This window comes from Passer montanus, unplaced genomic scaffold, assembly GCF_014805655.1.
Source record: "Passer montanus isolate IOZ18808 unplaced genomic scaffold, ASM1480565v1 scaffold54, whole genome shotgun sequence".
Lineage (NCBI taxonomy): Eukaryota > Metazoa > Chordata > Aves > Passeriformes > Passeridae > Passer > Passer montanus.
Genome location: NW_024370374.1, coordinates 6,403,895 through 6,474,987, shown reverse-complemented (window position 1 = coordinate 6,474,987; position 71,093 = coordinate 6,403,895). Strand labels below are relative to the sequence as shown.

Below are 71,093 nucleotides of genomic sequence, written 5' to 3'. Positions count from 1 at the left end.
ATTACACCGTGTGAACTTTCTTCACTGCCCACACTTTACTAATTTTAGTTCCACGTGGTTCCTCAGCTGACTGGCCAAAATATAAACTACACCAGCTCCCTAAAGCCTCCCTGTGCCCATCTTGACCTTGGACTTGCCTTTAATATTAAACTTGAGAAAAAAATCCTGATTGGTCACACTTTTTAATTCAGGGTATGTTTATAAATGGTTTATAAAGGGTTAATAATGATTAATAGATTATGAAAATGTCAAAGAAGCATAGACAACTATAAACACTAAGAAGAGCTGTTTGGCACCCAATACTAACTGATCAGCCATCTAGAACATACATTCTAGCCCAAACTCCATCAGTGTGAAGGCCAAGTCTGGCAGATAATTCAAATATCTTCAAGCTTGTTTGAGTATTGACAAGTTCTCCAGCACTTATTAGCAGTATTCTCAGGCTGTTATTAAAGTACAAGACAAATCTGTCTCTGAGTTTATACTTTGAATAAACAAGCTGTTATAAAACCTTAGACTAACAGAAAAATTTCCAGTTTTTATTTTACTTTCAATAAAAATGATCTTTACACAATTTCTCATATGTTATATGTAATGCTAATAACACAGAATTGAAAAACTCAAAATGCATGCAGCAAGCATCACTAGATGGATCACAAAGTACGAAGATCAATTGACTTTTTAAAACTCCTTCTTTTCCTGTATCTCAGCTTAATAGCTACACTGCTGAAACAAGGCACTGATGAAAAGCATGATGCTGAGTCTAAGTGTTTAGCTATCACAGAAAAAAAATTTAAATCACACTTGGGATGATATTTTGGGTTTAGAAATAAATCAGCATGCAAAGCATTTACAGCATTTTGTGTAATATCAAGATATGATGAGCTCTTGCAGTGTCACTTACTGGTAAACCCTAAAGCAGTAAATACTGTCAGGTACCTTCACATGGCAAAAATCTGATTTCTCTGCAACTGAAGTTATAGCTGTTGATAGGTTTTTCTTTCTTACACCCTCACCTCCCTCCCTTTTTTTTTTTGTTCCTACTTAACTGAGGATTATACCGAATCTATGTAAATGAAAATCTCATCACTTTCTTAACAGACATTGCAACACTTTGGGGGTGCAGAACTGAATATTAAGTCAGAAGAGACTGGGCAGGCACCTCGTCTCATTGAATTCAACAGCTGAACTTCCACGGAGTGCCAAGGGATTGAATTAGGTCTGCTTATGGTGTGGGTGCCAGCAAACTCTTTGTGCTTCATCACACACACCCCCCTAACCAGTCATTGCACTAGGACTTAATTATTTCATAGGAGCCACCTCTTAGCAAACTACAGCCAGGTATGGAGTGAGAAAGCCTTCCAAAAACCAGTGCAAGCAGGACCTCAAGACCTGACCCAGGTCACACAGCAAGAACATGCTTTGCTACACCTGAGACACCCCAGCCAAATGGCTCCTGATAATGATCAATGGTGGCAAATTGGCAGCCAGGCTACTGGAAAAGTTCCAAGCTTCACCTTCCAGCTACAGGAATGAAGAGGATGTAAGTGAATGTGATCTTTGGCCAAGACCTGACCCAGGTAATAAATACATCACACACAGCAAGAACATGCTTTGCTACACCTGAGACACCCCAGCCAAATGGCTCCTGATAATGATCAATGGTGGCAAATTGGCAGCCAGGCTACTGGAAAAGTTCCAAGCTTCACCTTCCAGCTACAGGAATGAAGAGGATGTAAGTGAATGTGATCTTTGGAAGGGAAATGTACATTGTTTCATTGCTGTGGGAAAAATGCTTAATACCCAAATGTTTCCTTATGCTTCTATGTGTCCTTATGCTCTGTGGAACAGAGAGAACCTGAAGAGGCTTTATAACTTTTGCATCAAAACCTAGTGACAAGAATGTTGCTAAATATTTAAACAGGTATTCTTCCTGAGAAACCACAAGTGAAGCTCATGCAGATGTCTGCTCTTGAGTACACATAAATATATGTGCAAAACATCCTATGCTTCTCAACAGGAAGGAAATCATTCCTGATCAGGGCTTATCCAGAGGCTCAGACTCATCCCAGTGCACCCAGTTTAGAGCCACCTTTCTCCCCTCCTTTCTCAGTCTTTTACCTCAGCTTCCTTCCAACATCCTTTATCTCCTGTGAAGGTTCAGCCAGATCCTTTCCTCCACCAATCCTCTTAGTTTCCCCCAGAACATACCTTATCTCAACAGGAAAAAAAAAATCCACTGGAATTAATGTTATTTTATTATATCTTTACTTCTCTCTATGGCTCTCTCCTCATGCTGCCTTTTTAGGTTAGTTTCTTTATGACAGGGATTAGTTATTGTTCTGTGTACTCACACACTACAGGCTGGATCTTAACCAGCCTCAAGGCACTACCATAAGAAACTGAGAATAAAAAGAGACTGCCTTTGCCCTAGGTAAATGCTCTCCAGAGTGATATCAAACATATTTTTTCCATTTTTGCAAAAGGAACCCCAGAAAGCACATAACAAACATGCCAAACATTATAGAACCTATTTCCCCAGTTCTTTTGAAAAATATGTATTTTAAACAATTTCTATAGCATGAAATGGAATTACATTTATTCTGTGCATCTCTGAAATATTAAACCAAGGTGGAAATTTTATTTTTGAGTGTTGTTCATGTATCTTTTCAGGGTACTTAGGAGTAAATTTTACCTATTCAGAATTACCCATTTCTTTTTATTGAACTACCTGAATACAATTAGAAGAACATTCAAATTGCAAAAAATTTTCCTATGAAAGACCATAATTTTATATAGAAATATTTTAAACTACTCAGGAAAACACCCACAAAAACATTAAAGAATTGATTCTGAACATGTTTGGCATCAAAATATTTTTTTACTGATAATTTTACAGCAACCACGTACTTCGTTTTCTCAGTGGCAAAGCTCTTGAAAATCCAAGAGGTTAGGCTATAGGTATGTTGCCAATCTGTGTTTATCATAGAATCCCAGAATAGTTTGGGTTGGAAGGCACCTTAAAAATCATCTCATTCCAAGCTCCCTGCTTGGAATGAGGTGGATCTAGGAGCCAACAGTCAGCCAAGGCTTCTGTGGAGACATCAGTTTCAGATCAAGATGGGCCATTACAGCCACCTTATCTAATCATCATCCCTCACACAGATCAGAAACCATCAGGCAGATCTAAAAAGCTCAAAACTGCACATTCCAGAAAGGCATCCACTTGGCAGCTCTGCAGTAAAGCAGTAATGCTTCAAAATGCCACACTTCCTTGAGAAGGGACATCTGACAATTTTGCTGTGAACATTACTCAGCTCTGGAGAGGATGGACCTCCAGGCTCTGCAAGGCTTGCAGCCCATAACTTGCATTCAGATAGCACAGAGTGACAAACTCTGGTTTGTGGCAGGAACAGCATAGTTTGAGTACTTCAGCTGTGAATTCAAGCTAAATTAAATAGGTGATCAATCCTTCAGCCCTCTGCTGGTGAATTGAGGGAAACAGACAAAATGATTGAAACACTATTTTGTGAACGATACATAATGATTTCCTTTTATGTAGGGCTACATGAAATTCCGGAGGTCTCCGGTACTCTGGAAATGAGGGTAAACCCCTAATTTGTAACAAAGCATCCAAAAAATGCATTGAAGGTTTTGATGATTTCAGGTGCCCTCCTTCACAATGGCAGTAGCTTCTCTCCTCTTTGTTTGCTCAAGAATTTGTATAGGGCCTTTCCTAATTGCACATTCTGAAGCTTTCTAGCTAAAACAAACTTTCATTAAAATGGGCAAGTCATTGAACCCAAAATTCAGCCTTTTAAACATGTGAGATTTGGATGCACTTTTGCGAAATCCACAGCAGATCTAAAGACACCTCCAGAAACTCCTGCCAGTGTTACTAACAGAAATGGCTTTTGGTTGCAGTCACTGAGGGTAAGGGCTGTACAGTCAGTGCTGACCTTACAGATCCTCATGTTATTTTGTTAACGCAATGGTTTTATGCCTCTTGGAGATTCGCCCTAAGATACATCCTTTGAAACAGGTATATGTGGAATTATCAGCCTGCGAACTGCCCTTCTCCGCCCACTGGAAATGATCAAGTATCTTTGACATGGGGAAGCTGAACTGGGAGGAAATGGTGGCTATCCTCTTGAAGTAACCTCTAGAGAAGATGAGGATGTCATTGCAAACTTGTGGGAAAACCAAGTTTTCCCATTGTCAACATGCAAAATAGGCACAGGACAACAAGCACCATGATTTTTCTGCGGTCAGGTTGGCAAATCCTTGAATGTGAAGAAAATGAAAGCCAGAGGCAGTGTGTTCCAAGGAACTATTAATTAACTAAGGGTTATAAAGCTGAGATTTAGAGAGCTGACTCCTCAAAGAGACAGAAGCAGCACAGAGCCTCGAACAGAACATGAAACTTCAGTATTAGAACTTCAGTATTTCTCTAATAAAGTAAGTTTTTCCAGTATCAGCATCTTTTCTCAAGCAGTGTCTTTGTCCAAAAGAAAATAAGAGAATTCTGCTACATATACTGCAGATGAAAAAATGAGAACATTCCCATTAGTCACCAACATTCTCCTCCACCATAAATTCCAAAGCGGCTTCTAATCAATTCCCTACAAATATAAAGCTCAGATGTTATTTCTACCATCACACTATCACTGATGACTGCATTCCTAGGTTAGACATTAGTGCCAAAGTGGGGTATCCTAAGAGTGTGTACATTTGACCTTCAGTACCACAATTCCCATCATTTCCTGTCTACCACCTTAAAGTTCTACAAAAGGTACACAAAGCATGGAAGCAAATAATGGAACACTGCACAAAGGGACATTTCACCCATGTATAAGCAAATAAAGACAATCCCAGAGCTGTGTGGGTGCAACAACTAACAAGGGAATAACTAACAAGAGAAAAATTCAGGAATTAAGTCAATTCACTGTAGTTAAATCACTGCAGACAGAACCAAGGTGACCTAATGTAATAATTTCATTACATCCGGTCCAAATACAAAGAACCTTCCTATGACAGAAGAGGTTTCTTTTCTCACATTGATTCTTGCACAATTTTCCAAGCTTTTCAAGACAAGGGACATCTGATGTCTTAGTCACTACAAGTTGAGACATCAGTCCAGAACCTTTTGCAGTAATTGGAACAGTCAAAATAGCAATATAATTTTAGACATACCTTTCTTCATAGAGTTCCCAACAGTACTCACGTGTGATATAAAAATAGGCTTTATTAAGCTCCGCAGGAGCCAAAAGCCTTTATTCCTTGAAGAGGCCATATGCCACCAGCAAACAGAAGTTTAGGGTTCCCAGGGACCTGGGATCCAGAAAACCCACCTTTTATTCATGCAAGATCATAACTTTTGGAGATACAGAAGAAAGCACTGAATCCTGAGCTCGGTGAGAGCTTCAAAACAGAGCAGCACTTGTTCAGAGCTTGTTCTTGTTTCTGTGGACTGTGGGTCTTGGGACTGAACCAAACAAAAATCAGTGTAGTTCAGAAAAACCTCAGCATTACTAAGGCAAGATCTTCAGGCCAGACAAGGGTTGGTACCTGACATTCAGTGCTCAGTAAGAGCAGTGAACCACAGAGGTCCCTCCCTATTTCAGGGACAAACAATTCCCAAAGCCAGCCTGTCCCTGATGCCTGAAGAAAGTCCATGGGGACAGTTTTAACTTTCTTATTCCCAGGAGAAATAGCAAAAGAAAGATGTTAAATTCCTTCCAGTCACTGAGTTTCCACATTTGCAGCGACATTGCCCATAAAGTAGGAGATTGATGGCATTTCCATGGTGGTGACAGCAGAATGGGCAGTTGGAAAGTAAGAGATTTACTTACAATAGCAGCAACTCACAAACAATTTTTAAAAAGCTAGCAAACAAAGATGTAAGTCCATAAAGGAAACAGGCACGTTTGTATGTATGCCTGCTGCAGTTTGTGTTCTCTTAAGGCCATGACACAATCCTTTGTGTGAGCTACATGGTGAGGTGTTAAAGGAAAACACAAAATGAAGAAAACCAAATGCTCTACCTCTTCACCAAAATGAACACACCCAAAACACTCTTAGCTCCTAGATCCACATATAAGACAGATTTTTAAAGCCTTTCAAGCACTATCTACATTATCCAAAAAGGCAAACTCATGCTGAAGAATAAATAAGGAGAGGTTAGCTTCTTCCTAAAAGGATAACAAATACTGTCCTGTTTGTAATATTTTTACTACAGAAAACAAAAAATTACTAATAAAAACTATCACTTTTTCTGGCAACATTCACAGATCCACTTGATTCTTTCCAGTAGAAAAATTAATTAAGAACTTTTATATGCTTTTAGTCACACCAGCTCCAAGAAGTACTTCTTGGGAACAAGCTTGATCTGCCAGGGATATAGGATCTAATCTGGGAGTTTGTGGTTGCAGTCATCACATTAGAGCTCCTCACTCACTATCACAGAGCAAACCTCACCTGCAGACACATAGATTTATGTTTACATGCATATGCATGTTTATATATAAATATATATATTTTTACATACATACAGACATATAGACACATGAAAACACACTTTTGGAGAGAAATTTTGTGTCTCAAACACAAAAGGCTGTCTCACCATAAATACCATTCTGAGATCTCATCTGTAGTTACCTCTACCACAGACATGCAGAACACTGCAAGTCTTTCTAGCTTTATTTTCCTGGGATGCCATGATAAGTGGTTGTCCTGGCTTGTAAAGACAGTGGTAAATGCTCTGCTGCCACCCAATGACGTTTCCTGGGACTGTTCCTTTCCCAAGACCCTTTTCTCCTACTCTACAACAAGGTTAAAAAAAAATCAGGTTAAGTTAAAGGCAGCACTTAGAGCTGGAGCACTTTGCATACCTGTGGCACCTTGGCCTCTGGGAACACAGGACATCACCACCTCTCCTCACCTGTATGCAAATGGCCCCAGTCCTTTTCATCATTCCGCCAACAGCGGCAAAACTTTATCTGAATTCCCAGTCACAAAACCATCGTTGTGCAGTGGCAGTTAATTTTTACTGGTTTACAATGTACTTTCCTGTGCACAAGAGATAATTCCAGCTAAGCACAGCAGACCTTTCACACAGCTATTATTACGCTTTATAGGCCATCAAAGCATTGATTTCGCAGCGCTGTGTCAGTGCCAGACACGCTGACTCCCCGCACTGTTTTCATTGCTCAGTTCCTTTCTTCACCCTCCTGACAAAGCGCAATTTGTTTTAGTCCTCACTACTACGTCTAAATTTAGGTTGCTATGCCGTATAAACACAAGTGGTAGCCTGTCAGGTTTAAGTGAAAAAGGGGAAATGCTGTAATGTGGGTCTTTAGGGTCACCCCACCTATTTAATTAAGTCCTCAAAAGTTTGAACACTTCAGCTTTCCTTGCAGTAAAAATAGACATTTGTATAGTGCCAGTTTAAGGAAATGCAAGAAACTAGGCAAGCAATTTTTGTCAATATGTATTTGCACACAAGAACAAGCTGCTCAGTTCTGAAGAACCTGTCCAGAATTCTAGGCAACAACATGTGCATCTGCTCAAATTAGTATAATTTAACATTTGTCAGCCTAAAGTATACAATGACTTACTTTAAAATGTAGTTTACATTATCAGTTATCAACTTGAGCTGATATAAAAGACTCTGACTGCTCAGGGGTGAACACTCAGTTAAGAGTTTATTGTCACAGAGGAACCACAAGTACAGTTTTAAAGGAAGCCCAGCAGTTCTTGGTTTATTTTCACCTATTTCATTACTATTCTTGTTTTGGCACACAAGATGTAGTAGGATGTTCCTCTCACCAGAACATACAGGTTGTAGAATAATACACTAAAAACTGAAAGGAAGGAAGTACTAACTTCTTTCCCAGTAAGCATCTACAAGAATATTTGATAACTGCATTAAAAGACATAAGTTATTTCCAAAACATTCCGTCCACTGCTGCTCTCTGGGATTCTAAAAGATCAGAGATTGTTTTGAGGCTCATTAACAGTTAATGGTATTTAACTATGAGACAAAAAAACCCCTGAATGTGGCACTTTATAAGAAGTGCTACTTTCTTACCCTTACATTTTCATACTCCAAGCACAGTGCAGAAGTGTTACAGATACAAACATCTTGGTACAAACAGATATGTATTACTGATAATTCACTGCCTCAAAACATACCTTTTTATGTTTTGCCATTAAAAAACAAAACCTGAATGTATTCCAACCCCCTTGATTCAGGCCCCAGCACTTAACTATGCTGAGAATGTTCCATTAAGTACATCCAGAAGTGCTGATCACACAGCCCAGCCTGCACCGTCAGTCTCAGATGGGGGCTTGAACTCCCTCTGCTGGCTAAAGCCACAGCTAAAGAGTTAAGAAAACCTCTCACATCCAAAAAAAGTACATAAAAACTTTAAAAAATAAAAGAAATATAATCTTTATCTCATATTCAGAGATTTTCATCTTTTTAGTTGTTGGCATCTCAAAGCGATCTTGCAGCACCTGAAAGGAAAACTCCTGACCTCCACTGTTTGTTGCTCCCATGAAACACTGGTCTGTGCCTGGGAAGCTCTGCAAGTGAGTCCTGCACAATTTCCTTCTTAAGCACTGCCAACAGATCACAAAGAGGACAGTAACTGTGATCAAATACTAATCAGTCTGTACAAAAAGGAGAACTTCTAGAAAAAATACACCATCAGAGTAGCAAATTAAGATGTATTTTGAGAAGGACCAAAATTACAACTTCAGGTCAAATTTACTGAGGAGAAAGGTCTACTAGAGGTAACAGAGTGGCAAATGGGGTTCAGTCCCCAGTTCTAGGAGAATTTTTGTGCTCATTTTCTTCACTGGAAAGTGTTCCTTCTCTTTATCTATCTCAATTTTCAGAGAGAGGATTTCTGCCCCAAAGAGCCTACAGAGCAGATTCTGTGCTTTCTGTAATACGTCAGATAATCCAGTTTTTTAAAATTCTTCCAAAATTATTTTGAGAGCATTGTGTCTGACCTACCACTTCCTTGCATGGGAGTATTAATTCCTACATCACAATTAAGCAGCCAAGAAGATATTGTACAGTCAGAAGGACTGTAACAGCAACCCTACAAAATGACCTGAAGCATAAGTGGCAAAGCAGCCTTTGCTGGTCGGAGGGCTCCATTAACCCCACTGGTAAGCCCAGCTCAAATGGTAGTATTTAACACATATTCTACTTAAGCCAGAACACCACCACAAGTGGGATTCAGACACGCATTGACGGGTCACAAACCTTTCAATCCAAACCTCAATTTTATCTGTGTGGGATTGGGATTTAAATCTGCTTTTCCTCATTTAATGCGCTGGATGTGGTCCTCCCCCAAACACCTGGTCATGAGTGTCTGGTGAAAAGCCAGGTAGCACCTCTCTGTGCAGATCAGAAACAACACACATGAAAATTCAGTGCAGAACTGCACGTGAGGCGCCTCAGACGTGCATTTCGCAAGGTCCACCTATACAATGCAGCTATGTTGCAGCCTGAGTAGCAGCTGGTAGGGTCCAGGGTAAAGAAGCAAAAAGGGCCTTTGCATGGTACCCACAGATGCTTTATTCAGCTGCCTGGTAAGATGTTCAGGTCCAGAGCACATACACATGGATGGTGCACGTTTCTCTCTCCCGAGGGGTTGGGTGGTGAACCTGGTCTCAGGGCAGCACCAAGACGAGGGTCAATCAGGGAACAGGGAGTGGCTCAGGGACATAGAAGAGGGAAAGGAGCCAGTGGGGTCAAACAGCTTTGAGGGGAGCTTCTTGTGCCTCCCTAACTTAGGGGATGCCCCCCCAGGGTACTCACACATATGAGCCTTAGGATATTTAAGCCTGAACTCAAACTTTCCTCATACCTTGTCACCCTGTTCTTTTAAGTAGTTCTAAGCCTTCTGATGTTTACATTCTTGTAACGAACTTTCTCACAGGCTTTATGTAAATAACTTTGTGTTTTGCATTCTTTTATGGAGGAGGAGAAATTTGATGTCCAGTGTCATTGGAGAGGTGGCACTGTCATCCTCCAATCCACTGTCACTTTTGTAAATCTGTAAATGTTGGAGTCAGAATTAAACTTCCCGTCTTTTTTACCTTGGAAATTCCAGTGTCCTCGTCATTGTATTTCATGTCCTAGAGCGACAATACCTCACTTTCCAATGTCTACACAATTAGGAAGTAGAGGATCCTGCCTTACAGATCTCTAGAGGACTGCATCAGGGTCATTCAGGAGATGAGAAGAGAACCAAGGGCTTTGGAAAACGTCAGAGGCAAAAGTTAATAGTCACTGTGGAGGGTCTCAAATAAGCAGATGTTTCAAACATGTGCCTAATTTTAAAGTGCTGAGTTTGATGGCAGTAGATATTACAGTGGGCACCAACCCAAGACAGAGCTAAGGAGCAAAGGCTAGTGGACAAAACAGGAAGAAAAGCAGAGCATTAGAAACATTTTTTCACATGCTCTCTTAGTCTGTGCAATCTACCCCAGGGAGGCCTCAGCAAACAAGTTAACTTCAGACCTCAATTACAACATGTGGGCAACTTTATTGCCCAACAAAAAGTCCATTAGACATTTATAATCTCATTTTATTAAATTCTCCTACTTGTGATATTTACTATGGGGTGTGTATGTGTGTGAGGTTAATACAAAAATCTATATTTGTATATTAACAAGATTAAAAGCTCACCTGCGTGGCAGGTGTTGCTGTGGGCCACGTGCTTGGATTATGGATTAACCAACTCCTATCAAAAACTGGGGTCTATCACCAAATCCAAAGCAAGGAAGGCAGGTGCTTTTCCTGCTGATTATCTTGCTGAGGGCTCTGATTGAATTGTATTAGGAAAGAATAGCTTTGTTTCCTTCTTGAAATCTGACAACAGAAAGAGAGGGGTGACACCTCACACAACGCAGTGAAGATTAAAGGACAACCTATTCCTCTATGGCCCCATCTGCTGGCTACTTTGATCTAAGTTTTTTTCTCTGAGCTTAACACCTTCACCTTTGACTTCACAGGGAACTTTTTGGAGGCATTTTCCTATTGCAATTATCCAAGTCTTTTCAGAGAAACCACCCATTATCCAGGACGCCGGGAACTGAACATTTGTAGTTTTGGTGAAATACAAGATTACTCTCACTGGTATTGAACAGGTATGGGAAGACTCAAGTTTTACTTTCTAAGAGCAGTACTTATTAAAAAAAAAAAAGAAAAAAAGAGCACTGTCAGCAGCTCAGCATATCATGTGAGGAACCAATTCACTCCTAAAGGCAAGGAGACTTAACATAAGGCAGTAGGGGCCAGACTGGCTTCCCAGCTCACTCTAGAAGGATGCTCCTTGTACAAGGCCATGGTTACACCACCACCACCACCCAGCTCAATGCGACAGTGTTAGTTTTGCAGCAGACACAAAACAGCAGTTCTTTTCTGGGAGCTAACAAATCCAGTCTGCTTTTAGCCAGAAACCTACACTATAACCCTAATTTTAAGCATAAAAATCAAAATCCCTTCAGGTCTTACCTAATGTGACAGGCTGTGTAACACAGTCCTTAAAATCAAATTGTAATTTCTGCATCCAGCCCAGCAACCTGTGGTTGTACTAGAGGTTGTATTTCACCTTACACAGACACACACACCTGATAGATAGCAGAACTTGGTCTTAAAATGCACTCAATTTTCTCTTTTGACATGAATCTCCACCCTCTTAAATGCTGATGATCCTTTGCCAGTGAGACTCTGCAGGGCAATTGGCCTCCTAGGCCGTTTTCCAAATTCAGTATTATGTTACAAGCGCTCACCAGCTCTGAAAAAGACTGTTTAGTCACCTCCAAGAACAAAATACAAGAAGTACAAAGGAAGATGAGGCTAAAAGCATTTTTGAAGTATGTTTCAGGTCTGACAGAAGGCTGGAGCTGTTGCTTAGGGTGGTCATCCTCTATTTTTCCTCTCGTTTGTACAGCTGAAGTAGTGACTTAATAACTAGAATCTATCAGTTTCCTTACACTTACCAAACTTCCTGCACATGTGCTAGCCTCAGCTCATCCCTACTACATATTTATAAATAAGATGGCAAACCAGCAATAGTCCTCCCCCCTCTTTGGATAAGATAGGAAATAAGTAGATTTAGAAGTTTAGAGGTTCCAGGACTTTTTTTAACTTTTAAACAAAGTAAAAAAGTTATATACAAGAATAAGCAGCAACAAAATTGTAAACCCATTGATGTAGAAAAGTCAACATCGTCTCCTAAACATTTGAAGCTCACATCTGGTAAAAAAAAAAAAAAAGAAAAAGAAAAAAAAAAAGAAGGCAGCATTGTGTGCTAGCAAAGGCAGTGAGCAGGGACTGCAGGTTTTATTCTTAACTCTCCCAGGGATTTCAAGAGCTTGGCTGTGGGCAGATCACCAAATATCTCAGCTGATCATCTACAAAATAAGGATAGCAATATTTTCCTATCCCAGCAGGATGTTTTCAGAAGAGTGCTTGGGAGGTACTCAATGCAGTGATGGGGTCCATGAAAGTCTCTGCACAGAACAAAGATAACAACTGCTCCACTGGTTAATGGGAAAAAGATGACAGACTGTTACAAGGAATTTCTAGTATTAAAGGACAAGCTACAATTGCCTCTAGCTTACAGTTAAGAAATTCAGCATCAGTGAACCATTCTTTTATACAATTACTGTGGATAAATTTAAGCATAGGACTAGACAAGAAAATAATATCAATAAACTACTTCAGTGGCTGGAATGCCATATCAAAGGCAACATCTAGGATTTCTCTTACAGTGGGTAAACATACATTGTTCATGACAAAAACATCCTTTTGCTTCCTTTGGCAAACAAGTTCATAGATGATGGAGGTAAATGCATACCACAGTTTTTCCTTGAGGATTGCAACAATTTTAGTTAACTAAGACACTTTTGAAAAGCATTTATTATGCCTTGTGACTCCATTTTATAGTGTTGAAGCCCTCATATTCTCTGTGGGACACACTGATAGGTGGTTTTTCCAGTGGTTTGCTGGACATATCCCCAAGCACTTAGTATTTGAAAAATGCCAGCTCAGCCTTGAGGTTTTGGGGTTTTTTTTTCTGACCATCTTCTTTCACTTTATGCTGGGAAAATTGTAGCTCTACAAATATAGAAGAGGTTTTGAGTTCACAATGAAATATGAACTTAAATTTTAAAGAAGTCTGATGATCTGGTGTTTATTCCTGAATTTGCAACAGATTTCCTGTGACCTTAACTTCATTACTTAGATGCTTCATGATCTATTTAATTTTTTTAAAAAGAGAGTGTATGTCTGGAGGGTGCAGAAAGGAAATAAAGAAAGGCTTCAGATTCTACTCTGCCTTGCATCCAGGGAAACATCAGACCTATTTCAATTAACAAAATTAATTTTTAATCATCATTACCTTTGGTAAGGTAAGATTCTGTAATATTAAGGTTAATTACTACATCTTTGCTTTTCCTAAGGTTTTCTAGCTTTTCCTAGGATTTATGCTGCATCAGTTCCCTGAATTAATTTACCAACCAAAGTCTGAAAGAAGAGCTGAAGTGTGAGAGGTATGAACGTCATGTATTTTGTGACATCTGGTAGCAGGCAGAGCAGAGCGCCCAAACTACGTGTCCTCATCAAGGGAAAAATCAAGTTATCCGACCCATCTGGCTTGTCAGTGAGCCAACACAAACTGGGAGAAGGGCAACACATGCCTTCTTCTTGCCCAAAAAGCTAAAGGATTTAGAAATGAGATGAAAGGAAACCCAGCAGAGTGAATTGCATGGAGAACTACGGGGAGCCAGTGCAAGGCCAAGTATCAGCAATGCAGCACACACAACTCAAGCTCATCTTTCTGTGTATAATGGGAAGTTGAAGGAGCATAATTTTGTTTTTGCTACGCCTACTTGTACAACACTTGCACACTGTAAATATTTGTAAGCCATTAGACCAAACAAAAGCTAGGTTTCTTACAGCCAGGGGAATTCTTCTTGGTGAAAGCACAGAGAGGTGGGCGGGACAGGATCTCAGAGCAGCTGAGCCACCACCACGCAAGGGCAGGTTCACAAACATCCAGACAAAGCTGTAGCAGGCGCCTGTCAAATCCCTCCTGAAACAGCTCTCGAGCAAAGAGGACTCTGCTCCCTCCCAGACAGAGTGCTCAGAGCTAGGGAGCAGCCTCAAATCCAAACTACAGCTTCTCCTACAACCAGCACACAGCAATTACAAAGCATCAACTCTTCACTCCTCTCAGCCATTTGCATATTTGAGTATTGTTTTAAAAAGTATTTGTCTGTCTCTTGTTGATCTGAACAAATTGTTTACTCTAAAGTTCTCCTAAACTCACACCTTTCATATGTCTTAAGACCTCTGTTATTGTCCTGTAATAAACACCTTTCCCCAACAATTTATTTTAAAATGCAGGGCCCAAAATGGACAGAGAGAGATACAAAGGGAAGTACTATTACAAGTTACAGCAAATTATCTTTTGATGTCTTTCAGATACTGGTTGTTCATTCAATTTGCATTACACTATCAGCCCCATAATATTTGTCTCCTAATACTACTTTTTCCCTGCCATGTACTGGTAAATTGTAACACAGCATATTTATCTCAAATTTTATTTCACTAATTTTGGTGATTTCCCCCAGTTTATCAAGGTCATTTTGAAACAGGGTCAAATAGAGTGCATTGCTTAGAGATGGACTACAAAGCCAATTTTACCCCTCAACCCTTGAACTCCAAATTATTCCTACCTGGAATTCAGAAAACAAATGGTTCTGTGTATTTATAACAACTTCAGATTAAATCAAAACCAGCTGATTTCTGGAAAGCTCCCAAGAGTTATATACACTTTTAATTAGACAAAAATCTAGTGGAAGAGAAAAGTCATTAAAACCTACACGGACAACATAGGCAAACAGCTATTTTTATTTTGTTTTCAATAAAACCCTAAGGCAGAGCACTGGACTGACTGGATCTGATGAAAGCACGATGTTAAAGCTGGGGTAACACCCTGTATTACTCCTGTTATACAGGCAAGTGAAAAGATAAACCATCTAGCAAGGTAAGAGATAGCTCTGATACATGAGGTGAAGGTAACTAATCTATACCCTGCACCATTTTCCTATAGGCCCTCTTTTTTATTCTAGCTTTGTATGTCCTTTTTAATTTTTTTTCTGCACTTTAAGAAATGTTGGAAGGATGCAAACCAATATTCCCCAAAATGTGTCAAGTTCATACCTGAGTGTGTCTGTGAGGTTCATCACTCTATTTCTGTATTTTTACCAAAAGAATCAAAAACACTTTAGCTGAACCCTTCCTCTCCCTCCACTCCTAAATCTTTAAGCAATAGAAATTCATAGCAAATCAGGAAGGAAAAAAAATACATAAGGAATCTTAAATTAGCCTTAATTAAGTGATTAAGATCTTCCTTCAGAAGCTAGAAAAATCAGGTCCTGATTTAATAACACAAGGTGATCTTCTCTTTGCTTTGGCTTTCACCTGCTCCACCTAAGCATCTGCAACAACCATTGCCAGACGCATCTGTTACGGAACTGATTTTGTTCTGTCCTTAATAAAACCCCACCATCTTCTAAACCAAACAAGCTACCAAAGAATACCACAGACTCTGCTAAATTACGTGCACAATGTGCCCCAGCGGAAATGCTGTGAGAATGTTTTTCCACCGGTCTCTTGGGGAAAAGAGAGTTGAAGAAATACCTGGTTTGTAGAGATGGAAATGCAAATGAAGGTCAACCTGCTCAAAACCATCCATGCTCAGTTCCAATGAGGTTTCACCTTAAAACTGGGTGTACCAAGTACCTAGAGAGGATGATATGTGCCTCCGGAATTGGAAAATAACAGAGCAGCATCCTTTAGGTCTGCATTTTGAAACCAAGCATTTTGAAACCAAGCACTTGCACGTAACCTCCATGGGCCCAGCCTTTTACTGGCAAAAACAATGGGAACAGAAATGTGTGGCACTGCAGAAAGCAGTAGCAAGGGAAAGGAAAAAACAAACCACAGGAATCATTTCAACACCCCAATTATTTTCATGGTTCAAGAAGAAAAAACATATTTTAATAATGCAAACCTCAAATTTTACCTCATGACGTACATTCATTTCCATGATTTATACAATTATTGCATAAGATTTGTGGTCATTTACATCTTCCAGTTCAAGTGACATTAGGTAGTACAATTTTGTATGAAATTCTAGTTACACTCTCAGTCAATTACACAAGTGTGAAACAAGAACAAGACAGACTATTCCCTTTAAAACACCTTCTCCATATTTGTCCAGATGTAAAGATGGCATAATGGAGACAGTTGTGATGTTTATGGTACTCCCACACCAATTTGTGTTGCTTTGGTAGATTGTAGTGTAATGTTGTAATGCAATGGCCAAAAAAAAAAAATTTAAAAAATCAACCACAAAACCCACAAAACCCTGAAGAGGCCAGAAAAAATAATCATACTTGTAGGCCGATAAGAAGCAGACACTTCCTTTTTGGCAAGGCAAATCTACTTCAAGTATTCAGAAAAGTGGAAAACAATTTTTTTTTTTCAGTAAAAAGGTAAAATAAGAGTATTTAACCACTGTGTAACAAGTCCCAATACATTGGTGGCAGTGATTATACATCACACTAAAAGGAACAGAAACCATCCTGACATGGAGCCATACTGAACAGAACAAACTCAAAACGAGGAAAAGTGTGTGCTGATGCCTTTATCAGCTTGCCATGGTGAGTGTTTTAGGTGCATGACTGAAAATAACCATAATGATGCCACTGAAACCAGTGCAAGTGAGTTACTGGGTGCCTTAATCTGGGACAGAGGCAAGAGATTGCACACAGACAAGGGCATGGCTTAAGAGGCACGATTACAGCAGCAAAGAAAAACTGCAGGAGTAGCTCAGAACTCAGCTCACATTTGTCCTACACATATGAAAGCTACAACGTATTTTGCTCCACAGCACAAAGAAAATACAAGCAGAAAGGTAAAGAAACAGACAGGGATCATTAAGTAATTTCTGATCAGTGAGACAACAAGGCAAAAATATGGTTTTGATCTCAAAAAAAAACATCATCACCATCATACTGGACATTTTGCTCTCTTTCATGCAGGACAGAGAGAAATGGCAAATGATGAGAAAAGATGAGGAAAGGTACAGAGGATGACTGCTTGACACTTCTGAGAAAACATTTCTTAACTAAAAAAATAATCAAGGCACTTATAAATAGTAGCTAGTTACCTCCCCCAAGCCTTTGTCAATACAGAGATGACCACAATAATGTCTATTTTGGTGACAAGTGTCTCAACGAGAAGGTAGTGCCCAAAGGGCAGTTTCATTTTCACATATAAAAACAGTATTTGTTGTAGATTGAATTCTTCATAGCAGTTTACTAGTTATATGGCAAGAGATTCAAACAAAAATCCCCTTTTTAGAGGAACACTAAGGGATAACAAAAAGCATGTGGACACAGGTTACTGTGAATCCTCCACTTTGGATTTGCTGAGAAACTTATTTACCCAAAAAGTTTTACCCTGGTGAAACTTAGTGGTACACAGCATGAGGTTATTAAGCCATAAAAGAATGTGATCCTGCAATACTGGTTGAGCACCTTCAATTCCCACAGGCTCAAATTAAAACTTCAACTGTTAAGCACTTTGATTATCTCATTCAACCTTTTTTTTTCCCCTTCCCCCTTTGAGTGGGCGACTCCAGTGATGATGGTACAACATTCCAGCCAAAGCTGATTCCCCTTAGCTTTTTCATGAAATATAACACACTGTAAAACAAGACTTGGAAGAAAGTAAAAGGAAGAGGTTCAGTGAAGAGCAACATGAGAATATTGACTCTGAAAGAGAGCTTACTTTTACCACATTGAAAACCACAAGTGCAATTGCTCCAGTTCAAGTTCTAACTGCTCTCAGTGACCTCAATGGCACAACCAGCATGAACCCCCTAAGGAAAGCAAAGAAAAACAGAGGATGTGCAAAGCAGGCAGTCCCTGTTACTAAGCTGGAATTGATTGTGCTCTGATGTGATTAACTCCTGAAAATTTGGTAAGATATGCTGGTGTCACATTACAATAAAAATAGTGTTTCAGCTCTCACTAGAAGAAGATTAAGGATTTTGTTCTGGTCCTGCCTAATCCATTCCTGAATTGCAGGGTGCAGCCCTTGCCACACTTGCCTGCCAAAAAAGGCAGCTTCGTTTTCTTGTGCTGAAAAAAGAAGCAGGCTTAGTGGTTATAAAATCCATGTTTTAAAGTGCACTGTCATTTTAAAGAGACATTCCCTATTAAAAAAAGTAAATAAAACCTTCTGATATCAACACCCTATAAAAATAACAGCTGCAATACTCCTTCTAAAATTGCAACTTAAAATCAAGTTAGCAGGATTCAAATCTTTTTTTAAAAAAAGATATGAACCCAAAATAAAAAACCCTTTCTGCAGAGAATTCCCAAGCAAAATCTCACATAGTGTCCTACAAGCCCCTCTCCTAAGAGCATCTCACAGAAAATCCATTCAGTGTCTTCCAGCTGACAACCTCAAGAAAACAGAGGTCTAAATAAATCAGTCCTTCCCACCAGTCACCTACGTAAGTGCAGGTGTGGGTGCTGGTGCAGTTTTTCCATCAACTCCTCCTCTGTAGGTTCTTCCAAAACATCTCTACAAAGAAAAAGCATGAGTTGTTAGGGGCAGCAAAGAGAGCTTCCCAGCACTGGTTTTCATAATGCTTATACTGAGATGTAACATGTGCTCGTTTCAGGAATGAAACAAGGAATTAAAATTACAATAAGCTGATGCTCCCTAAAGATGCATCTAGTTGCAAGTGATCCATCCTCTACAGATGTGTCATGGAAACCAGCAGCTGTTTTCCCATAAGAAGCAGGGAAGCAATTTCCTGCACACAGTACAATACAACTGAAGGTCAGTAGATTTGTTTTCCTGAAAAAAACTCCCAAATGAGAACATGCTCCCAATGCTACTATTGAGTATCTAACATGCTCTACAAGTTCCACTAATGCATGATCATCAAGTATTAACTCACCACCCACAACTTCATAATAAGCCAAGAACATGCATCACTTCCCTCTTCTTTCCTTTGTTTTTTCCTCCCTCTGCAGTTGTTCCCCTCATCCCCAGCACCTCTTCTCCCATCCTACCATGAGCACAAAGCATATAAAGGTTAGGCTAGCAAATCAGCTTAAAGCAGGCCTAACTCAAGCACTTGCTGGATTTCTCCAAACTAACAGATGAAACAGTTTGCTTCAGAGGGAGGAAGCAGAAGACATCTTGCAGCCAGCACACATTCTTTAAAACAGACAAAGAAAAAAAAATTACACTGATTATCAAGTCCAGCCCAACTCACCTGAACATGAGTTCAACTGTCCTCTGGTATTCAATATCTGAAAGAGACTCTCGCTGGCAGCGACGGTCCCACTTGTGAATGAAGTTCTGAAATATAAAAGGAACAGCAAAACACATAAAGGCTTCTTCTGATGGCAGCAGAAAAGAGGTTATCTCTGGTCACTATGTTTGCAGCTAAGATATGGGAGGTGGGTGAGGTTTGGTTTTACATGGTGAACACTCATTTATTTAGGCATCAGGTTATTTACTTGCTGCAGGTCACTACTTTACGCAGGCCTTTGTTCAGCAATGGAATAACTTTCTCATCACAAACTGAAAGAAGACCAGAGCAGAAGACAGCCCTGCTGCCTTCAGTTCCTAGCAAGGACTGCCTCCCCAAGACAAGCGTGTGAACTACCCACAAGATTACCTGATATGAATTTCTTCCTCTTTAAAAACCAAACAACACATAAACATACTGCTAGTTCAGGTTTTGCCATGTTCCCTTACCCATTTTGAATAACTCTGACAGATGAATACCTAGGGAGTATACACACAGCTCAGGAGGAAAAAAAAATTAAAAAAAAAAATAAAAAAAAAAAAAAGAGAGAGAAAAATACTGACATCCTGCTCTCCTGCTATGGAATGCTGCATCTTGGCTCTGACAGCAACATTTGGCCACAGCCAGCCCTGCAGAAGCAAGCAGGTAGAAGATGTCCTAGACTGAAAGTTTGCCCTTCTTCCTACTGTAGTAGATTTTAATTCTCATCTCCAAAAGAAACTAGAAGGGTTTGAGATGGGGTAAAGTGCTCTCAGTTCCTTCCACTGCCTATAAAAGAAATCTACAATGGTGAACCTGGAGGAGACAGTTATGATTAGCATTCCCTTCTCCATCAGAAATGTTGGATTTGCAGGAAAGTATGCCATGAGTAGCTAGCAGAACCACATGTTCTTCATGGTATTGCTCAGCAACTGCACTCCCACAGTTTCTCTGAAAAACTCTAGAACATGATCTCTTGAAAATAAGTCATCAGTTCTGCTTCTCTAGAGTAGCACTGAATAATGGTGGTAATTCCAACTGGGGTGGGAAGAAACACAGGAGAATCAAATAAAATAAAATTTTTTAATTTAAATTGCTCACTTCATTTGCTGACAAATTAAAATGCAAAAAAGCCTACAGCTTGAATAATTAATGCTGAATTTAAATGGTAATGTATTAAGAGACAAGCAATTTTATAATATTTTACTTTATAATAAGGAGAGTATTACAATGAAAATGTACATACCCAATGAGACAAAACCAGTTTTGTGACAAAACTGCAAATAAAACATATAATTCTCTAGGAAAAAGAAAACAATTCCCCAGCTTCTTGGGCATAGGGCAGCAAGAAAGGTAAAGTAAGCACACACACACAAACTCAACATAAAATTGTCTGGGTTCTTTTCATTTCCTGCACAAATTAGAACCCATTTTCAGGATCTCACACCAAATAAACACACTTCCTTACCTCCAGAAGTAAAGCTACGAAGAGATTAACCCAGATGACAGAGGAGATCAACCACCAGGCTACAAAATAGATCTTTGCCCACCTGCAGATCAGATGAACAGACAATACATAAAGGAGGCAGTAAATAACCTCAGCCTGAGCAGAGCACCATGAAATCACATTTTTTTCCTTGAAATACAATACTGCTACTTTCTTAATGGAAAAGGGGGCCTGAATCAAAAAATTAAAAATAAAAAATGTTTGTTTTTCATTAAGTTAGCTAAACAGACTAAATCTCCTGGGTTAACCAGCCAAAGGTCACTGAAACAGCTCAACCCAGGTGCTGTCCAGTTCATTCAAACATTCCCTATGAGTCAGTAAATACAAATGAAAGGTATGTCCCAAGTTTTAAGTCTAGAAAAAAATATTCATCCACATAGAAAACACAGAAGCATTATATTTATTTCCTATATATCAAAATTGGTCCAAAAGAAAGGTAAGCAGCACTCCTCCGAGCAGATGGTAGGAACTGTGCTATGTGTATACTTCTTGTTCAGGTACATTATAAGCTGGATTTATATGGGACTTCTTCAGTATTACTACAGCTACTTACGGACTTGAATATCTTGAAAATGCATCCAAAAAGACTTGCCAGTTGTTCACCACCATCACATCCCAGAGGGTCACCACTGCTGCCTAAAAAAGCAGGAGTAGACCAGCGTTTAAGTGGCTGTGCCACAGACCTAAGCCTCAGAAAATGAGGAGGAAAGACAAGCAGAGAGCGGAAGAACAGGGATTTCATCTATGATCACACTCACAGCAAAGTCATCGAAGTTGTTGGGCCAATATTCCAGCTGTTCATAGGTCCCACACTGCAGAGTGCCATTGTCATGTGTGGTGTTGGCAGCACTGCAAGAGATTACAGGCTGATGTGAACACAGCTCCCTGTGAACTCTGCTTTAGAGCCCCTTGGAGAAAGTTAGATTATCTCATATGGGCAGAAAACAAGGGAAACCATTCAAAAAATGTATTTCAGATAAAGCAGGGTAAAACTACAGATAAGCATTCCTGCAATTTCAATGCAGCAAGAAGAAACAGAAGGAGTAACAGATAATGCATTGTGTGATTTAACATTAAAAGTAGGGTGGCTCCAAGAATGAGAGCAAAAAAATAAACCGAACAAAACCATCCACAAACAGCTCAGAGGTAAAAAGGCACAGATGCTTTGGAAAAACAGATTCTTTCTGAGCAGTGATGTTTTAGAATCTTACCTGGTATTTCCCAAGGGAACAACAGCACCTTTAAACAGCATTATGCCAGTTATAGCAAATGCATAGAAAACCACCTGGAAGGAACACAACCAACTATTAACCTTTGAATATTTTTGTCACAAAGTAAGAAAGCAAAATACAATTAACACGAAATTCGTATTAGTACTACAGTTGAGGCAACAGCATCAAGAACAGTGCCTGAAGCTTTTAAAGTGAAAATACTTCTCAACTGCCTGCTCTTACTTTTTAATATTCTACCTAATTTTCAGTTATTAAAATGCATTAAATAATTTTATCATCTATTTTACTTCTCTGTGTCTCAGAATGCTGATTTTTAACTATAAACATTGCAGAACAGTGACTTAAAACCAAAACTCAGTACCAGTATTTACAAAGAACAACCTAAATATCTGAGTTTTCTGCTAGAGTCAATGAAAATAACCTTTTAGTGAACTTAACTGAAAGACAAAACTATATCATTATTTTATATTCCATCAGCAACTTCCTTAAAAATGCTGATTAGTCTAAAAATAAAGTTTTGAATAACACAAAGCATTTGGGAACTTCTGTCTTCTAATTGTTAGAAATGCAAACTTCTTTTTAAAGAGACACCTTTCAGTCTTTAGCAATTGTCTAGGTGACATTGCAATTTTTACCCTAAAAAGATTTGTTCTAGAAATAACCTACAACTTTGCTTTGCTTCCCTGTGAAGGAGCCATTTATCCCAGGAAAGCTTGAAGCAAGCTGAGTCTTCAAACAAAAAAATCTGGTGTGGGGTTTTTTTGTTTGGTTGTTTTTGGGATTTTTTTGTATTTTGCTACAAAACAAACCCAAGAATGGGAAGTCTGGAAGCAACAGAAGAGAGCTGCCCTGGCCTACAAACTTTGAACACCACTGGACCAAGCTGAAGCTGACATTTCATAGCCTGCCAGAAGATGGGGTATCCGGCCGGGCAATAAAATTAATTTTATTCTTTGAAAAAACACATATTTAAAACACTCGCTGCCTAAGAAATTAGGTAATCAGTTACATTATTTTATCTGCACATGTGTTCCAGGCTAACATTAGGAAAGATATTTAGCATCAGCTGGCAATGGAGTCAGATTTCACTACAGCAGAAGCTCAGTGAGAGCTTCCATGTAGCCTCAAGTAAAAGCAAATTAAATTAATGGAAGAGGCAAACACTATGGCAGACCTGTCCCAGAAATCTGAGTTGCACAGCACAGAAAGGTTTTTACCACCTCAAATTTGCCCCAACCAATATCTTTATTTCAAAGTGCAACATAAGCCAATTTAAGGCCTATCCTCTACAGATAAAAGTAGAGATTATTAATGACAAAAATAGACATTCTGGTTAAATTGCATGCTAGGTATATAGACTAGAACAACAAATCATTGATCTTCAACCATTCAAATTAAGGTACCCTACAAAAACTCAAGAACAATAGCAAAACCAAACCTACCCAGGCACTTCTTTGCCCTACCAGGAAGACAGGGTTGCAAAGCCAGAAACTCAAGAGTTGGGAGAATTCATGTAATGGACATGGGATCCACCCTTTAATCACATTTGTTGAGTCTATGTTCTACACAGACATACATAAAACAGGATGGCAGAGGCTCTTAAAAAAACCATGTCCAAACATGCCATCTTAAGACCTTCTCAGCCAAAAACAATTTAAAAGTTGTTTTGCTATTTAATTTAACACATGCAAATCAGGGTAAGGAAAACTGGTCTACTTTTAGCATGGATTAATTTTTAATTTGAATCCACACTACCCAAGCTAAGGCAAACACTCAAAGGGAGCTTTAATTAATCTTTTAAAGATGCTCCTCCTAAAGGAGGCACTGCCACTGTGTGCTATCACAAACCAGCAGTTTATTGTGGCTTTCCAAGACGTGCCCTGGAGAAGAACTGGCTGGTTAAAGTGAAATGTTACTGCTCATGGTGATTGTACAAGAACCTTGTTAACTTTGTTGGTGACATACGCTTACTGAACTACAACAAAGAAAATTACAATCTTGCATCGTGACTTACCACAAGGATTCCTGCAAAGGCTCTCAAGTTTTTCACCAGATCCAGCAGTGTAGTAACAACCAAAGCCATGAACTAAAACAGAGCAGAATTTTGTACCTGTGACTTTCATCACACTTCCAATCCATATCAAATTTTTACTAAAAGGACAAAGAATCACATCAAGAGAACTTAAGCTAGTTTTCTCTGGTGAGGGAGCAGGCAAGAGTCAGTGATTTTGTGAGGGGCTGTGCAAAAGTCAGGACAGTTAGAGCTGAGCTATTCCACTCACGTGCAAGAGAATTGCAACCTACTCTGAAAGGCTCTAACAAAATTTATAGCTTGACCAACAAGGAAAGCCAAGTTGTAGAGGGAAGAGCAATCACCTTCATGTTGGGAATAATCCGCAGGAACCTGAAGACAATTAGCATGTTCACCAGCCGCACCATATCCCACAGGGACAACAAGCCCATGAACTCAGGCCTCCTAGGAAGGGCAGAAAAGTAACAAATCAGAGGAACAGCCCATGACAGAACAACACAGTTAAATCTGTACAGGTAAGTACATTGATTTACTTAGCAGGAATCACAGCTACAGTGAACTAGTAACTGATGAAGGAAGGAATCCCTTTAGCCTGGGCTCTTAAAATATGTAGAGAGCTCTTTGAAGTGCATGTTTGTGCCTTCTGCTGGGGAGGAGGCACCAAAGAGGGGTCCTTTCAGAAAACCAAGTGAATCAAAAGGATTGCTAGAGGGAGATACTTCAGGAACATACACAAAGATGGGCATTAATCCTTCAGGGCATGCCTGGCTGAAGAAGGGCTTTGAAAACAGCACTAGGTTAAAGGACTGTCTTGTCAACCTTCTTCCTTATGTGTTAACATTCCATGGGAGATGGACATACACTTCAAAAACCAGCCCTGAATTTTGGCTTTTACATGAGCATGCTAAATGCTTCTTGGCTGGAAAGGAGGGCAGGTGGTGGGGAACTAAAACTAAAGCTGCCAATGACTTGGTAACACTGATGCTAAATCATGATTTGTACCTCCAATATATTCAACCCCAGTAATGAACAAAATTATTTAATTTAACACTGCATAGAAGGCACAGTCTAGATAACAGCAACATCACTGTCCTGCCCTGAAGGTGGTGGTTGCTTGGTGTGTGGATGTGACAGCAGCACACATCAGGACTCAGAAGGATTCATCTGGATTGTAACCTCCCTGCAGTGACTGACACAAAGACCTAACAAGAATTACTGGTGCTCCAAGATGATAGAGCAAGCAATTGCCTACATTTAGGAATCAAAGGGCAGAATCAAACACAAACATAATGATAACATAAATAATTAACATAATTAGTCTGTAGCAATTGCTCTTCTGGCAACTATCACTTCTAGGTGACAGGAATACAAGCAGTATTCAAATATAAACCCTTCTAAAACCGTAAGGACTGACTTGTCTAACTCTGTTCAGAGATTCTAGTGTAAATTAAGAGAACTTCTTGATGGCAACATAACAAATATCCTGAAAAATCAGGGAGTGTCAGTGTCTTAAGTGTGAGCTTGCATGAAGACACAAAGCAACAGAAAGTGTTATGAATCACTCCTGAATATTCAGGAAATCTTCCAGGATTGCTTTGCTTTCCTCTCTTCTTGTGGAGACGGTTTTCAAACTTTAAGATGAAGCAATGATTTTTATGTTTTTTACAATAAAAAAGAAATCAGGATAGTTATCCAAAAGCTGTTTGAACTTAAGAAAATCAAAAAACAACTGCTTGCTATTATAATACCAATAAATAGCGTTAGGTCAATGGAAATTTTCTTACTACATTTTTTAGCATGAAAATTTTATAGCATGAAAAAACCTCAGCCTTCAATCTACATACAGGTGTGAAGAGGTTTCATCAGCAGTTTGGGAGTTCATATAACTTGATTTATGGGCAATCTGGTACTGAAACATATTAGGTTGTGTATGCAGTACCATATTCCTACTTCTGCACCCCTGGTAAGCACAGAGCTGCTAAGATATTATTTTAAATCAGATTACAATTAAAACAAATGCATCCTTCTCAGAAGAGCTACAGAACTCTAGAACACTAGGAAAAAAGAAAATTTATTTCACTTATCCATATTTCATGGCCTCTAGTGACTACAAGGGTGCAAAATTCTACCAAATTTGGTAAATTAAAGACTGGGCTGACAATCACAGCATCATGACGTGTATATGTGACAATGTGTGTGTTCCCCTGACCCATCCCAGCCACTGAGCAAAGGGCAGCAGGTCACAGAGGTTACTCACCAGCCAGGATGAGGAAATCCATACACAGCAAAAGTTGCAATCTCCAGAATCTTCAGTTAGGAAAGAAAAACCAAAAAAAAACAAAAAAAAAAACCAAAACCAAAACCAAAAGAAAACAAAAAAAACTTTGCTTTATAAATCTGAGTTCCAGAAATTATGTAAGCTTCTTGACAAGAAACATTTTCAAGAGCTTTAAGCCACTAATTCAACTCGCTTTAAAGCTCTGAATTGTCATATTTGCCTAGTTATTCTCCAAACTAACCAAATGTACATAGAGCATCCAACAGTGACTCACAAAAGGATATGCAGTGAATACCATTAACCATGAATTTGACCTCATCTGCCACACGGGTGTCAGGCTCTGACCAAATAATAACTATAATAATCCGACAATTGTTTTTAAATTTAAAGAGAAAAGTGGTTTTAAACTATGAAACAGAATGCCTCATGCAATTATTCCAGGAGCTGAATTTTTCCAAATAAAATTTAAAAATCTTCTTATCAGCCTTTTCCATGGATTTAAATAAGCCTGTCTTCAGAACACAGACCCTAAGAGAACCATGTACCACCATGTAAACTTTCCAGGCACAGAAACCCACAACACTGGCTCATGTTGTTCAATTCAACAAATCAGTGTTAAAAAAGTAATCCCACCAGCTCTTGTAGTTCCCTAACCTCCCTAGCCAACAAATCCAAGAATGTGTAAGCTAACAATGCACTTACCAGCAAAATTACAGTCAGAAGTCCATCAAATCTATTGCTTGGGTAAGACAAGTACCTTTTCAAGCCCATTGCTAAGATTTTCAGCAACATTTCCAGCAGATAGTACAGGATAAAGAAACAGTTGATAGCCTTCACCCCCCAAAAGAAAAACAACCATTAGAATTCCTGATATCTCAGGGAACAGCAATAACTGCATGGAATATTGTTGCATCTTACCCCTAGGAAGAAGTCATCTCTTTCAGATGGCTGTTTGTCTGCATCCACCACCAAAACCACCTTAAACAAAAAATATTTTATGAATCTTCAATGTAGCTTTACTGCTACATTAAACAGATTTTTAAGCACAAGAACAGTCTTTCATGTTTTGCATAGACCTTTTCAAGCAGCTGAAAATACATTTTTAACTGCAAGTATTTCCTCTTAACACTTTGCATGACTAAAGCATGCCAAAAACCCAACTTCTAGAAAAAGCAGTTATTTAAAGAAAATTAAAGAACAAAAGCAGAAATTAAATTTGCAGCAGAGAAAAGCCAAAAAACAATTATAAAAAGGAAAAGAAAGAAAATCATTGCCCCACAACAAAAAAAAACAACTTTACTTACACAAATAGAAATAATGTTTGCCAGGGCTACCACATTCCCCAAGTAGCCAAAGTAGGGATGGCCAAAGGCAAACTGCATTTTCTGCATAAAATGCGATTGGTACTCTGGACTTGGAGGGTGCTGAAAAGAACACAAACTATTTGCTGAGTCACAAAGAATAAGCATTTTAAAAATAATACAATAATTTTAAAAACACACCCCATCTCAGATTTAAAAAACCCCAGACAGTTTCAAAGCAAATCTTCAGGGCCACAGGCTAATTCTGACATTTCATCAGGAAAATGTTTTCCAGATGTGGCCATTAACAGCAAGAAACCATTTCTGATTATGGCACAGCAAAAGGTAATGGCAAAGAAGGAAGATAATCCAACCTCTCTCCAATGCCCCAAGCAGATAAACTAAACACCAAGCTACTATTTGTATACATCCCTTTTCCACTTCCCAACACTTAATTCAGAAGTCTTAGATATGTGCAAACATAGAAGAGAACATTTCCTAACCCTCAAATAATTTAGTGTTTTGTTTTTTTTCTTTCCCTCTCCAAGTGGAGAAAACTGCTTTCTGCCCATCTTCATCTGAACACTGAGAGAATTCACGTTTTGTTCTTCATTCCGAGATTGGAGGAAAAAGACTTTGAACTATTTTGCCTGAACAACTCACTTTCAAATGCTGACAGAATAAACAAAGATGTATTTTGTACATCTAGCAATCCCACACTAATGCTGTAAAAGCCCCTAGAGCAATTTTGTCTGTGGCTATAAAAGCTGCTCACAAAAAGCTTAAAAGTCAATGTGATCACACCTTGTGTTCACATGCTGAAAAGTTTGTTTATACACTTTATACTAGAGTACTCTCACTTATTTTTGTACAAGGCCAGACAACTTCTGATGATTTGTAAATGATGTTCACATACATACTTGCTTAATGGCATCTTTGTCTAGTTCTTCAAAGAGCTTCTGGAACTGGGCAGCTGACAGCTGGTCACAGGAGCACATTTTGAGTGACTTGACATGAAAGAGAAACATTCAGATCAACATTTGCAATAGGAACATCTGTAAAGTCTGCCAAAACCCCTCAGAGTACCTTAGAAATCTAGGAATAAAGATGTAATTCAAGCTGTTTGAGTAAGGTTCAATATTGCTCTGCTTTAATACAACACTCCAAGTGACTGGAGGACATGTCTGGCCTTTTCGGTTTTCCCTCTCTGGGATCACATGCTCCTTTGACTAACTTGAATTTTAGTACCATGTAGTAGTGCCACTATTCTGTTATGATCCAAGGAATGCTGCAACAGAGGGCAGATCTTTAGATTTGCTAGTCAGGCTTGACAGTCACCAACGTAAAGGCTAAGAAAATCCAGTTCTTACCCTCATGATGGCTTGCTTGCAGCGAGAATCCATCTCAGCTTTCTGCAGCACCTGTAGTAAGGCCCCAACACTGACACAGGACCTATTTAAAAGAAAACAGAATGGGCCCTGCTACAGATAACTTCACAGAAGGCAAAATGAGCTGTTTCAAATGTGTTCCTGCCTCTTTCTTGTTTTGAAAAGCAAATGAAACTAGAAGTAGGAAAGAAGGAAGCAGACCCCATAAGAGTCACCAACACTGTGTTATGAATATCCAGTTTCAGAAAAAATAAATAAATTAGATGAGCAACAAACTGCCATTTTCGAGAATGCATCCTCAGTAAATATATTAAAACTAAACAGGATGACAAAAATCTACTTTTTTTTTTTTTGGATAATCTACTTTTCAAGATCCTTCACTTACTGTTGTGCACTAGCAGGAGTCTCTTTCAGGGAAGACAGCACTTCAAAGGCAGCCCGGATTCCCAGCCGCCTCCTGAAGAGGGAGGACTGAACTGATTTCTGAGCAGTAAAAACACCACAGAGGAAACAAGTTACTTGCACTTCAGGCACTACTGTGTCCTATGGCCAAATAATATACTGATCCTTGGGCACACATCCCAGATTTGTGATTAGAGAACGGAACGGGAGACTGCTCTAGGCCTCACTCCTTCCAAGAACTCCTTGTACAAGGAGGAAGGAAGCAAGTAAGCAAACAAGTCCCTGGAATTCAAGTAAACATGCAGGTTACAGTTTATTTTCTATTCTGGAGTGCAGAGGCATATGCCTCTTCCAGATACACTGGCAACAGCAAAGCTCAAGCATTAACAGAAATTCACATAGCATGCAGAGAGAAGAGTTAGAGAGCTAATCCTACTCCAGCTTCTTGTCTAAAAGCACAAATCCAGAGCTATGGTTTTTCATGGGTTTTTGAATTACAGTAATCACTTGCAAACTCAGTTACTTTATTAATAGTCAGATTATGTCATGCTATCAGGTAAGAAAGAAGAAAATTGAGAAAGAAGGGATGAAACAGAGGAAGAGGAAAGGATTACCAAAGTCCTTTCTGTTTACACAATCCTCTGCCACAAGAGGGTGGGGGCCATTCATTCTGAGTAACACTGCTTCAAGCTTATTATCCAACAAACTTCACCTTCTCTCTGGAACTCTACCAGAAAAGCTACTGGGCCAGTCTGGGTAAGGCTTGGTCTACTGGGAGGTGTCCCTGCCCATGAATGATCGCTAAGGTACCTTCCAATCCCTCAACATTCTATGATCTGCAACAGCAGCTATTTAAACAGTACAGCAGATTTCCTTCACACAGTTTAAGTTACTCAGTCACTTGTCCTTGTTCAGTCATACAACAGTTCCTTTTTATTTTCCCCTACAAATAGTCAAAATAGCAGATCCACACCATACTTGGAAATATGCAAGCAGGTTTTGTCACCAGAGGGGATCAAGCTGTAACAGCATATAAAGGGGAAAGTATCTGCATCAAAGAACATTTAGTACCTTAAAACTGTATCTGCAACCAGAGTGGGAAGGCTCCTTTAATACAGATGAAACTTAATTCTTCCAAGGTTCAAGGTTATGGCAGAACATAGGAATTAGGAATGCTTTACTCACCAGAAGGTACCCTCGAAACTGGTTGTATATTATTGCTGTAAGCAAATTCATCAAAAACAAGTTGCCTATTGGAGAAAAAGAAGTAGTAAAATTTACTGAAAAATATCTGTTTCTCAAAGAAGTTTCAACATATGCAGTAAATCAAAAGTAAAAGGTTAGTTTTCTTGTGTTTGATTTCCAAGACGTTTTCAATGTTTCAATATACTGTAATGCATCCACTCCCTTGTGACATGTTACCAAGAAACTCCAAACCATAAGAACCTTCCATGAAAATGATCTTACAGACACTTTGCAATAACTGGAAGAATCACACAAGTGAGAAATTCATGATTAAACGTTCCTAGAAAAATAAAACAGTGTAGATGGTATGCACAAGTGTCAAAGTTGAAGTGCATTGAAGACAACAGGTAACTTACCTAATACAGTGAAGAGGATGAAGAAGATCGAATATGCTCGATTCTTAGAATATGCAGGTATCATCACTGAATCAAATTTAACAAAAATAGGAAACATTATTTTAATGCTTGAGATCCACAGTAGAGACATCTATGAATTTTTGGTAATTGGTAAAAGCTCTCATACAGCTGGATTTTAGAGTGGCATTTACAATTACACCACAGAAAAGCAAAAATCAAGTTACTAAAGGCATGATGAACCTTTACACAAACTTCCTCTGGCTGTACTAAGAACCAGAAGCTGAAAGAATGGTTACAGTAGTCTGAACAGAGCAATCTTACTCTGGTGTTCTTCAAAAGGAGAGATAAGTGTTATTTCTGAAAGACTGCTCACCATCAGGATTATTTGCAGTAGTCAGCAGGACCAGCAGTGACGTCAGGGAATCCGGCAAATTCCGGAAATACACCACCCACTCCTTATCCTGCTGGTTATCCTAGGCATTGTTAAGAGAAATACCAAGGAATCACTGTCTTAGCAAGGAAGGCGGAAAAAAAGTTTAAATTTTTAAAAAATAATTAGTATCAGTCAACGATCAATTTCTTACACACGTAATCAAATCTGCCCCACGGAAAAAGCAAAAGCCAAACATAAAAATTAAGAGAATGTGTATGAATACAGAGCAATCACATCACTTATTAACAGCAATAAAAAAGCACAAGTAAGAACAGGAAGGCCCATGTGAAGTTATGTCTAGTTAGCACCTCAGACCCAGGAAGAACAATCACACCGCAAACTGACAGTATGGGACTCAGAACCTTCATCAAAAACACACTGGGAGGCTGATCTTGGATCCTTGGATCCTCCACAGGTATTTTTTTTTCTGGAGGTCAAGAAGAGACAGATAAAAAAAGATGCAGAGTGCAAACACCACAAATATGAGTCAGGCAGCACAGGACAAACAGCCCTTGAATCTGCTGTAAAGACTGCAATATGTAACCCTAGAGGACACAGACAAGACAATGCAGAGTCATGAATTTCATTAATAAACCTACTTTTAGAACTTGCCTGCAGTATTTTGCCATGTTAGATTAAATTAGTTTGTATGGATGTCAGAGCAGCACACCAAAATAGGAAAGTCCACTCTCTCATTTGTTATTTTTTGCCTCAATGTACACACAAGTGATTAGTTTAGTATACAAGTTATAAATATACATCTGCTGGGGAAGCTCATAGCTGAAATTAGATGTGACAAACAGAGATAATACAAAGTTCCAGAAGGCAACTAACAGTGAGAAAACACACTTCTGCTTTTAATTCCAAAGATTCTGTAACATGGGAATTCAGGGAATTTGCTGATCGTGAGGAAGACTAGAAGCTGGCTCAAGTGCAAATTATAGCAGAAATGAAGGTGCAAAACTGAGATTAAGGATGGGACCAGAATTACTGGGAGAAGTATGCAAGAAGTTGTTGTGTTTACACTAACATATTTACGGAAGGCCTTAAAAAGTAAGAATGAAAAAAAAAACAAATAATCTGAGTGTGATAAATTAAGATACAGGAAGTCTAAAAGAGAAGGAACACATCAAGATTATCGGAACACAAAAATTATTTTAACCACAAAATTTCAATTTTGCTTTTCAGAAGCAGGAAGAGAAAAACAAGAGAAAAACCCAGAGGGATCAGAAACCAAAACTAGTACAGGCAAAAACCTACCAGGGCATGGCCTGGTAGGAATAACAGTATTGAAAAGCAAGAAAACACAGAAGAAACTAAAGTTAGCAAAAAGCTAGATAGGGAAGAAAAAAAAAAAAGAGTGATAATATAAATGAAAGAGTGATGAGAGCTTTGGAGACAGAACAGCACAGAGGGTTTCAACAAAAGTTACTTTCTCTTCAACAAGAGAAAGTAACTCAAGGGATCAAACTTGGATAAGGAAGTCTCCTGCATACATGATACTATGCACACGTTAAAGCTCTCCAAATGGACTTCAAACTCATCTCAGCACGTCTGACAACGTGACCTTTTTCAGCGAAAACGAGTTTCACTAGTTTGACTATAAAACTAGACAAGAAGCAGCTGTGCAAGTACAGAAAAAAGGCACCCAAATCTACCAAAGCAGCCAGAGAACTGATTACCTTTGTTCGAGCAAAGAGCAGCATGGCAAACATGGTGAAGAGAGACAGATGAACAGCCAGTAGTAGAAGAACACTGTTGGAAAGCAAATATATCAAAGTATTAACAGTAGCTTTATCTTATTCTTAATATCCTCTGCTAAAAATGCAAAATTATGCCATATAATGAAAACCAGGGGTGTTTTTAAGAAGTTATATGGAGATAACAGGAGGAGATGTGAGTTTTGATACAAAATAAAAATCACACTTATGTGTCTCAGTTCTTCCCTTACAAAAGGGCTTAGAAAAGCAGAATCAAAACCTCCCACTCGACTAGCATTAAAAAACCCTATGCCACACACAGAGTTCATCTCAAAGTCTAGAAATCTTGTACAGACTAAGGGGATTTAAAAAGTTACCACAACCTTCACCCTCTGTGACCTGATGTCACTGAGCACTTAGCTACCTGATCCAGAAGGAAGCTGCTCAGATGTCCCACACCAGAACTCAAAGGATAACAACCTGCCTGCTACCAGCCATCCTGTGAAAGGATGTTTTCTGTGCTATAACCCACCTCGCCATTTCAGGCAGTGTGCTGTTGATACTTTTTAATGTTTTCTTCATCATAGAAGAATTCTGGAGGAGAAAGAATGGGCGAAGGATTCTTCTTATTCTCACACTCTGCAAAAAAAACAACGGATCAGACACTGAGTTCCTGCAAGACTGGCAGCTCAAATATTTTGAATGCAAGTTTGTCACAAAGCACTGGACACACACATTGACTAAGCCAACAGCGGAACAAAAAAAGAACTGAGCTCTGCCCTTCTGAGCTCACAAAACACCAAAAAAGATTCCACACCTCATTAAAATGAGGAGAGATTGCTTTAAAAACACACATTGACATTTCAATAGTTTCATCAGGCCACTAACTGGAAACAATCTAAATTTACTGCTCAGTAGACACAACAATCTTGCAAGAGATGGCATTTTTGCATTTTCTGCCAAGTTCCATCTCAAGAAAGGGACTAATAGAGAGCTACTGTCCATAAAAACAAATATATATTCTAAAAATAAGTGCTTAACTTCAATTTTCCGACTGTTTTGTAACTGAAGGGCCTGGCAATTACTTACCAGTTTGTGTCTCTGACAAGACTCAAGCTGTAAGTGTTTTTTTTCCCCACAACACTGCAGCAAATAATCTTTTTGCTTCTTGCAGTCAAGATATTTGCAAGTCTTCAAGTTATTCCTGTCACTTATATGCTATTTCAAGTGTTTCAGCATCTTGCATTTTAGGATCTGTCTTTTGTGGGCCACACTTAGCAGCAACAAAATCCATAAAAATGACTTTCTTTATTTCTATTCTCTTGTTCATCCATCCCAGCAGTTCGACTGCTCCTTCTGCCACTGCTTTCTGTTGGGAAACTCCTGTTCAAACTCCCTGTCCACCATCACACCTCAAGATTTCACATTTTAAGAGCATGTCTCTCTCATTCACTTCCCAGCATTTTTACCACACTAGTGTTTTCTTAACAAGGATTACAAGTGCACAACAACTAATTTAATGTAAATCTGTGGCAGACAAAACCAACTGGAAGAGTGTAGTATTACATCAAGGAAGGCACTTCTAGAACCATTTCCAAACTTGATATTCCTCTCAGGACACAACTGTTTTGAACACAGCGTAGCTTCAGGTTAGAAAGCAGATGTTAAACTACCTAATTACCTTTTTAATTACCTTTTTCATATACTTTACTTCAGAGGCTTTGCCATTCAGCCAAGTTAAGCACATAATTCTCCAATTGCATGACAAAATTGGTGCCAGGCACTAAGTTTTCCCTGCACTCTTCAACTGCTGACAAACTAAAGCAATGAGTGCTATTTAATTTTACCAACAAACACAAAATTTGCATTAAGAATCATACAGAATTCTTTACTAAGCTACACTACACCAAACTTTTTCAATGCTTCGGTGAATTATCCAGCCATGAAAGACCAAAGTAAAGCTGTTCTTACCTCTTTGCAGAAAAAACTCAGTGACACAATCCAATCAGTAAGGGAAACAATTAATGTCAGTATATAAGCCATTAGCCATTTATTTTTCCAAAATTCTTTCCATCCAATTAAGTAACTCTGGACAAGGGGAAAAAAAGAACGACCATAACTTACTTTACTAATAAAATCCAATACCGTAATAAGTCAGCACCAATTTTTTTTCCAAGTATCTGCAATTTTACATTAGTGCTCTTAAAAAGCTCTCCAAAATCCAAACAAAAATACGTCGTTGAGAGATTTTTTTCTACAAGAACTAAATAAAGGCCAGCAAAAGTAAAAGTTGCACAAAGGTCACGCAAGAGAAATCCTTTGGTTGCAAGAAAATTCTCCACTTAATAAACATAAAAAAGGGATTTTCCAAAGATAAGTATCCTAAGAAAGGTCAGTTTCTGACAACTTTTATTTTGTGTAAATGAACTGACACATATTTATTATATAGTCTGATTTTACAACCTAATACAAGCAGCTAAGCCAAAACACTTGCACTCTCAGCAAAATTTATTTAATTTTACTTCACTCAATTAGTAAAATTAGGTTTAAAAAAAAAGGGAATAAATGTCTTAATTAAGTAAATACACACTTGCTAATTTCTCCTGAAATGAGGCTCTAATAAAGCACAGCAATTTCATCCTGCAAACTCAAGATTTGAAAAACAATTCTACCACACACCTACTGCTTCATTCAGTACCAGGTGAAGGAGATGCTCACCTTCACAGACACATCAACCACGAACACCAGGAAGCAGAGCAGCTCCACGCTCTCCGTGAGGCCACAGGGAGGATTCCATGCAGGAAGGCGGTAGCGCACATCAGACGTGATGGTGAGTGAGGAAGGCTCTTCAACGAAAGCCAAAGTCAAGATTACAGTAATGGTTAAGCTCAGAATCCTGTTTGGACAGAAATTAAATGAAAAATAAAACCAACAAAACCATAAAAAAAGGTACAAAAAAGCACCACCCCAAAACAAACCCCATAAAACAGTCACAAAATGAGTCAAAATAATAACAAAATACTTAGAGTAAAGCAATATTCTTTGAAGTAAACCAAGCTTTAGGATACCATATTTCACTCAAATGGGTTAGACCACAAGGCAGCACTTGACTAGCGTGCTGTTGCCTGCACTGGAGATGTAACTGCTGACCACTAAATAACCTGAGGTGGTGTCCTTTGGAAACTAACAGCAGCAAACAGTCTTGCCCGTATCCAATATGTTTAGAAACAGATCCTTTGAAAACTCTTAAGCCGCAGTGCTTTAAATCATGCTAATTAGTCCACTCATGCAATAATCCAGTGGCTGTCTCCAAAGAGCCATCTATGTCATCATACTTTCATAAAATTTTCTACTTTCCACTTCTATCGTGCTCACATGTGGTCATAAGAACTTATGTGTTTCCCAGAATAAGTTCTTATAAAGATAAAAACACAATTACCTAATTATCTAACAAGTAGGAAAGAGGAAGAGTAGTTTTTCAGGAAGACTAACTCCTAAACAAAAAAGCAAAGAGAATAACCAAGTTCTTACCACTGGCAAGTCCTGGAATAGTACCATCGATAAAGCCACAGGGATTTGGAGTCCACACGGTGATTTATAGATCGGTACTGAAGGCAGGAAGCAAAAAGGCTAACTCAAACATTACATTCAGTCTGTCTCAAAAGCAAAGATCAAGTGACCAAAGCAAACCAAATTACTACATGTTATTAAAGTATCAGGTCACCCATGATCACAGAGGTACATGTGTGAAAAGGGCAAGATTATAAAGAAGTTTTGCTATCTAAAGACCACAGAGCTGCTCAGATAATTAAATTGCGTGCCAGTCATCTCAAGCAAGCACTATCATCATTTCAAATAACAGCATTTGTAATAATTCAGTGACTATTCTACGTACTCGCCAAAATGGTCCACCCACTTAATTTCCCTCTCCAGCATTCATTCCATTCATGCCTCTTCTTTTGTCTCTTTCTTCCAACAGGCCATAAGATGCAAACAAATTAATTCTGAATAGAAGAGACCTCAACCTATGTCTTTGAATAAATATGCTTCCAGATCAGGAAGTGCCTGTGATTCTTAAGGAATCCACAAAATATGTCCCTCCTCTGTGCCAGCTCCGGGGCTGTTCTTACTCTGCCCCCGCTGAGTAGATGCTTCCAGAAAGGTGGCCACACCTTAAATACATCTGACCCCCAGAAATCTCCCAATTAAAATGCAGCAAGAGAGCTCAAGAGCTGCCCTTCAGCATTCCCACTGCCTGGGAGAAAACAGGATCTAGGAGCCTGCAGTACTGGCCAGTAAAGGAGTGACAAAGAAGGAATCCAGACTTCCAAAGGCATCAAGTTCAGCTGAAGCTGAAGAGTCCCAGCTTCACACTTGAAGCCAGCCTTAAACTCCTGAGCTTTTACCAGCTCTTAAGATGTGCAAGTAGTCAGACTGAGAGGCAAATTACAGCGTTTGCTCAAGTCATTTCTCTCAGCAGTAGGTTAGTCACTAGCAAAACATCCACAATCAAACCAACCCAAACAAATAAACAAAAAACCACCATGAAAATCACTCCACAAACCAGCATGTCTTCTGAAACCCTTAAAGAGATTACTTAATTGTGGGGAAAAATATATTTCTCCTAGGCAGAAGTTCACTGAGACTTGCATACCACAGGAATTTGGAATTCTGATTTTGCTTTGTGAATTGAGATGGTGGTTTACAAATGTTGCCTGAACACAGAAGAACTTAAAAACTGGCAGAGTGCGTGACAAGCATCCAGCATGGGAAGCATGAAAGCTAACAAAAAAAATGTTACTTACTTGTATTGCATCTTCAATAAACACTATAGCTTGGTTTATATAAAGGTGATTATCAGCTCCAGCACCTATGAAGTAAAAAAGAAATAAGATTTGCTTGCTGTATTTTGGATAAACAAACTTTGGATAAAACTGCTTATCAGTTAACAGAAGGTGCACAATCATGGTTCTCATGACAAAGGGCACTGTACACACACAAAAAAAAGAGCATTCCTGCCACATCTGCTCTGCCAGCAGCACTGTGCATTACATTAAATAATAATAATATCAAACACATCATGCACCTGTATTTTGTTAAAAGGTTCTCTTTTAGGTTTAAGTAGCCAGAGTACACTGGTAGTTAAGCATCACAAAACTACACAGAGACAAGTCCTAACAGACAAAATAATGGAGATTCAAATTGTTCTTTGACAGAGTATACAGTCAAGCAAAGCCAGGAAAACCAGGCACTACTATTATAGCAATTTTTAATTTTTGTTTAATGAAGATACTGCGGTCTAGAGTGATCTTGTTCCTCCAAAACCAGGAGGAATCTATAGTCTTATGAGAACTAAATTTAGTGCTTTTTAAATTTGTTCTGAGAGTTACTATTACCATACCAAACAGATCAGAGCTCAAGACACAGCAAGGGGTGAAAGAACACAATTTGAAATAAAATACCACTAAATTAGTTACTATGACACTTTTGAAAACCCATAATTAAGAAGTTTGTGTGAAGATAGACACATAAAAAATAAAGGGCAGCCACTTGTGTCTACTTGAAGTAAGACCTTTCAGGAACTAACCTGGCAATTAAGGCAAAAAGAGAAATAAAGGTAGTTAAGGTCAAAATAAGGAAGCAAAAAAAAAAAAAGAGAGATATAAAAGGATATAAAAAACTGAAGAGGACTCCAGATATGAAAAACATATGGTAGTGTAACCTTCCCACAGAGGACAAGAGTCCCAAAGAGCAATTCACACCATCTCCACCCAGGAGACAGCAACCACAAGCGGGGATACAGCACGAAGGAGTCCATCCCAGCAGCAGCACCATGCCCTCCCCCACACACCAAGCAATGCCAGAAGCACCACTGATGAGAGCCACAGACAATTTTATGTCCCCACATGATTCAGCAGCATCAATTTCCTACAAAGACTGCAAACGGTTTTTAAATGCCACCCTTTATCTGAGCATCAGCAACAACAGATTTGTACTGACCCTGATACGAACCCTGACACAAGAAAGATCTGAACATAAACAGGAGACAAGCCAGGCCCACGCAGTAAAGGCATGATTTTTTCTATAACATCTCACACTAGTGAGATAAAACCAAAAGTTGCTTAAATAACCATTAGCTAAAAGGATTGCAAGGACAGCAAAAGCTTTAAGTACTTGAAGCACACAGCAAGCCACTAGTGTTGATACCAAGAATTTTGGAAGGGCAGAATCTAAATGACTGTTCACAGTATAAAAATAAAAGAGGGAAATTAGCCAAAAATGTTTACTATAGCAATTTCTCCATGCATTCTACCATGGATATCAAACTTATTCTGCAACTCTTAGTCACAGCAAGTGACACTTAGTCACAAGTGATGATTAAAGCACTGCTCGCTTTGGGCACACAGAATCCATCCCAGACCGCGCTGCACTCCTGGAACTGCACAAAAGAGCAACAAAAAGTGAAGGCTCCCTTAGTTAATGCAATATCCTGGAAAGAGAGAAGCTGAAGTCTCCAAAGGATTCCATCCTGGGAGAACTGAGATGTCAGACCTACGACAGCCAAGAAAACCTTGTCAGCACTCTAGAGGAAAACCTTAAAATTACACAAGGAACTGAGGCAGCCTGGGGCTGCAGCAGCCCTGGCGCTAGCGGCTCCCTGGGAGCCGTCCCCGCCGGAGCGGCCGGGAGCAGCCCGGGCAGGGCGGCCGAGCCCCGCAGCAGCCCGGGGGGCTTCCTGCCCTTCCTGCCCCTCCCTGCGCTCCCAGGACGCCCCAGCTCTGCGGGAAAGGCAAGAGCTCCGCCCGCTCCAGCGCCCCGGGCACTCACCGTCCTCGGCGGCCGAGCGGCCACCGCCGCGCTCCCGCCACAGCCCCCGGCCCGCCCGCCAGCGCCGTGAGGGCAGCAGCGGCTCCGCCTCAGCACCGGCCTCCATCGGCACCACCGACCGCGCCGCCGCCGGGTTGCGACGGGGCAGGAGGGGGCGGGAGGGGAGGGGACCGGGGGCGGGCGGGGAGCGGAGCTCGGCCCGCCCCGGGCGGCTCCGCCCGCCGCATGTGACCGGCTGCGAGGGAGCGCAGCCGGCCGGACCCGGCGTTCGCCCCCTGGGCGCCATTTCCCCCCCGTCCGTGGCGGACTGAGGTACCGGAGCAGGCAGGGTGTGGGGGAAAAAAAATGTCGGTCACACGTCATTTATGGATTTAAAAAATACATCCCTGATAAGCAGTTGCATTTTTTTTGCCTCAGGCTCGTTGCAGGCTCCTGGCTGGGTGGCTCAGGGCAACTGCGAGGCCGCTTTCCGCATATATCACAATCCTAAATAACCTTTTACATCCCTGGTCGCAGAAAGTGCTTAATTTGTATTTAATCACCTAGGCATTCCACAAGCAGCCGTGAACTTCACTCATGTTGCTTTCATTGTTAAAGATGATTCACTTGTGCCACTTGCCCGCTTTTCTCACGCTCCCATTCACACGCCCTTGCTCTGGTCAATTTCATAAAGCTGCAATTCCAAAAGAGGCGTCAGGACAATTTGCCAGCGCTGCTCTGCCGCATACCGGGACCTGCGGCAGCACAACGATGAACACGAGAGTGGATCAATCCTTCCTTTTAGGATTCCAGCCTAGGAAGTAAAAGTAGACCCACCCTTTGCTATTTAATTGAAAGCTACACGTTGTTTATCAAACGGGGTGCTCTTTACTTCAGTGAATATTTTACACATTTACTAGTCAAGACAGAACTGTTATAAGGTGACTCTTAGTTGTAAGAAGTAGTTGAATTGCAAATAAAATCATGGATCAGGGAGCAGTGTTCACTATGGACACTGGCGTTGCAATAGGCCAGCTCTCCTTCAGGGAGCTGGTATGTAGGGATAACAACAAGCTCATAGTCATGATGTGTCAATTCAGCCAAATGACAAAAATTTGATTGGTCTCCAAGGGCCACCTTTATTTAACTCTGAGAGGAACACGTATAATTTTATATATGTTTGACAAATAGTAATGGGGTAGCTTTTGCTTTCATTTGCAGCAGTGTTTAGTCAAAAAATAAGTTTAACACTGACTTCCAGATAAGTCAGGGTAAAATCCAGCAGAAGATAAAAACGAAAACTCTTTGATGTTATCTTTACCATAATGGTTGTGCAATGGATTGGCCTGGGCTCCATCAACTCCCCTCCTCAGCTGGACATGGAGAGAAAATATGAATTTAGGGCAGGGAGAGATCACTCACTGCATACCATCATAGGCAAAACAGAATCTACATAGCAAAATTATTTGAATTTACTACCAATCATAATGAAACAGGATAATGAGAAACAAAGCTAATCCTAAAGAAAATCCAGCCCACCCTCCCTCCTTCCTGGGCTTAAACTCTCCCTCACTGGTGTAGTGAGGCAGGGTCTGGGGTTATGGTCAGTTCTCATTGCTTTTGCCACTGCTTCCTCCTCAAGGCACTGAGTCCTTCCCCTCCTTCAGCGTGGGGGTTTCCCTCCCACAGAGAACAGTCCTCACAAACTCCAACGTGAGTCCTTCTCACGGGCTGCAGTTCTTCAGGAACAGCCCGTTATGGGTTTCCTGCAGTGCCACAAGTCCTATCATGACACCTGCTCCACCATGGGCTCCCCTCTCCTCCACAGGTCGCTGCTCCAGCATGGGCTTCCCACAGGTTCACAGCCTCCTTTGGGCATTCCCCTGCTCTGGTGTGGGCTCCTCCATGGGCTGCAGGTGGATCTGTGCATCCCTGTGCCCTCCATGGCTGCAGGGACACAGCTGCCTCACCAGGAATCTCAGCTCCAGCGCCTGGAGCAGCTCCTGCCCCTCCTCCTGCCCTGCCCTGGGTGTCTGTAGGGCTGTTCTCCGCACATGTTCTCACATGCTCTTCTTTGGCTGCAATTACTTCTGCACAATACCTTTTCCTCCTTCTTAAATCTGTTATCAGAGGCATTACATCACTGGTTGGCTTGGCCTTGGTCCATCCTGGAGCCAGCTGGGATTGGCTCTGCTGGATATGCAGGAAGCTTCCAGGAGCTTCTCAAAGAAGCTACTTCTGTAGCACCCTCCCCCACCACTAAAACCTTGCCACACAAACCTAATACAAGTTGTCTCCAGTAAAAAGTGAACATCATCAGCTAGACATTAGAATTATTTCCCATTCTCAGTAGGCAACAATGCACTGATAACGTTGGAGTTAAGTGTCGATAACAGTCAAACTAGAGGCATCAGATGGAACAGACCCAGTGAAAATTCCTGGATAGTAAAAGGAAAACAGGAGTGACCTGGTACAGTCTGTAGTCAGCATTAGCAGGCAAGGAATAAAATACAATTTGTACACATGCTGTAAATGCCACTGCTAAAAAAGCATCTGAAATAGTTAGGGTAACAACAGTAACTGTAACAATACAGGAGACCTATGTAAATATTGTGTTTTGTACTATTATTTTTTTATTTGAATTAAAGGAAATGTCTTCTCTTTCCTCTTCTGATTGTCCAGAAAGAGAAACTGGTAACTTCCGGAGGAAACAAAGAAATACGTCTTCAAATATACAACACATTTTCAAACTTCTCTTCAGAATTCATCCACTTCCTCTAGCTGGAATAGGAAGTGCCCAACTAACTGTGAAGGAAGGCAAATCATAGCTGGGGTTTTCCATTCTTCCTGCAGCATCTTTAACTCCAAGTGAATAAAGTCCCAAGTTGTGGAAAACAAATGTGGAGAATGTGCTAGTAGAAAATGTTTGCTAAAAAGGGCACAATGTAAGACTCTTTTAACAGAAGTCTCACTGGGCCTGAGCTCTCCTGTTGTTGCAGTTAAGAATATTGTTTGCCCAGAACTCCAGAAATGCACTCCTAGTTTTCCCTATTAGAAGTGCCCCTTTGAAATCAAAGTTTAAAAAAGAAATGGGAAGAGCTAAACATTAAATGAAAAGGCAGAAAAGGGCCTCAGACAGAGGAACAAGCCCACCCTTTTTTATTGCTGCACAGCACTGAACATATTTAAAAGATCAGTTTGAAGACATTAAGTTAAAAATTAAGTTTTTGCAAACTGTAGGTGGGATGTGGATAACACTCTAATTGAGCTCAGAGGACGCTGGTTTTATACTTCATTCTGCAATATTCAAACAAAACAAGAAGCTGAACTCTAAATTCGACCCCATTAATATGAACATTACCCATCTGCTTCAAGACATGCTTCCAACATCTTGCTGAGTTTGACTTTGTGGTCACTCAAAACACTGGACCAGTCTACAAAGCCAGTGCCAGGTAAATTAAAAAAAACATGTACAATAAGAACTGTGTCAATTAGCATGACAAAATTACAAGTTCATTGCAAAGTAAGGTGAGTTTTTAAATTAAAGACAATTAACTCAAGAAGTTGAAGAAAATCCTTAATAAATGATCTCTTAGCCAAACTACATTTAAGTATATTGGGAGTACAACAGGGAGTCAATTAAAAAATTGATTACAAAGGTCAGCTCAAGAACTGTTAAGCAGGTCATCCCTGCTCGTTATCACAGTATCTTCCAGTTTTGAACATTCTGTTTGGCAAAATAATTACCAGTTAAACATGACAGAAAGTCAGTCCACATCTTCAACTACAGAAATTCCTTCCTTTTTTTCTAGCACGGATACCTGCAAGTAAAAAAGAAACCAATTCAGTAGCAAAAATAAGCTTCTTCTTCCATCAACATCTCCTACTGGTTGTAAAACAGATACACAAAGATAAGGTTTTTATTAAGTGCATTAATTGTTTGGTTTGACCAAATGCAGCTAATCTTGTGGTGTAACACTTGAAAAAGCAGAAGATGACCTGCAGATATCTCATCCTTGCAGGCAGATGTGCAGCTTTCTTCTGATCTGCATCACAGTTCCTTCCAATTATGGCAGCTATTAATATCCCAGTGAATATTTTGGCACCTGGAAATGCATCATTTGTGCTCTGACCACAAATCCTTTACTTCAGACACAGCTCTAAGGCAGAAGCTACAGACAGCACTGCCAGAGCTCCTAGGGACCCCCTCAGCCAGGTAGAGCTGAATGACATGAAGACTCCAAGAGAAAATCTGGTAATTCCCAGCAAATGTTATGATCTTAAATTCCTTTAACCCCTGTTCCTTCTGCAGCAAGTGCAAAGGGAATTTTGCACTAAAAATGAGTGGATAACTAAACTGGCTTGATTACACTACAGACATCCAAAGCAGAAAAGTACTTTCTACAAATCCAACAGATTTCTCTATCATTAGCACTCCAAATTGTTTCCATTCACAAATGAGCTTGAGCTGTAACATGACTCTCCTACAGGAAAACCTGGCATTACCTAACTAGAGGTGGGGTTTATGTCAAGTTTATGCCAAATTTTCACAGTCTTGTTACTATGCCAGAAAAATCTTAAGTGCAGATTGAGTCCCAGAAGCAGAATCATCAGTGGGACACTGTCCTAGAGAGTGATTCTCTTCAGAATTAGAATTGTGCTGAACATCTACAGTAAGAAGAAACTCTTCCTGTATTCCTTTTCTTGAATAGGGCAGATTTGACTCAAACCACTCCAAGTTATCGTTTTCCAGTCTTACAAAGAGCTGCAGGAGTTATCAGTTCAGGTTACTTTTATCTACACAATAGAATTTTCCCCCAAACTTGCCTCCCAGTTTCCAGCAATAAGTTGCAATGGCCACTACCCTTGCAGAGCACAACTGCTCTGAGAGCACAACAGATCTAGTTAGAGAATGTAACAATGCCTGCATCATTAAAAGATCTTAATCACATTTACTGTAAGCATAAAATAATTACATTTGGTCCAGACCCTACAGACCCTGACTCCTACTGAGACCAAAATAACTTTTATCCTGGACTTCAGTGGAAAAAAGTCCAATATGATGTAAAAAATTCCCACTATACATATTTTACAATAAAGTACTGCACATGGTAGCTTTTATCCCAGGTTTCGAGGTAATAAAATACTATTACAACATGTCTGGCATTTCACAGATGAAGGAATTAGTATTTTATTACATGTATAACATATTCTTAAAAGCAACTGGGGTGTAAAATCTCTGGCTGAAAAAACTTCAAGGTGCTAAAATTCTTCACTCCACCATTTGTGCCATAAAAGAGGCATTAAAAATAAGCTTGAAGGGCTGGCTAAAAACTGTAAAAAGTTAAGCATGCTTCCAATAATTGCCTGGGCCCCTCCCCATCTCAGTGCTCAAAGTGAGCATGGTACCATTACTGCTGCTGTGTTTGAGCAAACATGAATTTGTGAGTCAGCTAACTTGAGATTCAAAAAAGGAATTGTTGCAGAAGCACTGGGAGAAGCACTCACAGTGAATTGCTACCTCTTACACTGGCTTTCCCCATGCTGATGTAGGTCAAGTCTTAATTCTGCAATTAAGAGGATCCCTTCAGACAGGTCCTGAACTGAAACCAAAACACAAAAGCTTGTTTCTCCCATTACCATAGTGTTTCTCCCATTAGCATAGGACTTCATGAGACTGGGTACACCTATTACTTTCTGTCCTCAGTACATGTATTTTTTTATTTTTTCTTGTTCTTGTTTTCATAGCAGTATGACAAAAAAGAACCTAAACAGCCTGTGCTGAAATCAGGGGATTTAACCTCACAGTTATGTGAAAAGAACAATCAGTCATTTCTGTAATAACTGCTACCCTAAATGTTAGTTTTCTTTTACTGGAGATTCACTGGAACCAGACCTGACCCATTTTGAATAATTTAAATACAAAATGATTCCAGAAGCAGAAGGCATTCACCTGTTTGTCTATACACCTGAACTGCCAGGACCACGAGGTGTTGTAGAGAAAAGGCCTCAGGTCAAAGCGGTTGTCATCTGGACTGTAGTTTTCAGCGTGGTAGGAAGGAGTGAGGGTGGTCATTTTGTGCCTGTTGACTGAATACATCCTGAAGAAGTGCTTAACCTTGGATGCCACCTGGTGTACAAAGAATGTAGCTTTTAACCAGATGGAGCTTCCTAATATTTTAGTTTAAAAATTGAAAGGAGCACAGTATTTTGGAGACAGTTTTCTACTTTTACATGGTCTAGGTATTCTTTCAAAGCAAGGGCCATTTTTTGTCTCAGAACACATAACCAAAGGCTTCAAGAGTAGTTGGTCATCTGTATTTTAGAGAACAATTTTCCCTGAGGTATAATTCTGAAGTAATTGTTTTCAAATTACCCAATTAACAATTGTTTTAACAATTTGCAGCACAAGACAACAAGCTCCATTTAAGAGATGCAGGCCAGCTTTTCTAGCATATTCCGCTGCACCTGTAGAATAATCTCTAAACACAAAATAAGGAAACTATTACCTTCAGTTAAAAATAACCCGACCTTTCTCCAAACATACTCTATTTTGGCAAAAGCATTAAGCTATTTGATTTTTTTTTCTCTTTGGTATATTACCTCTCGTGGAGTAAAAGTTTCCTTCCATATATTAATCAGCTTACAGAACATACTGTATGGTCCAGCCTTTGCAATTTTCCTTAATTTCCCATAGATTGAGAGCTCTGCATATGTCATCCCCATATCTGCCTGAAAACACACAGAAAGTCAAAGACAATCTTAAATATGCAAATTTTAATGAATACTTTCATGGAGCAATTAAAATAACCCAGTTAAATCAAAGAAATACCAAAATTATATTGTCAATGTCAAAAAGACATAGTAATACTATGAGCAGAAATAAAAAAAACCCACTGGAATCTCTCTGAATTGGGAGACTGGAGGCCACAGATGTAGTTTTATCAGTCCTCTCCTTGTAAAGAGAAGGATGTAGGGAGAAGAGTGCTTTGGTACCAGTCATTTTCATAGCAGTAAGGCGCTTTCTTTTGTTATAAAAAAACCCCCATAAAACAAACTGTATTTTACAACACTCATCCTTCTAAATGTCCAAAAATCTAAAATAATTCAAAAATTATAATTTGCTGTTTTGGAAACTATTGTCAATACAGATAGGGCAGGTGGGAGGAACTAATGCCTTGCTGGCAGCTTTAAGACTGGTTATAAACATGCCTGTCAGTAAGCATGGTTACATATAAGAGTAAACAACAGCTATGGGACAAACCCCAGATTTTGGGGTAAGGCTTAAAACATTTTAAAGGCACTCCCCATTATTACCTCATCAGTTTGAGCCACTTGTCCATCCACCAGGGGCTCCAACTCTGCAGTGGGTGGAGCTGACATTATACTGTAAGGGAGAGGGAAAAGGAAAAACATGGATTCCATGCAGTCTTATGAGTGTTGGTTTGTTAAAACAGTGCTTCATCCAAAAAATGAAGCACCTGGCTCAGACAGTTCCTCCAGTGGAATGAACAAACACAGTCACTGAATCATTGCTCACCTCCTGAGGGCCATGAGCTGGAAGTTTTCAATGCAGTACTGAATGAAATTCTTCAAATCAGTCTTGCTGATGCCACCGATGGGGTTGATATCAGCACTGGAGCAGTCGTACTTGGTCAAGTAACCACGGAGACTGAGCAAAACAGGAAATTTCATACAGCAACAGTTAATAATAATGTAACTGCAGCATAACATACAACCCTTGACACTATAGATAATTTATATGTAGCATGAAGAAAGGGAGGAACAGACTGCAGATTAGTAACATATTTATACCTAAAGGGCAACATATTTAACTGCAGCAGGGCTACCCTAAAGCCCTGAAATTTCCAGAAGATGATACTTTAAACAATCATAAAGCACTGCAAAACTATCCATGCTGAGGCAGTATGTGCAAAACAATTAAAATATTGTGCTGACTAATTAAAACAATAAATCTCAAAACACCCACACAACCAGCACACAGTACTCTCACAGCTTTAGAGGTTACCACTCCCACAGTCTTAAAGGGATTGCTTTAATCTTCAAATATTAGCTCTAGTAACAGTATCCCAGATTTTAAGGCCTGCATTTTCAGCTCAAAGTTCACATCTTCATTCCTAATACAGTAATTGAAAATTCAACAAATTGGGAAGTTAGCCTAGTGAATGCACAGGTAAGTTCTACTGAAAACAGCATTTTATGGGAAAGCTATAGCAATACTTTGGCTAAACATCTGAAAAATACACAATTCCCCATTCAAGCTGATTTAACTATTTTCATTAATTTCACTGTTACCAGTGCATTCGTAGGTTGTTACCTCTTCTGAGTAATAATCTACAGAGATATTTGGTAGAGTTGCAGGAAATGAGTGACCTGTTCCACATGGGTGTGGATTCCCAATTTTCACCAACCTTTCATCCACATTGGCTGATCCCAGCACTAGCAGTCCCCCTGGCATCCCACGAACCCACAGTGTCAGCTGAGCAAACAGGTAGGCAAGGACCATTCTTATTCTAGCCTGCAAAGCAAAATGGAAAGGAAAGCAAAATTTACCTAGCAGAGTGATTTCTCCCCAGTCACTTTTATTAATCAATTGTCTAAACAAGCTCATGAAGAACAAAATGCAGGCAGGGTAAGCAAGAAGGACAGTCTTGTGGAGAAATTGCTGAACACAGTCAGGAAATCCAGGTTCAGTATCTGCTACTGCCACAGACTGAGGAAGTTTTTCCTGGCCAATTGCAAATTGGGGAGCAGTTGCCATTTGCTACCTCTCTTAGCACTAACAAGGATCCATGATGGATGAAGCATGCAGATAAACCATATCCTTTTATAGAGTAAATGAACTCCTCTAGTCTAACAGAAAACATTTGTAAAAAGTTTACATTGCTTTTGTCCCCGTTCTGAAACTCAGCTTTTTCTAAGGATGGCAGCAATGACAAACTACCCTGGGATCCAGCCTCCAGCTCCAGCAGCAATTGTTGGTGATGCTAACCAAATATCCACACTCCTCTGTGACTTGAACCTCTCCTGTTGCCAAAAAGCTGACAAAAAATTCAATGTTTGCTTGCAGAGCAAACAGCTGGATTTCTCCAGTAACAGAGAGAGAAAGATCAAGTCCTCAAATTAAGAAAAACTATCAAACAGGATAACCAACACTCAGAACTAAAGCAGAGTTGCTGGTTAGGTTGGAAAACCAAAAAAATCAAACCAAAACCCACAGAACCAAAAGAGTGTGACCTGATTCAGCCTACAGGACACATACCTGCACATTCTGGAGTGCCAGGCTCTCTCTGCTGCTCCCTCCATAGACAGAAAACCGGGGAGTTTGACCTGTCACCACACTGAAGATCCCCACAACAGCTTTCACAGCTGCATCGATGTTCAGGTTGATGTGGTAGCTGAGAAGAAATCAATCACAAGTGACTCAGCCAGCACAATCTGACCATATAAAATAGAAAAAAACCACCAAAAATCCACCCATCAAATGATGTTTTAAAGCTGCTAAAATCTCAGATCTGGTAGGAAGAAACTTAGGAAAGAATAACACTTTTCAGAGTCTTTTTCCAAAATTCCATGTCCTCTGCCAAACGCATCTAAGTTTGTATCACTTTAACATTTTAGTAATAACATCTGTAGCATTCCTACTTAACCCACCTCCTCTTCCTCTCTTATTTTTTCTCCTTTTTGAGTTTGAATGTTTAAGATGTAAGTCTATGCCAGAATATGATGTTTTTTCCCACCACTTCTGAGCTTGTACCTGCCTATTTGCTCAGCCAGCAGTTTGGCCCTGTTGCAGGAATCCTGGGAGGAGTTCTCACTAGCCATGTAGCACGTGGTGAGGACACGCCTGCAGAATTCCCGAGGATCCTCAGGGATGTAGGTCTCATCATTCACAATCCTGCGTGCATCAGCCAGCACATCTGCATCTGAGGACAGAGAAGAAACAACAGGAGTGGAAATTATGTGCTCCTCCCTTTGCAAGATATGCAAATATCTTGTACATCCCTTGTATTCCAATTAAGCTTTACAGTGCCCATGACAAATAAGACGACTACATCTAACTTCCCAAAAAAAAAAATTCATCTATCAAATAAAAGAATTGCTGATTTTGCTTCTGATTTTGAGCACAGAAATTTTAAATCCTTTAGGCCCACTGAGGAATTTTCATAGAAAACACAATCCAGTATGTATGAAGTCTTAGCTAAAAGCATGAAGTCTGCTTAAAGCCAGAACTTAAATAATTACTAACTCTGCTTTGTAGTGCTGCTTTTAACAAAGGGGAAAATTCTCAGAATAAACTGAAGACTACATTAGCCATCATTTGAACAAGAGTCTAGACAGAAACTAGTCTGAGTTCCACATCCAATTCTCAAACCCAAAATGAAAACTGTAATGCCAATTCAGAGAATCTAAATTTGGACACACATTTTCACTGGGATTTCTGAAGAGATACAAAGGACTACATTAGAGCGACACAAAGAAGGTCTGCCATTAAGAAGCTCTTGCAGCTACTGCACCCAGCTAATATTAACTTATCCATAACCATTAGTAAGCACAGCTGGCCAGACACACAGAGCTACTTACTGCCATTCTTGACTGCCAGGCAAACCTGGTGACACATGGAATACACTATGCAAGCCGTAGCAGAGCTGTCAATTCCACCACTCAGAGGCAGAAGAAATCCTGCCTTGAAAACAGAGCAAGAAAGAGGTTCCACATAGCAAAATTAGGAAAAAAATACATATTGTACCACTCAGAAACACACTCCTGTAGAAGAATGACAGGCATTTTCAAGGCTTCATATTGTTCAAGGTTTATATTCTACTGGGGAAAAAGAGAACAAACCACCCAGAGCAAATAATTTGAAACTCTCATCAACTGGGTAACCAAACAAGTAGCCAGTGTAAAACCCTTTGCCTAGAAAAAAAGTCCAGTTGTCTTTACCCTCTAGTAAGACAGAAATGCTAATAAAAAGGATTACATTTTTCATATATACTTTACTATTACACTGAATGACTACTTCATGTCATTCTGCTTCACTCAAGAAAGCACAGTTCCTAAGGAAAGGGTGCACAGAGCGCACTGAAGTCACACCTGGAATACAATTTTTAAGTCTGACTGAGCTACCAGTGAAAAACTCAAACTTTGCACCTTGGACTAACATCAGTTTGGGTTACCAGCAGCACAGGAAAACAATTTGGATTGTGCATGTGGCACAAAAGAAGCTGTGCATGCCAAGGGAAAAACAAAGCCAGTTGTTCTTACCTGTTTGCTGCGCCTTAAATAGTCCCAGAGCCAACATGCAGGTCCAAGACTGAAATTACAGAACATGATTGCTTTAAGAAGGTTAGGGAATAATACCTAAGCAAGTTAACATATTTACTGTGGTCTTCCAATGAGAGATTTCCTTAACTTAAATCTGAACAACATCTTATGTTTATCTCTTTCTTTGAGTTTTTGTGGGGTTTTTTTTAAATCAAAATAATTTTCAAGAAAGAGATTCAGCATTTGATTACCTGATCTCCTCCTCAGGACTGTGGTGTCTCCACTGGATTGGCATACAAGTAGGAACAGCTAAATCACCAGGACACGACAGAGCAAAGTTCACTTTTACCCTGGGATAAGGATTCACTTTACTTGCCTAAGCAATAGTACAGAAGAATTCAGAAGACACCAAATTTAATATAGTTTAAAGAAAAAAAAAACCAGCTCTCTAAGACACTGAAAATCAAGACATGCAAATACTTCTTACATCCAGTAACTATTCAAACTTGGCACAGTTTACAAACACAAAGAGTTCTTACCGCCAAGTTACGAGATGAAATCTCTGCTCTGTAACTTCGAACATCCTCCAGGTCCAGAGTGGCAACCAGCACCTCCTGTGGAAAGGCTTTTAACATTAGATCACTCTACACAAACAGATAAACAATGCTTGGCAAAAGATTCAGCATCAGCTGTGGCAAAGGAAAAGGTAAGAAATGTTACTGGGGAAAGAGATGGAGCTTGCACATAATGTGAGGAAAGCTAGATGACAAATCTACTATTTTCTGAAATCAAAGTGAAACCTTGTGTCCACAAAACTGGGTCATAATTAGCACATTGCAGTATTTGCCCTCTCTTCCTTTAAATAAGGGTCTCTCCTCTTCATTGTGATTACATACAAAAATGTTTTCATGAAGTTCTTCCACTGTGACAGCTCTTCCTTCATCACAAAAACAGGAGAGCTACTGTAGGTAATCTGACTAGGAAAACACTTGGATCTAGTGTGAATAACATAATTAAAATACACCCTTTTTAGTCTAGAGATGTGGACCTAGATCTGGAATGTTTGGGAAATGTTGAGCATAAGTGTCCCAGCAGCTATGGGGTGAATACATTACCACATCATCGAGTGAGAACTGAGATCCTTGTGCAACTGTTTCTCCATTCATGGAAATCATTGCACAGCCATCATAATACAGACGGTCACCATCACAGCCCTTCTGGTTTGCTAAAATATATATTCCACCATTCTGCCAGGGAAACAAACATGCAGGAAAGAGAAAAAAAAAAAAAAGCTGTTCAGAACGTAGCACCTGACAGGATGTTAAAAATCAAAATGTTGTTTCTCTGCTCCTGCCCTTCTTACAAATTTCCTCTCCCTTTACATTTTGAATGATTTATGGCTGGGATTCTCTCTTGACAGGAGTCTCTTAGTAGCAAGAGTCATTCCCTCAACCCAAACAGAGAAAGCTGCACTTCTAAATTGAAATTCTGAGCTCAGACTGAGGTTGGGAAAAGCAAGAAGGTGATGACAGAAGCTGTGTTTGGATATCAGGAGAGAGAGATATTGTTAAATATAAGCAAAGCATGTTAAATTACAATGACAAAGCAGCTTTTTCACAGTGTAATGTACACTCATTGCTTTATTTTTGTCCCCATCACTGTTAGATAGGATTACAGACCAAATAATAAGTGTCTTCTTGTTTTTCAAACACACAGAACTTTCCAACAGAAAAGCCCACACCTTTGCTGTGGCAGAATTCACCAGATCCACCCGGGCATGAGCCTTCCGCAGCACGTGGTGACTCCCGGAAGAGTTGGTGAAAATTTCCACACCGTCAAGTCCCATCTCAATGTGAGGGCTGTCAAAGCAAAAGGCACAAAAATAAATCACTACTGTGCTGTGAAAACTGCAAATGTCATTAAAAATCACTGACAAACAGATACATTTATGTCACTGTCAGTTTTCTGCATGTCTTCACTCAAACAAGGATAGGGCTTTCAAAAATATCTATTTCCTTGCATTGCCAAACTATTCTGTCAAAGATCAGCAGTGGCTGCAGAGAACAGGAGGGCTTTTGCTCAGTCTGTTCTAAATAAAATGCCTTCTGCTCTATAGAAGGCCAGATCTCAAAGAAATAGAGAATAACATCATCATCTGAAAGGGCAACATGGATATACACTGCAAAGTCAGTTGTCCCATTTTCCTTGTCTCTTAGTAAATACAAAAACAGAACCACAAGGAGAAGATTTTTACTGCTTTTTTTTTTCTTTTTCCAATGTCATAAGAAAGAAAAACTAAAAAAAAAATCACATCTTCAATACACCGCATCATCTGCAGTTACCAGGAAATTAATGTAGTCAGATTTGGAAAAGTATCAGGAATGAGGTACCTGTCATTTACGAGAGTTACCTGTCATTTATTTCCTTAGGTCCCTCTTTTCATTCTGCTTCTTTCTGGTATTTCTCCCCTGCCTTCTTGTTTTGAGTTGATTTAGTTTAACAACCAACATTTCTTTACCATCCTGCACCTAGCCTAATGAGGTCTTGCCCAGGATGTATTTACTGTTCTTAATTATATTTTATCTTACTGGCACTTTCTGAAAGATAAACTACACAGAAGAATAATAAGCAGATCTCTTCAAACATTTATATTTCAGGCAGCTCCAGAGTATGTTTTAGATTACTTTTTATTTCCTCTTCTCCTTTACCTGTTTGGCGCCCAGAGTTCTTCACATATTTCTGCCCCTAGGCAGGTATCTTTGGTTGCTAGCACTGCATCCCCAAAAGGAACAGTTTCCTGTGGAAAAACAAGAACATTCTTACACACATGCAGTAGAACAAGCTGTTAAATTCAAAAACTTGAACTACAAATCTTAAGAAAGTATAAAAATGGAGTGCTTACTTATGTGAAATTAGTGACACTATCAATCACATTATACCTTCTTTCATTTTATACCAAGTCAAATTAAAAAAAAATTTAAAAAATTCTGAAATGCAAATTTCTGGACTGACTAAAATTTTGTATTTTAATTTCAGTAGTATTCAGATCCAATGCTTTGCTAAAGGACAGGAATTAAACAATCTGCAAAACAGAGACTGTCTGTTGCTAGGAATCATACTCATGCTTTAGTGGGAATTAACATAAGTTTTAGATTCTTCTGAACAAATAAGGTTCAAATGATTTTTAATTTATTTTTTTAACCTAAAACACATACTCAGTTCTAGTCTCAAGCACAGATAAACTCAGTACTAAAATTGTGCAAAATATGGCAATCAAGGTTCTGTATATACAAATGACTGAGGCAGATTTAAAATTTACTTGCTTTGCTGCCACACACTAACATAAATAATGCTAAATTATGCTCTCATTTAATGCAACTTAGAACCACTACTGAAACATATGAATCTACAACATGACTGGCAGCAGAATTTTGGAGACTACAGTTTTTAATTGCTGAATCAAGAAGATGCTAAATTAAAAAAAAAAAACCAACAGCTTACCTGTCCCGTCACTTCCTGAATTATCCTGGGCAGAAAATATTCCTCCACATGCCTAAATCAAGTTTACAGATTGTGAATACATCATTACATAAATCACAGCATAAAAACTGGTTCTTGTCTCACCTTCTAACACTGCTTAAAGAAACTGTATTGAAGTTGCACAGGGCTGTGTGTGTTTAAAAAATAAAAAAACCTTTATATTTTCTGTGGAATTAATCAGAAATGCTAACATTTTAAGATAGCAACAGCTGTGCTTCAGAAAGGCAAGGTAAGCAATGCCCCATCCTGCCTAGAAAGCAGACCTAACAAAGAACACATCATGCAAGACAAATGTCAGGTGGAAGTTTGTCTTTTTGCAGGGTTACTACACGAGCAGCGCAGAACCAGCTGGGGCTCAGAGGGAGGATCACAAGTGCTTGGCTGAGACCCTCAAGCTGGAAACATTTCCTGACTACAAGCCAAGTGCAGAGCATCAGAGATGAGTGCCAAACATGTTCTGCAGCATCACAAGGTAGGCAGCTTTCATTCACTGCAGTTGTTGAAGTTCTGACAGAGCTCATCCATTTCAGTGTTTGCCAGTTCAGTACTGGGATGCAGCATTCAGGAGATAAACACAGCCCCTCCAGTCCTGAGCTGGCTGATCTTAGGAAGCACACACCAGGAAAATGACACTTTACAGTGGCTGTAGGATCAAGCAGCCTCACTTTTTCTTCCAGCTCAGCAACTCAGAGTTTGACTGCTCAAAAAGTTTCCTAACCGAGCTGCAACCACATAGCTTGGCTGACTCTGTCCTGCTGCTCTCCTTGTAGCAGCCCATGAGGATTTGCTCCCTGTTGCTGTGGCTGCAAACAGCAAGCTGTGTTTTTTGACACAATCCCTAGAGTTGCCAGAATACCTTGCTTTGCTCCATGGGGTGAACCATCTAAGTTCCCTGTAGTTTCCTGCATTTGCCAGTGATATTTTTGGTCTGATCAGAAGAATCTTCCTTAAATAAAACAAAACAGAAAAACTGAGTTAACACATGATGTACAGCAAAACAAGCGTATATATGAACACTGATTAAGAACAACTTCTTTTTTTCTTTTATAATGTAACATTTTTAAAGTTTCTTGCAGCTCAAGGAGTTTTCGGAACTTTTCCAGAAAGCAGTAGGAATTTAGTTTCCACAAATCAGAAGAGAAAAAATAGATCATGAGAAACCTTAGCTGTCTCTCTCAAAATTTAGCAAATAGGAAGATAAATCCATCACTCTAAGTAGCACTGAAGAATTTTGCTTGAAAGCCGAACTGATGTCTAAAAAGATAATGTGTTACCTCACAAAACACATCAAGAACTACTTACTTATTTAAAAAGATCACTCGACAATTGTAGCGAACATTTCTGTGCAGAACAGGCCTGTGAAAATAAGAATCAAAATTAGCAGTGACTACACTCACTAAATGAAATTACAAAGAGCTACAGAATCTACTTCACTGCAAAAACTATACATAAGACCTCACTGGAGGGAATCAAGCAAAACAATATATGAAGTTTTAGCTTCTAATTTTTTAGTTAAAGTAATAGTTTGAAAAAATCTGAGTTACTGATTGTGCTGTCAATCTCACATACATCAACCACTACCTGAGCTTTAGGAACATGAGCAGACCAGAAGATTCCTCATGGCTGGGCCACGTTACTTAATCAAATGTGACCTCCTGTGATACTGCCAACCCAGTTCAAAATCAAACTAGCTTTACACAATTATATCAATACTAACATGTTCATTTTACAGATATAATTTATCACCTTTCCGTGACAGCACAAGGCTTACAATGGCTTCAGTGAGTTTCACATACACTTATTTTGTTTAAGATATCTGTCAGGGAAAGCAGCCCCCACATTCCATGTACAATCAATTTTACAATCAATGTAAAAGCCCTTTGAGTTACACCTCACACAAAGTCTGACCTGTGGCAATAAGTACCAGTCATTAAGGTTTCCAATATATAACTGCAATTATCCTACTTCATTCTTGAAGGGATCAGCCACCAGCAATCTTTGGAAGGATTATCTTTTAGAAAGTGTTCTGCACGTTGCAGTCATGGTAATTAAAAGGGGAAAAGCAGTGCAGTTCCTAAGATATGTCTGACAGTTTGGTGCAGAGCCCTCCCTATCCAGAGTATGGCACAAGCAGCATTCCCTAAGGACTTATCCCTTTATCACAGGTTTACAAAAAAAAACCCCAAAAAACAAACAAACTTACATTCCCACATCACAGATAATATCTTGAGTAGCTGGAGACTCCAACAGCTTTTCCAGAACTTGAAACGAATGCAAGAGTGTATCTGACTCATAATAGTGATCTGAGCAGCCATAGCCACTGTGTATAGAAACAAGGAGAAATCAAAAATTCAGCCAGATTAGCACCAGGGCCATAGAACCCAAACTACTTCAGTCAGGGAGCATTTCACTCACACAAGCAATTTACATAGAAAATGAAGAAGCAGTGCTGCCAATACCATCCCTATTTACAGCGTTCTGTATCACCCCATGATATTCCTTCCAGGACAGCAGCCTGCGCCCAAGCAGAAATCAACGCACAACAGTTCCCCTGAAGGAAAACTCACTGAAATAGGTCAAAAATTATCGCTACCACTCAGGTTTCCAAGACAAGAGACCCAATCCTGTGCTCACAACTACAGTGCTTTTCTTTGCACCGACGGCCGGATGCTCTAAGCACGGCTCTGGGCACTGCAGCACCTCGGGGCTGATGCCCTTCCGGACTGTTCTTCCATATTTAACCGGAATCGCAGCAAACCCAGCGCCAGCAAAGCGCCCTTACCAGATTTCGAGCTCTGGCCCAAGCCGGTAGCGGGCTCCTTTGCTCTTGGCGATGTCGATACCTGGAAGAGTGTTGGGAGCGCAGTGCGTGAAACAGGCACGGTCTGCGCCGCCCCGCTCGCGGCAGGAGGGAAGGAAGGAGGGAAGAAGGGAGCGGAACAGGTTTCCTCATGGCCGGGGGCAGCCAGCCATCTCGGCACTCACTTCTGAAAATCCTCTCCAGGTTGCCCTCAAAGTCCAGAGCCCACTGGTTGAGGGCGCAGGTGGCCACGGTCACTGCCCGGCCCATGGCGGCCCCGCCGCTTTCCCCGCCGCTTCCGGGGCGGCGCCGGGCCGGGCTGCCGGGCCCTGCTCCGGCCTCTGCTCCCGGGCCCTCCTCCGGCTTCTCCTCCGGTCCCTCCTCCCAGACTCTGCTCCGGCCTCTGCTCCCGGGCCCTCCTCCGGCCTCTCCTCCGGGCCCTCCTCCCAGACTCTGCTCCGGCCTCTGCTCCCGGGCCCTCCTCCGGCCTCTCCTCCGGGCCCTCCTCCCAGACTCTGCTCCGGCCGCTCCTCCCGGTCCCTCCTCCGGTCCCCGTGGCAGCACCGGCGCCGTCAGCGCTTTCAGCACCGGCTCCACGCACACCCGGTGTCCGGCCGCGCTGTGGCTCCTCAAAGTGCTGCACAGCTTTCCGCGCTTTCCGCAGTTTTATCTCCCCAGAGCCCTGAATAACGGGAAAGCAGCCTTAGCCCGTTTCCTAACCCTGCAGCTTGTTTTGAGAAGTGTCCCTCAAACGGAGTTCACAGCGCGGGTGCTCAAGGTAACTGGAGCAGGGTGCAACCTTCTGTATGTCTCATTTCAGCATCATCCCGGCAGCTTTCAGGGTGCTGACCCCAGAGAGGCTGACTTCTTCAAAGTCCAATCTCCACTCTTATGTCCCTCATCACATATTTTGCTGCTGTGTGCCGCCTTACACGTGGGATTCTAACTTCTTTCTGTACTAGAATCAGAATTATTTAGGTTGGAAAAGGCCTGTAAGATGACTGAGTCCAACCACTAATCCAGCACTGCCAAGCACACCACTAAAGCATGTCCCCAAGTGCCACATGAACACGGCTTTTACCTCCACCACCACTCTGGGCAGTCTGTTCCAATGCCTGCCAACACTTTCCACGAAGAAACTTTTTAATGTCCAATCTAAACAAGAAATGGCACAATTTGAGGCCATTTCCTCTTCTCTTGTCACTTGTCATTTGGGGGAGAGCGTACAGGCTACGGCCTCCCTTCAGGGAGTTGTAGAGTGTAAGATCCCCTCCTTGAGCCTTCTTTTCTCCAGGCTGAGACCTCCATCCCCACAGATCCTGCCCCAGATCCATTCCCTTCTCTGGACACATTCCAGCAACTCAGTGTCCTGGATTAAGGTGCCCAAAGCTGACCCCACAGTTCAAGGTGGGGCCTCGGAGGTGCCCAGAGCAGGGGGGCTGGTCCTGCTGGTGTGAAATACAAAGCTGTGTTTCGTGTCAGGTACAAACATGTGTATCTGTGATTGTGATGTGTGGAAACTGACCATGCAACAGTTATAAAGACCATTCTAATAAATAACTGAGGAAGCAAAGCATGGAAGACTATATTGGTCATACTTTACCATATTAATTAATAAATTGATTGCTGCTTGAATATTGGCCTAGTCAAGCTTCTCATTCATAGCACTGGCCACACTGCTGCTGGCACATGCCAGGATTCCATTGTCCTTCTTGGCTGCCTGGGCACACCTGGGCTCGTGCTGAGAAGCTCTCGGCCAGCACCCCCAGGTCTTTTTCTGCGGGACCATTGCAAATTGCACAGAACGGTCAGTGGAACGTGGAGAGTTTAATAACGACTCAAGGCGGCCCGGTCTGCCTTAGGGGCTCCACGCTGTGACCCAAGAGCAGGTGTAACCTCTCTCCTTGGACGCCATTCCCACGCCATTCCCGCTCCATCGGCGCGCTCAGCGCTCCCTCACGCTCCCGGCGGGGCGCGCGTCCCAGGGCAGGGGGCGGGGCCCGCGCCCCTCGCGCTCCTCGGCCCATGGGACGAGCGCGCGCCACCAATGGGGAGCCGCGGGATGGGCGGGGCGTGGCGGGGATTGGCTGAGGCCGTGGGGCGGGGGCGGGGCCCGGAGGGGCCGGTGCCGGTGAGGGGCCGCAGGTGCGGCAGAGGCGGAGCGGTGGCGGCCGGGGTGGCTGCGGGGAGCGGTGTGAGAGAGAGATCCCGGCGGGAGAGATCCCCGTGAGAGACACCCCGGTGAAAGTGATCCCGGTGAGAGAGCGGCCCCGGCCCCGCAGGTGAGCGCGTTCTTTCCTCACCGTGTCTGGGATCAGGCCTGGAAGGGAGCCAGTCGTGTGGGCAAAGCGGAGCGACGAGCCGTCTTCCCCCCCATATCGCTTCTGAAAAGAAGCCTGCGGGGGAGGACTAAAGAAAATGGCCTAAAGGCGAAATAGTGGACATTCGGATTTGATGCGAGAGAGTATTTTTTTTTTTGCTGTTGGTGTGATCAGGCGTTGAGCAGGTTGCCCGAGAGAAGGAGGATGCAGAGGGCATGGCCAGGCTCAGTCCGTGCCCAGGTACAGGATCGGGTTCGCCGTGATGAGGCACACAGTCAGTCCATAGTTCCGACTGTAGGATGATGATCTTTAGCGTAAGAAGTGTTTGATCAGAATGAAAGAAAGCTACAGTGCGTGTTCCACAGAGAGAGTTAGGTAGTGCCGAGTAAATAATTCTCCATTCCCACTGATTTTTTTACTCGATGGGATTTTATCTTGTTTTCTATGGTGCAAATGACATACATAGAGCAAGAACTCTGGGCAGAAGTGTCCAATTGACAAGGTCCTGTACCGATAATGTTACAGCAGTATCAATTTCTCAAATTAAAATGGGCAATTAAGTTACAAAGGTTTAGGACAATGTGGTGAACCATTTTTTTCCCCTTTTAAATCTACATGTAAGTAATAAGCGAATTATTATCTATGCATCTTAAAAGAAATTTCCAGTTAGCAAGAAGTTTAATGGATTACTTTGACATCAGTGTTTTGATTGTTTTGCTGAAGGTAAGTTCATAGGGAATTAATTGGTGAAATGTTTTTGCTTCCTGTCCTCCACCCCTAAATTTTGTGTCTGAAGTCTATATAATAGATGTTAGTAACTTTTATTTGTGATTCTCTTGTAGAGGCATAAGAATTATTGAGAACCAGCTGGAGTAATAGGATTCATATTTTCTTTCCTACAGGACATAATGGCAGCCCATCAGGAGAAAAAACTTGCTGAAGAAAGAAAACACCAAAACGTGCAAAATGATACTAAAGCATCTCAGGGCCAGTGGGGAAGAGCATGGTGAGAGAAGCCAATGACCCCAAGTAGTCCTTGTACTTCCAGTTGCTTCATTCTTACTCTTAGAGATTCTGTATTTCTTTTAAACTTCCTTCTGTTAATAACAGATTTTTGTGTTGCCCTGCTCTGGAAAGTTCATGGGTAATTTGCAGTAGCACCAAGTGCTGAAGAAGAGCTCTTCAAGTTTTTTAAGGCAGAGAGTTTGCCAGACAGTTTTGTGTTAAAACACACTCCTTGCAAAAAAGAAAAGCAAATCATAAAAATTGGTAAAATTTCTGGTTCCTTCAAGGAAATAAATATTTTCTGAGGTTTGGAAAACAGGCATCTGTGGCATTCCCAGCTGACAAGTTCTGCTTGTAGCAATATTTATGACTCATGTGCCAGTTACCAAAGAGCTGGGTCTGGCATCTGTGGCATTCCCAGCTGGCAAGTTCTGCTGTAGCAATATTTATGACTCATGTGCCAGTTACCAAAGAGCTGGGCAGGTATCAGTAGGGCATTGTTCTGCAGCTGGGAACAGCAACAGTGGCACAGAAGATTCAACGTGTGGCTGTCCGAGGTCTGTCTTTTCCAAGTTTCCAAGCTTTGCATAACGTTCTTGGGATTCCATTATCACTTCCAACTGAATGGCACCAGTTAGAGCCGTGATTGCCATCAAAAATGTGAAGTCTGTAATAATTATCTGGTTTTCGGAGGGGAGATTTTATTTAATCTCTTGCTCTGATTAACTAGCATAGTTTTAGAGCAGTTTGTGGCAAAAAATGTTCCTTGCAGAGCTTTTCATGGCTGCTTGACCCCCAGACATGCCTGTGCCCTGAACACATTTTCAGTTTTCATCCAGTTAGATCTAGAAGGTGCAGTGAAAAAATTGTCTGATGTAACTCATCTGTCTGAAACCTGGGGAGACAAAATGCTCTGTTTTGGATTACAGGGAGGTGGACTGGTTTTCCTTGGCAAGCATCCTTTTCCTGCTGATGTTTGCACCACTGATTGTGTATTACTTCATCATGTCCTGTGCCCAGTACCAGTGCTCTCTGACTGATCCACTCCTGGACTTGCTGACAGGGAATAAGCATCTGTCTGACATCTGGAACAGGACTCCCATGCTGACCTATAGGGCTGCTGCCATTTATTCCCTTTGGGTCGCTTTCCAGGTACATTATTGAGTTATGATCTGGATGCAGTGTCTGGTTTCTCCCACAGCTGTTGGATGAATCCTTTTACACAAAGGATGGTGGAATGTTCCACTGGCATTTATTCTTTGATGTTTCACAATTTCCAAGGTGTTTTGGAATCCAAATGAAGCCTATGTACTTGGAAAATAAGTATAATGGGAATATACAGAAATATTCTTTGTGTGACATATTCCTTAATGAGGTTTTTAAGAAAAAGCAGCTATATAACAACAATACCCATTTGTTTTAAATTAATGCACAAGAAATAAATCAAAATAAAAGGACAAGGATCTGAATGTAGTTACCAACTGTCCTGCCTCCCCACCAAAAAAGGATGACAGCCTTACATGAAATACATCTTTAGAGCTAGAGTAGCTTAGATGTATTACTAGTCTAAAAGCACAACAGCTTTTGCTTTTTTGGCTTACCCAATACTTACTAGAAACTTAAGATAAATGTTATATTTGGTATATGTATGTGAGGGATAGTGTTTTGAGGGGTTTGTCTTGTCTGTATTTACTGTGAATACATTCTCTCTTTTTTTAGGTGTTTTTGTATGTGTCCATTCCTGATTTCTGCCATAAATTTCTCCCTGGATATAAGGGAGGTGTACAAGAAGGTGCTGTCACCCCTGCTGGTAAGGTCTTGCTTGGAATACATGCACACCATGCAGTCTTCTGAAATGATAGTATTTCTGTTCTTAGAGTCTTTAATGACCCATGTGCAACCAGAGGAAACGTGGACATAAATGCTCTAGCCTTCCTCATATGTTCAGTTCAAACAACACTAGAAAGCAATCTAGGTCATCTTTTAGAATAAGTTATAGCATTTCTATCTCTTGTAATTAATAAAACTGTTGATCTGTTGGTAGGCACCACACCAGCAATGGAAAAGTACTGGTTGATAGTTTTGGCACTTAAAATTGTCAGTGGACTGGTGGTATTTGACAAGATAATTTTACCTGCTCAAGCTCCATTAACCCAAGGGACTTGGACAAAATGTGTGATGTGAACTGTTACTGGTGGCTTGTTACTCTAGTCAGTTGTGGGAAAAGTCTAAATTCAGCTTTGTGAGGAGAAAAACTCAGCATAACAAAGCCTAATGGGTGCAGTAGAGTCTATTGGAACTTTCAGGAAATTGCCTCAAGGTATTTAATTGAGCAATGAGGAGAGAGAGGTCATTACATGAGCCCTTGGTTGAGCTTCTGTGTATTCTGTGCATACCCATATTAATTAAAAGCTGTATTAATGCAGGGTTGCTAACACTCAATTTTTTCTTCATATTTTAGGTGTCGTGAATAAATATGAAATAAATGGACTTCAGGCCTGGATCATTACCCATGTGCTTTGGTTTGCAAATGCTTCTTGCTTCCACTTCTTCTCACCTACCATCATTTTTGACAACTGGATCCCTCTCCTGTGGTGTGCCAATATCTTGGGATATGCAGTGTCCACCTTTGCAATGATCAAAGGCTACTTTTTCCCTACCAATGCAAAAGACTGGTATGTGGATTTTAGTAGTGAGAGAATACTAGGTAACAGAGATTAAAATTGTTAAAAAAAATCAGGTATATAAATTGTATGAAAGAGTACATTTCACTGGCACAGAGAGTGTATGGCAGTGATTCATTGCTTCACCAGCACCACCCTTATGTTTCATGCTGCACACCATGGGTCTGGCAGCCTCAATGTCACAGATACACCCATCCTAAAAATAGTTAGACTGTTCAGAAGTGTTACCAAAAGTGAACTCGGGCACCTCTGAAATTCTACAATTTATGTCTATTAATGTAATGCTTTGGTTGGGTCAGTTTGTGTTACCTTGCACAATGTTACACGGTTTTATGGTTTTTATTATCGCTGCATCAAATTAATCTGAATTGTTTAGTCAGAGTAGCAATTACCTGTATTTGTATATAACCATACACATTTCTAATTTTTTTTTACAGCAAAATCACTGGCAACTTCTTCTATGACTATATGATGGGGATTGAATTTAACCCTCGAATAGGGAAATGGTTTGATTTCAAGCTGTTCTTCAATGGGCGCCCTGGGATTGTGGCCTGGACTCTGATCAACCTTTCCTTTGCTGCCAAACAACAGGAGCTGTATGGTGAAGTGACAAACTCCATGATCCTTGTCAATGTCCTCCAGGTAAATTCTGAGGAGGAAATTAAGAAACAAGTTTGGAAATAAGCTAGTATGAAAGTAAGAAAAAAAACTATTCCATGGAAATGAAACTGAGGTATTTTTTCCTGGCCTGAAACAAGCTCATTCAGTTCAGTGGGACTTCTTTGGATTTATTCCCTGATCTGTGTAAATGGAAGCCTGCTCAATAGAAGCTCTGTCCCTCCTCTTTGTAACCTTGTGAATCTAAGCTGAAGAGAGATCATGGTCAGCTGTGAGTTCACTTCCCAGGTGTTTGTCCTTGAGTTGTATACTTGCCTTAGTCATCCTATTATTGCTTTATCTGTCTAGAGAGATAGTTGAGAAGAACTGTCACGTAAATACAACCCACCTGGATACACAATATCTGAGTTCAGAAATGTCTGGTTTTGAAGTGCTAACGTGAAAACATCAATGAATTTTGAGATCATATCACAAGGCAGCACAGACAGTAAGCTGATGCTGTTAAACAGGATAACTGGTGACAGTGCTCTGTTATTAATGTGAAATTATTCTGTTGCAGGGTATTTATGTTCTGGACTTCTTTTGGAATGAAGCCTGGTACTTGAAAACCATTGATATCTGCCATGATCATTTTGGATGGTATTTGGGCTGGGGTGACTGTGTTTGGTTGCCTTACCTCTATACTTTGCAGGTAAAAATGTGTACACTGTGTATTTGTGCAAAGAGGAGTGAAACTTTCCAGAAACATTCTTTCTAGCAGTTTAATTTGTACCTGAAATGTTTCTATGTAGTCCCACTGTTGAGAAATTATAGCAACATTCTTTGTAACAATTCTGTAGGAAGGCTTCCTGTCCCTGCATGGATTTGACATCTTTTCCTCTCCTGCCTGTTTTTTGTGCCTGTTTCTGTCATTGACAATTGTGTTTGCATACTTTTCTACATCCTTTCAGTTCCCTTTCTTTTTATTCCTGCTTCTTGGGGGTCTTTTGGTTAGTGGTGGTTTGTTTGGGTTTTGTTCCTTGGGTTTTTCCTTCTGTCCAGTTTGCATCCTTGCAACTTTTCTCCTCGTGTTTCACAAAGAAGTGCAATTTTGGAGAGAGAAAGAGAGAAGGAAACTCTGGGATGCAGAGTTTTCTGAAAGTTTTGTGCAGTTTTACTATTGCAGTAGATTTTTCTACTCCCTTCTTCTGGTCTCTTCAGGATCACTGTAGTCAAGGAATTGGTCTGGCATGCTGAGCCTCTGTTGGAAGTAAATGGCTGATTGTTTTTGTGCTCCCCAGGGTCTGTACTTGGTTTACCATCCTGTCCAGCTGTGCACAGCTTATGCCGTAGGGGTCTTGATGTTGGGCTTCCTGGGTTATTACATCTTCAGAATGACCAACCACCAGAAGGACCTGTTCCGTCGCACCAATGGCAACTGCAGGATCTGGGGGAAGAAGCCAGAGTACATTGAGTGCTCCTACACGTCTGTGGATGGCACCAAGTACTACAGCAAGCTGATGACCTCAGGATTTTGGGGCTGGGCACGTCATTTCAACTACACGGGAGACCTGATGGGCTCGCTGGCCTATTGCCTGGCTTGTGGCTTTGAGCACATGCTGCCTTACTTCTACATCATTTACATGACTATTCTGCTGACCCACCGCTGCATTAGGGATGAGCACCGTTGTAGCAGCAAGTATGGGAAGGACTGGAAGTGCTACACTGCTGTAGTGCCCTACCGGCTCATACCTGGGATATTTTAAGGCTAATGCAGGGTGCAGGGGAAAGAAAAAAGAATAATTGTGAGGACATATCATGTTTAAAGTAACTGAAGTGAGGCACTGAACTGCCTCATTTTTTTAAAAGACTATTTTAATTGGAATACCCCTCTGAATCACCCCATTTCCAAATTAACTTGGAGTTTAAGAAAAGACGCATGTATTGAGACTCCTGAGAAATCCCAAAGCTGGGAGGTGGCCTTACCCTTGATGGTAGCAAGGCTCTGGAAGCAGTTTGCAGTGCTTCAGGAGAGACAAAAAGAGTTCTGTCATCTCTTTAGGAAAAAAGTTTTCTGATGCAGCTGCTTGTGGCCATCAGAACCTACAATTGAGAACAGCTGCAAAGGAGGTTTGGTTGTTGATTGCTTGTCAAGAGATGAACAGTAGAAATACTGAACTGAAGAAATTGTCTGAAATAATTGTTATAATCTAAAACAAAAGTGACAACTGTCATAAATTAGTGCAATTTTAAGCACCTGACAATAGGGAACATGACCAACTGAGTATTATTTTGCTACTGAAACCAGACTTTGTGAAGCTACTGAGCTGAGCTGCTTTGGCTGGAGTAGAGTTACTTTTTCTCCTAGTAGCTGGTGTGGGCACAGTTTTGGATTTGAGCTGAGACAATGTTGATAACACAGGGATGTTGTCCCTATTCCTGAACAACAAACACAGCATCTAGGCTTTTTTTTTTTAATCTCACCCCACCCACCAGGGAGTGGGCTGGTTGAGCACAAGGAGCTGGGGGACACATGGGCAGGACAGCTGACCCCAGCTAACCCAAGGAATATCCCAGGCCATATGGTATTGTGCTCAACACACAAAGCTGGAGGAAGAAGGAAGTGAGGGATGGCAGGAGTGATGGTAATTGTCATTTCAAGTCACGATTACATGTTATGGAGCCCTGCATTCCTGGAGATGTCTGAACATCTGCCTGCAGCTGGCAAGTGGGGAGTAGATCCCTTATTTTGCTTTGTTTGTGTGCAGTTTTTCCTTTACCTATTAAACCATGTTTATCTCAACCCCTGAGTTCTCTCCCTTTCCTGATTCCCTTCCCCATACCACTGTGGGGGAGGGAGCAAGGAGCTGTGTGGGGCTGTGTGGCATTCACATTCACCCTTCACCCAGGATTTTTCTCCTGGGAAGCTGAGAAGCCTCAGAGAAAAAGGAAAACAACAATTATCTCATTTGTTTCTCCTCTGTTTTACTCATGTGGAATGTGTTTGGAGATGACCTAGCAATAGGTGATTGTTTCATTGGTTTCTGGTGTGAGTGTTCCACTCATTGGCCAATCAGTGCCAAGCTGTGTCTGAACTCTAGAAAAAAGCATAAATTTTCATTATTATCTTTTAAACATTGTGTACATATCCTTTCTCTATTCTTTAGTACAGTTTAATTTAGTATATTTTAATAAAACATAGTAAATTAAAATAATAAATGAGCCATATGAGAACACGCAGTGAAATTCATACTTCCTTCCTTCGTCTGACGTCAACCCAAATACAACAGTGGAAGGTCGGGTCTGGAGGAATCCTGACATGTTCGGAATTTCAGTAGCTGGTGCCCCACTCAGGACCACAGGTCCCTGAACACCAAAGCCAGCCATTTTCCCTATGAAACCAAACTCACCAAGGCAGGTTCCTGGTGTCAGTTTGCAGGAGGTGAGACACTCAAAGAAGCCCAATTTGGAGGTGGTGGCGGCTTGGGTCAGCACTGGATCCTGCGCGGTTCGGAATTTCAGCAGGCAGCAGGCCACAGGCACTTGAACACCAAGGCCTGCCTGTAGCTATGATATTTTATGAAAAATCTTTCTTAGGATTTTTCCCTCCTGGGAAGCTGAGGAGGCCCAGGAAAGGAATGTAAACAACAACTATCTGCTGCCGTGGAATGCAACACGTGCATCTTCCATTGGTCCAGGTGGATTGTTTTCACTTCATGACCAATCACAGCCACCTGAGTAGAGGCTGTGAGCAGTCACAAGATTTTGATATTCATTCTATTCCTGTTCTTTGAAGCCTTCTGATCCATCTTTTCTCTGTTCTTTTAGCATACTTTTAATGTAGTATTTTAACATATATATGTCATAATAAACCAGCCTTCTGAAAATGCATTGAGAACTCGCGTCTCCACACATGGAGAGTTACTAACACCGTCCCGTTGCACTAGAAAACAAAACACACCAGACCAGGTTCCTGATGTCTTGCAGGAGGCACTTGGCAGTGTCAAACCAGCCACAGTAGACTCAGGGTGGCACCTTGGGTCTGGGAGGAATCCTGCGACGTTCAGAATTTCAGCACGCAGCTGGACACTACATTCCACTGGCCCCTGGAAAATAACGCCCACCTTTTTACCTGGGAAAGAAAACTCAGCAGCCCACGTTCCTGATGTCAGTTTGCAGGAGGCACTTGGCACTGTCAAACCAGACACACTTGCCTGTGGTGGCATCTTGCACCTGGGAGATTGAGAACTCGCATCTCCACACATGGAGAGTTACCAACACCGGCCCGTTGCACTAGAAAACAAAACACACCAGACCAGGTTCCTGATGTCAGTTTGCAGGAGGCACTTGGCACTGTCAAACCAGACACACTTGCCTGTGGTGGCATCTTGCACCTGGGAGGCATCCTGGTCCGTTCGGAATTTCAGCAGGCAGCCGGCCGCACCTGGGAGGCATCCCGATCCGTTTGGAATTTCAGCAGGCAGTGAGGTGCTGCTGCTGCTGCTCAGCGGTTAAGCAAGCTTTTACCTATCAGCAAGCATTCAGGTATCAGAGAGCCTTGTCTCCAACAAGCTCTCTGAGCCAGGCAGGTGGAAGGACCAGTAGTAATTTTACGTATATTAAAATAACGTGTTTATTCTGTTTTGCTTTGGTTGTGGTTTGTTGGTGCGGTTTGTTGTTTGGGGTTTTTTTGTTTGTTTGTTTTGGGTCAGTGCCGGTAAACCTTAACCTTACAGGCTAGAAAGGGGCAGAAATGGTTCCCTGAAATGCCTGAGGCTGGTTTGCACCAGCACACACCTTTTCAGGAGCTCCCATCGCTCTCCTTCCCAGAGCAGAGGCCAGGCTGAGCACGTGGAGCTGTGGCTCTTTTGGCTTCTCCAAAGGATGAGATAGAAGCAGTGAAGTACTTCACATTTGCTGTAAGGATTTACTTAATACTGTATGCTGGGAACGTGAACTAGGTGAAAAATTTTGGGATAGGCTGGGTTGGGTTACAAGCTGCACATCAAGGAAACTCTGGGGATACACGAGTGTTATGATTTTGCTACGAGGAAATCCAGGCGCTGACAGTGATTTGTGTCTGTGCTTGTGTGTGTCCAGTAGTGACTTTGGATTCTGTTCTTTATTTAAGTGCTGGAGTGACTTGTGTATACAGAAGCAGGAAAGAGCAGAACAAGGGGTATTGGATAACACTGGTGGAAGTGGTCAGAAACTCCCTGGAAAAAACCAGAAACTTCTGATGTGTGAAATCAGGAGAACTGTTTGGAGGAATGATGACTGTAGTTAAATATTTACTTTATGACATCAACGCGCTGCCGTTTAGAGCTACTTGATGAACGTGTAACTTACAAGCTGGGATGACTCTAATGCTTTTTAGCTGGTGGAGATCTCAACCATGTGCTGATTGTGTGTGCGCTTATAACACAGCGGAGAACTGAGATTAGAATATTTTAGAAGAAAACAGTATAGATTGTTTATTATCTATGTAATACTAAGGAGATAAGAATACATGGCTGCTACTGGTTGGAAGGCCGGAGAAACTACCATTACTTTGTAAAGGGCGTTACAGCTTTGTCCCATGCCCCTCTACTCAACCCTCACCCTGAGTTCCTAGCTGAGTGTCTCAGAGAGGGTGGTGCCAGCTGTGAAATATCTGCTGACAGCTCCAGAGCAAGGGCATGAATGTACAAGGGCTCTGTGGTGCATTCAAGTGTAAGTAAAACACCTGCATGCCAATGTGGGAACTTCTTTTGTGTCGTAACAGCAGCTTTGTGTGAGGAAGCTCTGCTGTACAAATAACAGGTAATCTCCATTGTGTTATGCCAGCATTGTCTGTCACTGTTGATAGGGGGGGAAAAAGACTTTTGGAATTGCTCATGTATGCCTTCCGGGGAGTGGATGTGAACCCATCCCCTGGCCCTGCCCATATCCGAGGAGAAGGCTCCACGTGTGGACTGAGACTGAGGGATCAGCCCCAACCAGGCTCTCACCCCTGCTCTGAAGGTGGAGGAGCAATGCAGCAGCAGGACTCTGCTGGGAGAGGCCCTCAGAGCTTTACCACTCTCCAGTGGCTATAGGAAAATCAGGGTGCCCCCGACACAGGGAATGGTTGGCATCTGACTCCATTGATTCAGAAGGCTGAACAATTGCTTTATTACACTATCTTATATCACATTATACGATACTATATCAGGAGATACTATACTAAATTACATAGTAAAGAAAACTCTCCACTGTCTCCCAACATCCAGGACACAGCTTTGAGTGATTGGTTAATTAATATTAACAACTATCACCAGAATCCAATTACCAAATCCCTTCGGATAAACAATCTCTATAACACATTCCACATGTGCAGAAATAACAGGAGCAGAGAATAGAGATAAGAGTTGTTTTCTCTTCTTCGAGATTCCTCACTGGGATTTCCAGGAAATATCCTTGGGAAGTTGTGCCTGCCTGCTCTCTATGAAGAGAGCTGTGGCTACAAGTGGTTACCCAAAGGCTTCTGACTGTGCAGCTTTTAGCAAAAAATTGGTGTCTTCTGTCTGTGTGTGCATGGGTGCTTGTGCAGGTGTGGTGGAGAATTTTCAAAAACAGCATAGCTTGCTTATTATTGAGATGTAGCTAGAAAATGTGAAGTTGTTATGCACTGGGAGAACAGGACACGGCAGTCTTTTGCTTTGGAGGAGATTGGAACTTTCTCCTGTGTGTCCCTCTGAGCTCAGACTGAGTTTCCAGCTCTGTGATTTTTGGGGACTGGCAGTGAA

At 40.8% G+C, this 71,093-nt stretch overlaps 3 protein-coding genes and 1 long non-coding RNA gene across 8 annotated transcripts in view; 2 read left to right on the top strand and 2 right to left on the bottom strand.

Moving 5' to 3' along the window:
• The window catches only part of LOC120509928, a 9,257-nt gene extending 8,845 nt beyond the window's left edge, over positions 1–412 (top strand). Inside the window, exon 4 of the long non-coding RNA XR_005629371.1 lies at positions 1–412. This exon is cut by the window's left edge and continues 190 nt beyond it. This is a non-coding gene — a long non-coding RNA (uncharacterized LOC120509928).
• Positions 413–16,042: 15,630 nt separating this feature from the next.
• Positions 16,043–40,272, bottom strand: TPCN2 (two pore segment channel 2). 5 transcript variants are annotated; one of them, XM_039725044.1, is made up of 27 exons: positions 40,115–40,272; positions 38,092–38,156; positions 36,818–36,894; positions 36,005–36,182; positions 35,258–35,374; positions 33,819–33,925; positions 33,269–33,341; positions 31,527–31,626; positions 31,154–31,219; positions 30,738–30,802; positions 30,624–30,659; positions 29,536–29,633; positions 29,133–29,214; positions 28,683–28,769; positions 27,766–27,885; positions 27,380–27,439; positions 27,164–27,292; positions 26,441–26,490; positions 24,528–24,627; positions 24,166–24,237; positions 22,131–22,204; positions 21,678–21,768; positions 21,473–21,555; positions 20,881–20,962; positions 19,395–19,480; positions 19,074–19,184; positions 16,043–18,691 (listed from the first exon to the last, which is right to left on the bottom strand). In XM_039725044.1, exons 1-26 carry the CDS (start codon positions 40,218–40,220, stop codon positions 19,085–19,087), a joined length of 2,304 nt encoding a protein of 767 aa, XP_039580978.1. In that variant the 5' UTR covers positions 40,221–40,272; the 3' UTR covers positions 16,043–18,691; positions 19,074–19,084. The 5 variants fall into 5 exon arrangements, with proteins under 5 accessions (XP_039580978.1, XP_039580979.1, XP_039580980.1 ...); XM_039725045.1 differs by lacking the exon at positions 19,074–19,184; XM_039725046.1 differs by lacking the exon at positions 30,624–30,659.
• A 2,435-nt stretch (positions 40,273–42,707) lies between these two features.
• On the bottom strand, positions 42,708–58,057 carry NADSYN1 (NAD synthetase 1). Its single transcript, XM_039725076.1, has 21 exons — positions 57,905–58,057; positions 57,702–57,762; positions 57,123–57,239; positions 56,222–56,275; positions 55,776–55,865; positions 54,881–54,932; positions 54,088–54,176; positions 53,121–53,238; positions 52,495–52,626; positions 51,919–51,993; positions 51,631–51,755; positions 51,380–51,428; positions 50,699–50,801; positions 49,872–50,040; positions 49,377–49,512; positions 48,526–48,632; positions 47,634–47,765; positions 47,411–47,480; positions 46,697–46,825; positions 46,047–46,223; positions 42,708–43,914 (listed from the first exon to the last, which is right to left on the bottom strand). Exons 1-21 carry the CDS (start codon positions 57,987–57,989, stop codon positions 43,861–43,863), a joined length of 2,124 nt encoding a protein of 707 aa, XP_039581010.1. The 5' UTR covers positions 57,990–58,057; the 3' UTR covers positions 42,708–43,860.
• A 1,787-nt stretch (positions 58,058–59,844) lies between these two features.
• Positions 59,845–67,129, top strand: DHCR7 (7-dehydrocholesterol reductase). Its single transcript, XM_039725183.1, has 8 exons — positions 59,845–60,001; positions 60,943–61,046; positions 61,975–62,197; positions 62,765–62,855; positions 63,507–63,720; positions 64,167–64,371; positions 64,907–65,038; positions 65,628–67,129. Exons 2-8 carry the CDS (start codon positions 60,949–60,951, stop codon positions 66,090–66,092), a joined length of 1,428 nt encoding a protein of 475 aa, XP_039581117.1. The 5' UTR covers positions 59,845–60,001; positions 60,943–60,948; the 3' UTR covers positions 66,093–67,129.
• The last annotated feature ends 3,964 nt before the right edge of the window (positions 67,130–71,093 follow it).

Bases quoted from the DNA above. Each gene is read 5' to 3' on its own strand.
- TPCN2 (XM_039725044.1), bottom strand. From the start codon at position 40,220: ATGGAGGCCGGTGCTGAGGCGGAGCCGCTGCTGCCCTCACGGCGCTGG. The intron at 29,634-30,623 runs GTACTAAATGTT...TTTACTGCTCAG, and splicing joins GTTGCAGATACAGTTTTAAG to AAATCAGTTCAGTCCTCCCT. The intron at 24,628-26,440 runs GTGAGTAACCTC...TGCCCTTCCTAG, and splicing joins GGATTTCCTCATCCTGGCTG to GAGGCCTGAGTTCATGGGCT.
- NADSYN1 (XM_039725076.1), bottom strand. From the start codon at position 57,989: ATGGGCCGGGCAGTGACCGTGGCCACCTGCGCCCTCAACCAGTGGGCT. The intron at 56,276-57,122 runs GTAAGTTTGTTT...TTATTTTCACAG, and splicing joins ATTATCTGTGATGTGGGAAT to GCCTGTTCTGCACAGAAATG. The intron at 47,481-47,633 runs GTGAGCAATGAT...TCTCCCTTACAG, and splicing joins CAGCTCATGGCCCTCAGGAG to TATAATGTCAGCTCCACCCA.
- DHCR7 (XM_039725183.1), top strand. From the start codon at position 60,949: ATGGCAGCCCATCAGGAGAAAAAACTTGCTGAAGAAAGAAAACACCAA. The intron at 63,721-64,166 runs GTATGTGGATTT...TTTTTTTTACAG, and splicing joins CCTACCAATGCAAAAGACTG to CAAAATCACTGGCAACTTCT. The intron at 64,372-64,906 runs GTAAATTCTGAG...ATTCTGTTGCAG, and splicing joins TCCTTGTCAATGTCCTCCAG to GGTATTTATGTTCTGGACTT.